This window comes from Micrasema longulum, unplaced genomic scaffold (assembly GCF_059751315.1).
Source record: "Micrasema longulum isolate JH-2025_06_02 unplaced genomic scaffold, ASM5975131v1 h1tg000687l, whole genome shotgun sequence".
NCBI classification, from domain to species: domain Eukaryota; kingdom Metazoa; phylum Arthropoda; class Insecta; order Trichoptera; family Brachycentridae; genus Micrasema; species Micrasema longulum.
The window spans coordinates 38038-110126 of record NW_028277883.1 but is presented as its reverse complement, the minus strand read 5'-3'; the positions used below and the strand labels follow the sequence as shown (position 1 = coordinate 110126).

The 72089-nt window shown below is 32.0% G+C and overlaps 2 protein-coding genes across 8 annotated transcripts; one reads left to right on the top strand and one right to left on the bottom strand.

Annotated features, from left to right (window-relative positions):
- Window positions 1–32749: 32749 nt before the first annotated feature.
- On the bottom strand, window positions 32750–34147 carry LOC148279657 (protein FAM177A1). The gene is made up of 2 exons (XM_088229615.1): window positions 33669–34147; window positions 32750–33110 (listed from the first exon to the last, which is right to left on the bottom strand). Exons 1-2 carry the CDS (start codon window positions 33840–33842, stop codon window positions 32823–32825), a joined length of 462 nt encoding a protein of 153 aa, XP_088085741.1. The 5' UTR covers window positions 33843–34147; the 3' UTR covers window positions 32750–32822.
- Window positions 34148–34238: 91 nt separating this feature from the next.
- Window positions 34239–64046, top strand: LOC148279656 (uncharacterized). 7 transcript variants are annotated; one of them, XM_088229608.1, is made up of 16 exons: window positions 34239–34990; window positions 36497–36695; window positions 41490–41680; window positions 42183–42397; window positions 44304–44447; window positions 44529–44635; window positions 45535–45653; window positions 47518–47709; window positions 50615–50771; window positions 50922–51069; window positions 53125–53247; window positions 53974–54018; window positions 54684–54865; window positions 57629–57780; window positions 59955–60070; window positions 62206–64046. In XM_088229608.1, exons 1-16 carry the CDS (start codon window positions 34619–34621, stop codon window positions 62825–62827), a joined length of 3084 nt encoding a protein of 1027 aa, XP_088085734.1. In that variant the 5' UTR covers window positions 34239–34618; the 3' UTR covers window positions 62828–64046. The 7 variants fall into 7 exon arrangements, with proteins under 7 accessions (XP_088085734.1, XP_088085733.1, XP_088085736.1 ...); XM_088229607.1 differs by having other exon boundaries at window positions 50612–50771; XM_088229610.1 differs by lacking the exon at window positions 53125–53247.
- The last annotated feature ends 8043 nt before the right edge of the window (window positions 64047–72089 follow it).

Sequence of the window (72089 nt, the reverse complement as noted above, 5' to 3'; positions counted from 1 at the left end):
GGGGATTTAAATATTTATTAAATAAAAATTGCTTTCACGCCATGAGCGGTTGCTCAGCAGTGACCTTTGCAATTTTCAATCGAGTGAAATTAGTCAATTATTGCATTGAAACGGGTATTTTTACTCTACAATAACTTCGATTATTAAATAAACATTCGGTTGGTTTTAAAGGGGTATTAATAATGTAAACGTTTTTCGATTCATAAATCATACAACAGTTTTATTTATTAAAAGTTAAATACGTGGAAATCTAATGATTCAATTACTGTACAAAATGTTGGAATTAAAAACAATTAAACAAACATTTTTACTCGAGGCCAAAATGTAAGCTTATGTTTTTTAAAAAATCGTTATAAACAGCACGCTTTATTGTTACCATAATGAACTTCAGATTATTAAAACACCTTTTAAATCACGAAAAATAAACACGCCATAATTAAGGCAACCATTACATTTATCACCATATTTAAGAAAACTGTCGGGGTTTATTTATTTTTAACTTTTGTGTAGCTTTGATGTCTCACGAGTCTTCATAAGATATGATTATTATCAATAAAGGGATATTTTTTTAATTACAAAAACTAGTTTATTAAACTGTATATGTACCTATTTTTATAAAAATATTTTTAATACCTGTATGTTGTTATTTGCTAAATGTAATACGACGTTACAGCACCGTTTGCAGGTGGATTTTTTAGCATAGTTTTAAAAGTTAATCATTGCATTGAAATCAATTTATTTCTTTCTTTTCTCATCCATTTTACTGATTTTTACTCTCTTAGTTTGATGCAGTAGTCGCAGGTTTATTTAAAATGGTTTCGATTACAATACGCAGCAATATAATATTGACTTTTAATATCATGATGAGAAGAGTCCTTCAAAACTGGCAAACGAAAACTAAAACGTGAACTAAGTATGTAGATGCAAATAAAAAATGCAATAACCAATAGCAATGCTAACAAGAGAAAAAAATATATGGAATAAAAAAACATTTTCCAAATGTTTAATTAATTTATTTGTTTTATTCGTTGTTATTTATTTGTTTACAATCTGAAGTATCTTACGAAATATTTACTTTACTGATTAATTATATAAAAGATTGCTTTATTTCATGATACCTAGAGGTAACATGTCTATGAAGTGGCCGACGCCGACGGTAACATATTTTTCCTTGTAGTTTCCGACGGCGCAATAATACCTAGAGATGCTGATAGATGATTTGTAAATATACCTTTTTTTATTTCATTAATAAACGAGAATAATGTAATTAATTTACAGAAATAAAACTAAATTATCTAAAAAACGTGTTTTTTATTTTCTCGTGAAATAATGTCTTCGCTGACAACTTAAAGGCAAATGGTTATCTAACCAACTATGTATTTAATAAGATAGTACCTAATTTGCATGAAAAAGCATTTTTAAGTCTTTGTCATTTTTCAGTAAAAAATATCTAAGGTTAATGTAAAACTGTAGGTTTATGTACGAATTGGAACTTTCTAGTATATTACCAAACAAATTATCAATTTTAGTTACTTCCATAAAGCACAATAAATTAATTTTTAAAAATTACAATCCATCAATAATAATTTACTTCAAGTACAACCGAAAAAAATATCTAGCTCAAGAAAGAGACGTATGCTCGGAATTTGGCTTTTGATTGAACGTGATTTTCTACATTGGGTTTTTCATTTTGATATATTTTTTTATTTTAATTGTCTATCTACAACATAGTTTTAAGTGTGTACACATAATTTTTTAATATAACAAGATTTTAAACGTGTTTTATAATAATAGATATAATAATATGCACACGTATTATATTTACGAACTTATATAAAGCACCTACTGACGAATTGCAGCCAGCAGTTCAGTAGGACTAAATAATTTTGATTTTTTGTATGTGAATAAATAAATGAAAATTGTTGGAAGTAAAAAATATAATTTATACATTATCTATTTATTTATCAACACCAAAGTAAAAATATGGAGAGAAAAGAATGTTATAATACGACAGAAGGATTGTAGGAAAGTTATAATACGAATGTCTCAATCAAATATTTAAAAAATTACTTTAAATGCTCTTCTTAATGCTTGGCAATCGCGATGGGATTCTTCCTCTTCAGGGAGGGTTACCTTTCTTTTTTTTCCTTCAATCCGTCAGCGCTAAGAATCTTCTTGGGTTATCCCCGATCACTGGACTACGCAGTTTTTATCAGGTCATTGTAAATTTAATCAAAAATTATTTGTTTTTAATAGTGGTCTTGTCCCTTTCCCCTTCTCTATGATTACCGAATAGAGCTTCTCGCTACTATCCGTGGCTCTGTTATAGGTCCTGTCGGATATACAGATCTGGTGGCTTCTAAAAAGAATTTCAAGGCTTTTAAAAAGTTTTGTAATCATTTCGGCGAATTGATCATGTCCAATCAATTTAATCCCAGTCAGTGAAGAATTCACTTCCCTCTCTTCTCAATTTAATGAAGTACATATTATGTACTTCTGGATTACTTTCTTTCAGCACAAATATGCTAAGGCTACCAGATTTCAGAGAGCTCCTTCGGGCAGCTTTTCTCGTTTGACAACGAGCAAATTTTCCGTGTATGTGGGCACCGCCAAGGAGACTTATGTCCTCAGATGCGGTGTGCGGTATGTGGTGGGTAAGTAGGAATGTAGTATTTTTGCTATTATAATCTTCGTCAAAATACAAAACCCCGAGACATCTATAATTCACCAATTCAACTCAAAATATAATCTTAATTTTATAAAGCAGAAAATAATTCTTCCGCACGCTTTGTCGTGAGTGAAATGTACCTACGAATTTATGTATTTTTATGAGCCACTTCATTCATTATCATCGTCATCATTCCCTTTCCGCAATTAATGGTGCATAGAGCACTGCATTGGTACACTAATCGCAGCGTATCTTGATCATTTTTTTCCACATAAATGTAAAATAATCAGTCTTACGCTTTAGGTACAAGTCTAGGGACTATGAAATATTCTAGTGTGTAAACACCGTTTTTAATAAATATTTCATATCAACCATGCCAGGAATCGAACCTGAGATCTCTTCCATGGTACACAAACGAGCTGACCATTACACCACGAGGCCGACAAGACCACTTCATTCGCTACCCAAATAAAACATTTAACTGGTATCAGCCAAAAATTGCAACCCTTTTTATATTTTTCGCCAACAAAAGATACCTAGATTCAATAAACTCATAGAAACTAGATCAATGTTTAAATTTCTAATGCACAAAACTGCATCTCCGACAGATACTCGTCACGGCTGACGAGGCTCGCGAATGCATTATTTTGCATTTTGTTTACGGCACCCATCAAATGAGTCCCGAATTTGCATACGAACCAAAAAGTTTCATTGTTACATTTGGCAAAGGGCTCTACTCAGGTAAAATCTTACTTCGATACAATGAAAGTGGAAACCTTTTTTTATGAAGTCCCAGATTAAATTTGCCATCTGCTCATTGAATTAAAATGCTCTATTTTTTAATCGCCGGTACCAGGTGTTTCACTGCGTGAATATATTAATTTAGATAGAAGAAATTCCTGTACGAGAATAATATTAACTAGTCGCTTAAACTGTACCACTAGACACTAGTGTTTACGAAACTATTTAACCGAGACAACAATCTTGTTTTTAGGTTGAATATTTTTCCATCCAGCCTATTTATTCCATTATATTCATGATTAAAATCAAACTAAAGCTGTTCTTCGTGTTAATTCGATTTAGTTCATTTGTGATTTTATTCTTAGTAACGTAAACGTTAACAAATTACAACAGAGATGGAGAACATTTAAGAGAAGGGAATATGGAAGTCTAGACATTTACAGAGCTTATGACCTGTCATTGGCTGGTTTAGGCGGCCACCATTTCGCCAATGTTTGAACAACCACATTTCTTACATTCTTCCATGTGTTGATTTAACTGAAGTCAAAGAGCTGAAACCTTTATTGTTGTAAGAGGTTAATCTGATCGAATTATTTTACATACTAGGCGACGCCTGAAAACAATTTTCTAATTTTTAAACTTAAACATACTCTTTCTATAATGTGTCATTAATTTTGAAGATGTTTTTTTTTAATTTACTTAAATTTATTATCTTTATATTTTATTTAAAGATTCTTCTCATCGTCTTTGTGAATTCCATAAAATATGTATGTGTATATTTATGTTTTTCTTTTTTGAAAATGTTCGGTTTGACCGGAGATTACTTAATAATACATGTTGCTTACCTCGTAACATTTATTTCATAACAGATCCAATAAATTTACAAGTCGTAAGTAATTGTAAACTATTACCTTCTATTTAATTCAATTCGTTTATTATAATAATACATAAATAACAAACTAAAATTTACTACGTACATGTTATAAAAAGACAAAAATACATAAAGAGACTCTTGTCAAAATAGTGGGAGAATCCTGCTCCGGAAAACCCCTTCGGATACGTGGAACAGATCAACATCTAGAGCGACGTTGTTTAGCATGGCGGTAGCCCTTCCAACAAGCTTAACTATCGTCAGGTTGGTCCTGTATATCGGAATATGAAACAATCTATGCTTACGCTGTCTTAGCTAATTATTAGGAACATACAAACCAATGCTCATCATTATCTCAGAATTATCGACCATACCGCGCAACAATCGATAAAAATGTTTAGTCAAATACACATTCCTTTTAGCCTTTAAACTGCTGTAGCCAAGCATACCCTGAAGAAACTCTGTCAAGAAAGAAATGAGGAAAATAAAATAATATTTCATCTTAGAAATAATCTGGATCGTTATTCAATAATTAGATATTATTTTCAATAAAAAATAAACTAACGACCTACGCCTACCCGATTACCTTCCCAAAACATCCGACAGAAAGCGCACATTAAATAAATAAAGTAAAGCTACTGAACCCGCCAATTGCGTGCATTTTTTTGCACAAACCCTTTTGGCGTCCATCTTTTTCCATTTTGAAAACAATAACAATAAATCCGGCAGATGTGAACGGCCAGTCATGCCGTGCATAATATTACAAGATACAATAAAGTATCCTGTGTTGCAGGATCGCGAATTTGTTTTGCTTTTTTCCATCGTTAATGGGAAGGCACGTTCAGGACTCGCCATGAGTTTAATACTAAATGCTCCCCTAATACTACCCTCGACGGACCTAGAGAAAGAATCGCAAAACAGAAATATTATTATTTTAATATTCTATTCGTAATCAATAAGTATTTTTCCCGGAAAATAGCACTTTCTGGCGCAAATTATAAATACATAAAATAATACTCGTATGTATTTATAATTTTCGGAATCGAAAATCAAAAGTTTTATTGAACTTTTTTTATGGTTTGTTGGTAAAAAATATATATTTTGTTGATACTTATGTTAGATTGTAACGATGAAGTTGACGAAGATGATTTGTATTATTTTTTTATTTATTTTTTTATAAATATAAAAAAGAAAATGACTGTTTTTATTTTTTAATAATCATTCCATGTTCGCTCCCTACTCTCTAGTTGGAGCATGTGGTGTCTACTAAGACCCTCCATGCATCTATATCGGCTGCCAGCTCCTGTGCGTCCACCCAAGTCAAGTTCGCGTCCCTTAGCTCTGACATAAACTGTCGACGAACAGTCAGCATTGGACGTCCAGGACGTCGAGAACCTGATGCTTTCTAAAGTAGGCAAGCGTAGTTAAGGCTCTCATCTGCAGTATATAGCCCAGCCAACCGTACCGCCTCCGCTTGATGACAGTTGTCACCGGAGTTTGCTGCGTCCGTTCTCTTATTACTTCATTCCTCATAATGTCAATCCCCCGCACACCCAAAATTCTTCTGAGACACCTATTCTCAAAACTCAATATTTTGCTGTTTTGGGCCCTAGTGAGGTGCCACGGTTCGCATCCGTAGAGAAGAATAGGTGCTATGCCGGCTTTATAAAGGCGACATTTGGATTTTATTTTTGAATTACCATTAATGGTAGTATTAAGTACTATTATTTTAATTTTCCCTACACTAGCACGAGTCAAATCAATTAAAAAAACAGAACACCTCCTATGCCTGAACATTTAGCTTCGTCTTCAAAAAATAGAAAGTACTAATTAAAAATACTGTTAAACACAGATCAATAAAATACAAGTTAACATATTACAACTGAGATGAAGAACATTTAAGAGAAGGTAATATAGACGTCTAGGCTTCTACAGGGCTTATGACCTGTCAATGGCTGGTTTAAGAGGCCACTTTACATACTGTGTAACATTCACCATTCTGCCCATATTTAAACATTTAAAGTTATAGAAGAAGTATAGAAATTGAAAAAATATCATTTTTAGGCGTTGCCTAGTATGTAGGTGAAAGAATTCAATTAGTTGAATCTCACCCGCATAAATAAAGGTTTCAGCTCTTTAACTTCACAAACATCAACAGATGAAAATTATAAAAAAGGGAATATATAGATGTTTAAATATGGGCAGAACGGTGAATGTTACACAGTGTGTAAAGTGGCCATTTAAACCAGTCATTGACAGGTCATAAGCCCTGTAGATTCCTAGACTTCTATATTACCTTATCTCAAATGTTTTTCATCTCTGTTGTAATATGTTAATATAAACAGCTCCCCAGGGAGTTGAATCCAGCCCTTGTCTACAAAAATTTGGATAAACTCAAAATATTGTTGAAAAATACAAGTGGTTTTAGAATCAAATCTAATGTGCGTGTTACAAACGATTATTTACACCAGTCTTCAATCGATCGAAACTACCGAAATCTATATGTGCATTAAATTGAACAGTAAGTCCAACATCCCTTCTCAAAAAAATACTGCTTAATCTCTTAAAATGTATAATTCTATGTACAACAATTAAATACTCTTATATTTAAATATTAACAGCTTTTCGTTTTTTAATTACCTACACAGGCCTATATCAAGACAAGGATTTCCTTAAGCTTGGGTTTCTTAGGACAGCGGTGCCCGTATTTTAACGGCCGTAGTGAACGGTGATGCAGTGGACAGCCGTCGTAAAAGTGATTAGAGAGTGGTTTCCTAGGAAAACGGTGTTAAATGGTGTTGATAACACCGTTTTCCTAGAAAACCACACTCTAGTCACCTTTACGACGGCTCTCCACTGCATCACTGTTCACTACGGCCGTTAAAATACGGGCACCGCTGTCCTAGGAAACCCTAGCTTTATTCTCCCTATCATAAAACATTAATCAGCACGTGAGTATTCCCCGTATTACTTTAAACCATCATCTTCCGCTAATTGGTCCTGTAGGGTTAGGTTAGCAACTCTCTTTTTTATTCCATTTTTTTACTGGAGTTTTTGTAGAGACAAGTATCATGTCATACCATATTTATGTCATACCATATTTATGTCATACCATATTTATGTCATACCATATATATGGCATACCATATTTATGGCATGGTCATGTCATACCATATTTATATGCCATAAACTTATTAATAATTAAAAAAAGGAATAGCCCACGCTCAGCAGTGAAGTCTTTGTGGGCATTTTTTCCCAATTTATGAAATATCTTAATTTCAAGACGTATTTTTTAAAAATTGTATTTTTAATTAAAATTCTATGTAAATATATGCATGGAAAAATAAACAAATTAAAAAAATTAAAAATTATTTTATTCGAGCTAGTTTCACCAAGTACTAGAAATACCTATTTTCAATACCAAAATAAATCAAATACTACGACATATGTGTTTCATTTTTAATCAAAGATTTTTAGTTTTTTTTTAGCTACACCAATATCGTAAAAAAACACTTGAAAAATGAACAGAAACACGCGCTCGCTCTATTCAAATATCAGACCCTTCATAATGTGTCTTTGTCCATACTTTGGGGTCACCCCGGTCAGGGGCGGGTCATCCCGAGGTCAGTTAGGGTCACCCAGGGTCCCAAACCCCCCCTAAATCCCAGGGGAGTGACCCCAGACCGCACGCACGACACAACAAAACATTTATTTTAAGAAGCAGAAGAGAATTATGTGAAATTCACTTTGTTTCACCTGTTAATATCACGATATATTAAAAATAATTTACTCACTAATTATACAGCGCCATTTCTGTGAAAAATCACCTCAAGGCACATTTAATTTGTACTTATTATTAAAATTTACCCTATGACATTATTAACTCGCTTATTGGTTAGGTACACCATATTGTTCATATTATAAAAAACATAAAAAATGCGATTCGAGTTAAGATATAATGACTGGGACTGTCGATGATTCGCAAGTGTGAAGACAATGAGGAAATTCAGTGTTTTTTTTATTATTATTTGTCAATAAGCTATTTTTTTTTAATTTTTATATTTTATAACAGCGCTATGATTTTTAAAAGTTTTATATTTCTGAAATAAATCAGTTCCGCCCGTTGGTCCATTGACGGTAAGCAAACCGGAATTTCCCTTAAACTATCTTATCACTGGTTGATTCATATGAACCAGTGACGTCGTTCAAAGTACTTCGTTTTTGTTGAAATATTTTTTACTATTTTTTTCGTACATTTTCAGGAAACTTTGCTGTACAATTTAATGCTCCAATTTTTACCGCGCGCAACAAAACATTTATTTTATCAAATTTCCCGTAGAGCTGAAGTTTCTCGTTGGTCTCAGGCAGATGGGATAGATTTTTAAATCAGAATCTCTTTATGTGTGGCTATGATGTAACACGAGTCTATATAGTGTTGAGAGCTTGATATATCTCTCTTATTTTTTTTAATTGTGAAATTATTTTTTTTTATCTTCAAATGGACATTTTCACATCGAATTGGGGTAAAATTTGTTGGATTTTAATACAAAAAATAAATACGAATGAAAGTTATGCCAATACCACAATAAATCTTTTTTACTGTATAAGAAAGAGCACGAGAATTATTACTATAAAGACATAGACGCTTTTCTGTGGCTGGTGTTTGTGTGAAAGAGACAAAACAAAAGAAGACATTATTTCGATCAGTCAGTTATTGGCAATAACCGGGAATGCAAGCTAGTTATATGACCAGTGTATTTATGATGTTTAATTTATTTTGCTATAAGAGGCCTACATTATATTATAAATTTTATACATTGTGGAAAAAGAATTATTCAACAGTATAACCTCTATGTTTTTTTTCAAATGTCTGAACTTCAGAATATTCACGGTAACACGATGTTACATCGCCGTGAGTAGACGAATTTCGTAGCACAGTCTTTTAAGAGTTAAAACTGCAAAATATCGTGAAATAGTTAATGCGCATGAGCCGGTATAGAGTGGCCGGTGGAGGAGTAGCGACGACTCTTGCCAGATCGTACTTGATTTTCTCTGTCTAATAACAAGCTAATGAACTAACACACCAATAATTCTAAAAAACGCAAAATGAACAAAAATTATTTTAAAATACATTATTTGATCATTATTGCTCATAATTAGTTTTTGCAATGTTCCCATCTGAAAAAAGGCCACAAGATCTCTTAAATGGATCCAGATAGGTAGAGGGGACTTTCAATGCCCAAATCAAATAATCCTGAGAAGGTGGATTTTCTTAGACATGTATTTTCCCTAACACAAAAATCACGCTTATATTTTGGAGCCATTTCAGTTGGGGATTCAAATAAAGTCTTGCAGAGTTAATATATATATAAGGGCATTTTAAATTGAATAAAAAACAGCAGGTCAACAACATCATTCGCTTATTCGTACCTAACAATGTGTAACTGAACATCGCACAAAATGCAAGTCCGGCCAACAGAGGGCGCTGTCAAAACGTTAGAAAAGATGAACACAAGAAAAATTGTCCTTTTTTCCACGCCGACAGCCTCCATCTTTGAGGCTCTCGATTTGTTAACAAAGTGAAAAATAATAATAAATAATCTTCATCGCGTATCATTTAATAATCATGGCCTACATAATTCTCAAAAACTGTAGGTAAATAATATTAAAATGGGATAATCTAACAACGGATTATATCCTAAAAAGTGCATACGATACAATTCCTTTGTTCTAAATTTCTTCTTTTCCACATCTGCTCCTAAGTGGAGCATGCGGACATCACCAGTTGTCTCTAGGAGACCTTATCGCAAGCCAGCATTTTCGCCTCTTCCCACGTCAATCGAGCGCCCTTTAGTTCCGCTGAATAAAGTCGAAAGATAGACATTGATGGCTTCCAGGGTGGTGAGAGCTAGCAGGTTTAAAGAAGAGGTAACTTGGGCTTAGGTTCTCCTGAGGCATGCGCAGCACGTATCCAAGCCATGTCCACCGCCGCATCCTTAAGACGCTCGTTATAGGAGGCTGCTGCGTCCGTTCTCGGACTTCAATGTTGGTTATAAAATCGGACTACATTATACCTAATCTTCTCCTCAAGCACTTACTCTCAAAACTCAGAAGTTTGGTGTTTTGAGCTTTGCTTAGGTGCCAAGATTCGCGCATATATAGGAGTACTGGCATTTTACAAGAGTTGAATAATCGGCAATTCGTTTTGACCGAGTATAGACTAGAGTTCCAGACAACACGCACCATGTTAAAAGTTGCTCTAGCAATTCTTAGGTAGGTTGTGATCTCTTTGTATATGCTTACATCCTCAGTTATGTGAACTTCCAAGTATTTAAAACTTTCCATTTTCTCAATCATCTGTCCATTATTAAAGAGAGGCTGATCCAGGTCAGGCCAGGATTTGTTGCACATAAACTGAGTCTTTTTTGTATTAATATTAAGACCCAGAAGAGTTGAGTTTTCGTGCAGTGTGTCAACAATATCCTGAAAATCACCAACAGACTTTTCAAAAAGAACTGCATACTCCAAGTCGCACAACTTTAAGGGGAAGTTCACTTCTATGCCTCGATCAGGTGGTATCGATTTGCATAAGACAAAATCCGTAAGTATGATTAATAAGAACGGCGCAAGGACGCAGCCTTGCCTCACTCCAGTGGAGACCCCGAACCAATCAGTCAATGAGCTGCCGATTCTCACATGACAATTGCTATACATGTGGAGCGCTTTTATAACAGCAATAATCTTGGGAGGAATACCATACGCATCGAGAATTTTCCAAAGAGATTACCAAATTTATATGAAGGCAATAAAAAATGTTGTTTCCATGCCTTTTGCATCAGATAAAAGAAAATAAAAATAAGAGATCGCATGTTTAGGATAAGATGTACAATTTTCCGCTAACATGCCTGTTATATTCGCATATTACTGTCAACTAACACTGTGGTAAATTCAAACATACCAAATATATTTATTTTACTTGACACGTGCGCATAATATTCAGTTCACGCTTTCCATTGCATTACACACACATGTAACATTACACGTAGACTGAGTAGAGTGTGAACATTCCCTATTCTGAATACTATTATTTGTCTCGTTCCATACTAGTGCAATCATTTCCTATTGCACCTATGATATTTTCTTGTTTCCTGGTGCTTGAAGTGAAATGACACAAACATTTCTCAGCGTATGCTTTTTAATGAATCCGTTTGACAGCAAAATGGCTGGTTTGGATCAAGAATTTGTTACGTAAAATCGAACATTAATATGAATTATTGTTCACAAGATTTCCCACTCTTTAGAAATTTTCAATGATCATTAATACATCAGTCATATAATAAATCACATTACTCATATTATTAGCAGTTAATTAATTGTTACTTACTTCTGGACTTTTTTGGTTTTAGTCTTTCTAGATTTAAACAATCATTAAGATATACCAGATCTTGCTTGAGGTATCAATTATGATTTTTTTTAAATCCTGGCTTTAATGTGGAACTTCAGCCCTACGGGAAATTAGACACAATAAATGTTTTCCTGGGCGCGGAAAAATTGGAGCATTATTGTACTGCAAAGTTTCCTGAAAATGTACGAAAAAATCATTTAAAATTATTTAAATAAAAACGGACTATTTTGAACGACGTCACTGATTCATATGAATCAACCAATGATAAGAGGATTTTGTAAAATCTCCGATTTGCTTGCCGTGAATGGACCAATGGGCAGAACTGATCGAGAATTAGCGGAAGAGAACCTCTGACGTCACACGCTGATCGTAGCGCTAATAATACGATATGTAAAAATTGGTAAAAAATATTTTTTGCATAGTTTAATAGTCTTTTAACAAATAAAAAAAACACTTGACTTCCTGGTCAGAAATGACTTTATCCGGGAAACGTGCAAAATCGAAGATATAGTGCACTGGACCAGATCCCGTAGAAGATTCTGGAGAGACCTCATAAACAGAATGAGCAGCAATAGAATGGTGTCCATAGCAATCAAGAATCACCTTCCGGACGGCGCCCACCTGGAAGCCCCTCAGCGATGAAAGGATAGTTGGACCTCATCACGGGAGACTGAGTAGTCTAAGTAGAACAGATCGTCAGATCTACGAGAAGACAAAGAAGAAGAAGAAGAATTACCTCATTTTTTTAGTTGTATTTTATTTTCATTGTACCTGTATGTATAATAAGGAAATGTATTTGCCATCGTTAAATGGATTAAATAAGTCCGTGAATAAGCAGATAAATAAATTGAAAGTTTTTAAGAATATTCATTCCTGTTTCGGCCTTAACATGTGTTTCCTCCCAATTATCACCTTCAAATACAAGAACTGTATCGTCTGCAAAGGTGATTATACGAGCGTTAATATTTAAATTACACAATTCGTTTATATATATAATAAACAGCAAAGGTCCTAGCGTACTACCTTGTGGTACCCCAAAATTTATTTCTAAAGCAGTACTGCTGCATTCTCCAATTTTAACCCTCTGTAATCTGTTCGATAATTATCAATAAAAGTAGAATAAAACTAAAAGTATACCTATGATTACTCTTATAATTATTGATTAAGAAATGAAATAATATAATGTTCTATACAATCAAATAATACCACGCACCAATCTGATGATTTTTGTTGGTAATACACACTTATTTATAATAACAAATCTTGAGTTTTAATCACAGATTGTCATGACTTATCGTAATTGAATCCCTATCCACACCAGGTGGTGCGTAGAGCACTGCATTCGTTTACCAAATACAGCGTGTATCATACAACATATGAAGGTAAAGTGATCAGTACTACACTTCAGGTGCCGGTCCAGGAAAAGAGACCTTTTGATTTTCCGGTTATTTTTTTGGAACGGATTTCTTTTTTTTTTAATGTTTAAAGGTTGTTTTAGTTGAGGGAGTTAATTGGAACTCAGTAAATTTAGTAGCAATGACATTAAAAATAAATTTTAATTATGGTTTGACAAAAATATTAAAGTTAAATACGGAAAAGGCAAAATTCATCCCATTTTTTATTAACAAAACAAATTTGGATTCAGTACTAAAAATAATTATTCACCCAAGCAATTGCAACAAAACTAACTGCGATCTTACATGTTCAGTACTTGATACAACAGATAAAATTAAATATCTTGGTGTATACATAGTCCAAAACTTAAAATGGAAAGACCATATTAGTGAACTAGTTAAACTAATTAGAAAATGTATGAACATATTTATTAGATTAAGGAATATTTTTAAAATCTATGGTTTAAAAATAGCTTTTTACTCAATTGTACAATCTTTGTTACAATATGGTATTGTAGGGTGGGGTGGTTCATACGCCAATATATTAAACCCTCTTAAAATAGTACAAAGATTAATCATTAAAGTAATTCTAAAAATACCCTCAACATTAACTTCACAAACATCAACAGATGAAAGAATTGAAGGAATATAGATGTTCAAATATAGGCAGAATGGTGAATGTTACACAGTGTGTAAAGTGGCCACTTAAACCAGCCATTGACAGGTCATAAGCCCTGTAGATGCCTAGACTTCTATATTACCTTCTCTTAAATGTTCTTCATCTCTGTTGTAATATGTTAATATAAACAGCTCCCCAGGGAGTTGAATCCAGTCCTTGTCTACAAAAATTTGGACAAACTCAAAATATTGTTAATATGGAAAGTCTATATAAAATATTTCAGGTTCATACAGTAAACACTCTTTATAAAATAAATTTTATTATACAAATTTATAAAAAATAAAAGAGTTTGAGATGAATAAGTCACTCAGATACCAAAATAATATTAAAATTCCCAAATTCCACACAAGTCATGGTCAAAATAATTTTATCTTCAAAGGTGTAAAAAATTATAATAATCCTCCCAATGAACTAAAAACTATTAAGAATAATATATCAATAAATAAATTTAAAGTAAATCTTATGAAATTTTTTGAACACGTGTATAAACTACTTTAAATTTTAATTAGTATGAATGTATTATTGTTTTATGTTTTTTTTATCCTGTTTTTTTTTCTTCTCATGTACTCGTATTTAAAATTATATAAACTCTTATAAATAAACAACTACAACAGTGTAAGTCACTCTCCAAGTACAAGAGTTAGTCTTTTTTTGGAGAGTTACAGTGATATCATTTACTAGATGTGTAAAAGTAGATATGTATAGAAATTTTTAAAAACTTGTAGCTTTTATGAAATTTATTAATAAAAAATAAAAATTCAAAAATATATTTACCTGAGAGTTGCCATCGAGCCGAAAATATTCGTCATACACAATTGTATTCTTCATCCGCCTGGACACAGAAATTTGTTTACATTTGTCGATACCACTTCAGTCATTTTCCCTTCAAACAAGTTACACACGGCAAAAATATGTAGGTAACTAATTTATTTATGTGTCGACAATGCTGTGTATAAATTGTAATAAAATTAATCTTCCGAACAGGTAGACAACTTTAAATTTTGTGTTTATTCTTTATGCACAATAAAACAGAGGTATTTCGTTCTTATTCACCTATGAATCGTAAATGTTTTACAAACCGCATTTTATATTTTACCGTCGAGTTTTGGGTCTCCGTTTATTCTACGTGGAGACGATAAACAGCGTTTTCACTACATTACAATTCAAAGTAGTAGATTATACATCAGATGTACAGGGTGTTAGGCAGACGGTTGTCCAAATGGAACCGGCGGCCAGGGAAGATTATTGTCAACTTGTGTTTATCAAAAATATTCATAAATAAGAATTTTCCCGGTGGAATTATATATTTTATCGGGATTAAAACTAACTAGGTCTTCGAACTGTCGCTATGAAAAAAATATACTGATCCGTTTGTCTATGGTGAAGAAACGTAGTTATTACGTTCACAAATCCAAATTCTACAACAAAACTAAAACAAAAATCTAACAAAACTCACCTTTTCATATTTCCTATACTAAATATAAAAGATTACTTATAGGCGTGGATAATACGCCTGTATAATTATATGAGAATTTCATTAAAATCGTAAATATTGTGTAAATTCATGTTTACGTTTTGCACCTTCTTCAATATTTTTAAAGGTTTTTTTATATTTTTATTTTTAAAAAAATCTAAATTACCTTCTTTTAAATGTTCTTCATCTCTGTTGTAATATGTTAATATAAACAGCTCCCCAGGGAGTTGAATCCAGTTCTTGTCTACAAAAATTTGGACAAACTCAAAATATTGTTGATTAATTACCTGGTCCATGAAGAAGTATAGAAATTGGAAAAATAATATTTTCAGGCGTTGCCTAGTATGTAGGTGAAATAATTCAATTGGATGAATCTCACCCGCATAAATAAAGGTTTCAAGGTTTCAGCTCTTTTAACTTCACAAACATCAACAGATTAAAGAATTGAAGGAATATAGATGTTCAAATATAGGCAGAATGGTGAATGTTACACAGTGTGTAAAGTGGCCACTTAAACCAGCCATTGACAGGTCATAAGCCCTGTAGATTCCTAGACTTCTATATTACCTTATCTTAAATGTTTTTCATCTCTGTTGTAATATGTTAATATAAACAGCTCCCCAGGGAGTTGAATTCAGTCCTTGTCTACAAAAATTTGGATAAACTCAAAATATTGTTGAAAAATAAAGTGGTTTAAGAATCAAATCTAATGTGCGTGTTACAAACGATTATTTACACCAGTCATCAATCGATCAAAACTACCGAAATCTATATGTGCATTAAATTGAAAAGTAAGTCAAAAAAACAAACAAAATAACACTAACTTTCTCATTTATAATATTAGTATAGATTATAATTTGTAAATGCATGTAACTTGTCTTAGGCCGATGTTATAATTTTTTGGCAAAAGGCCCTAAAAAGGAGAAAACAAAACAAATGTTTTAAATCATTTAGGTAGGAATTTTATTTATGTCAATGGCGCGCGCCTACTTAGGTAGGTATATATATATCGTGGTAAAAAACTTTTACTCGAAAATATGCGGATTTGACGTAATGATGCAGTTTTGTAAAGTTTTTAACACTCTACAAACTGGCAAAATACATTAAGTCATATTAAATTTCATATATCTGTGGTTTCAAAAATAAATTTAGGGTTAAGTCGTATACCGGGCATTTTATTCAGGCTACGAGCTATTAATAACTTAATATTTACTTATAGTCCTTAAAATATAGCTTGATTAGAATGACAGCTGTCAAACTAATTTCATATGTGATAGGAAATTACTCATTACTGATCAAATTGATTATATCAGTTATTTCATGCAATCGTCAAACTCTGTTTCCGAAAATTGATATAAAAATGCAAAAACAAGCCTATTATAGTGTGTTTAACACAATTATTCACCAAAAAATGAGACATTTATATTTTTTTCATGAACAACATCAAATGAATGATTTTTTTATTCGATCAATTTGTCCCATCTCTAACGTTTTTGCAAAATGATGTAACCTTGTAAATACCTCGTTAATAATTAAGTTTATTTTAGTTTTCTTTTAGTTTTAAAGCTGATTTTATTTATTAATGTTGATTTATGTTTCAAGCATAATTTTTTTTGTTAATTAAAAAAATTAACACGCCAGATACAAATGATTTTTCGTGTGTCAATATAAATAACTGCTTTGACGGCACTACAAAGTTAGGTCGTCACTTTTTCTGACAACTGTCATTCTAATCATGTTACATATTAAGGACTATAATAATATAAAAGAAACGTAAAAACTAAAAACATCTTCTTAAATGAGCACTTAACATCTGACTATATTTAAATAAAATGTAAAAGAGTAAACTAGGAACAAAACTTAAATGCTTGAATTCTCAAAACAGGGATTCGAGAGTTAAAGTTTTTTGCCAGTATACCCACGATATGCAGGTATAGAATGTCGGGTGATCAACGAATCATAAAATCGAACAGTTTTAATGTTCCCTTTGTTTATATGTGTATATTTTCCACTTCAACGTGCTAGTTAATTCGATACCACCCTGCCTTAAAAATGTGTTTTTTTATTGTGGTTTAAAAGGGGAGTTATAAAAATGCTCACTTACTAAATTACTTTGAATGATCAACAAAATATACTAAATTTTATAGCAAAAATGTTCACATTATCAACCATGAAATTCTGAATTAATTTTTCTTTTTCTAACGACAAATTTACGAATAAATTATTATTTGGGTATATCGCTGCCCTAACTTGTAAATCTCGTAAGTCCACAAATGGTAAATATAAATATTTTAACGTTTTCTGTTAGGACTTTAAATAATATCGTTACCTTAGAGGATAAATCACAGGAGTCCACTTTTTGCCATTTTGAAGTTAAATATGCACAAATTATCGTAATGAGCTATCTTATACAAAATGCTTTTTAAGTCGAAAAAAATATCTTTGTCCACTTTGCTTTAATGCAAAAAAAATCAGTAGTCCTATATACGATATTTTACTGTGAACTTTCATTTTTAAAGTGATTTTTATTTTATATTGAAAATTATTTATACATTGAAATTATCTCATTTGGTTCAAAAGTTATGATGTTTTGGAAACAGCACAATCACAAAATCTTGTTTCCTGACCATTTTGTTCAATGTGACTCTCGTGGTTTATCCTTTAAGGTAAATATATGTGTGTAAATCTCCTGTATTCGTGCAGTGTTGCATTATTTTTTTTTTAAATTGAAAAAAAACAACGCGACAATTCGCTACCGAACTAAAAAGTATTTTTACTCTCCCTTGAAACTAAATTTGGGGTTTATGAGTTTTATAAGCTAGGCCGACGATATTATACTTTCATCATCATCATCATCATTCCATGCCCGCTCCCTAGTTGGAGCATATGGTATCCACAACGAGCTTTCATGCATCTCTATCGGCTCTTTTATACATACATATTATTATACCGTAGATATACTGGCAAAAAGCTTTAACTCTCAAATCCCTGTTTTAAGAAATCAAGCATTCAAATTTTGTTCCAATTTTACTCTTTTATATCTTATTTAAAGTGCTCATTTAAGAAGTTTTTTTTCATTTTTCCGTTTCTTAATTTTATATTAAGTAAATATTAAGTTATTAAAAGCTTGAAGCCTGAATAAAATACTCGGTATACGACTTAACCTTAAATTTATTTTTAAAACTATAGATATATGAAATTTAATATGGCTTAGTGTATTTTGCCAGTTTGTAGAGCGTTAAAAACTTTACAAAACTGCATTATTAAGTCAAATCCACATATTTTCGAGTTAACGTTTTTTGCCAGTATACCCACGATACATTACCTAATCATTATTTATATTGGATAAAAATGTTAATTTTACAACTGCATACTACCAATATTCTTTTTTAAATACCTACTTGTTCGCCCTGAAGACACGTGCAATTTTATCTATTTTAAAATTGCTTCGTACGCGCGAGAGTGGGTGAACCAAAACTTTATTTTTTACTGGCTCGTAAAAATCTTGTTGAACAGCCTCAAAATATTGTGTAATCATCCTATATAATATGTACAATATGTGTGTAAAAGCATTGTCCATAGATTTAGCGTTCATTATAGTTCATTTGCCGGACATCGAGGTAATGTCATTCTGGCATCACGCTGCCCGTAATAGTGTACACATACACACACACGTTACGCACACCCAACACACACACGGCCGGGCTGGCCACGCCCCCACCCCTGTCCCGCCGGCCAATCGTAGTCCTTTAGACTCCCTCACACTACACCATGCATATTGATCTGCGGCGGACACCCCTATGAGCGTTTGGATGTATGTGCTTTGGTACTACAGTACCGGGTTGTTGTTAAATCATTAACCTATAAAAAGTTCCTCGCTGACAAGAGTAACTGACATACACAATCACTAAACGAGAAGATCACAACACTACCGCATACGAAAAGCCAAAACAAGAATAGGCCAATCCTGACTTGCAAACAATACATTACAATATGTTTCATAATATCATTAAAAATTGTGCTTTCAGATTTTCTCTATCCACAGAACGGATTCCGCGTGAAGCCGTGGTTAAAAGAACAGTTCGTTTTTAATAGTCACGACTGTTTTGTATTTTTATGAAGATAAACTTTAATTCGAGACTTGGACATATTCAAAATTAAGTACTTACCTATATAAAACCAACTGGTCAGAAGTATTTCTAGGCATTTTCTAGAATGTTAAATAATTCACTAAAATTTCACTTACACCTATGAAGGTTTCAGCTTTTTTATTTGGGAAAAATCAACAGATGGAAGAATTGTACAAATATATTTATTTATTTATTTAAACGACGCGTAGGCTTTTACGTGTTTAACGTACATATTAAGACAGACATGTATTTTACACAGAAGTAACAAAAAAAAATAGTTGGATAAAATATGAAAAAAAACATATGCACCTATTAGTATAAAATATATGGGTATACTACATGGGTATATGGGTATAGTACATACATATATTGCAGTAGAAAGAACCAAAGTGCATTTTTTAAATATAAAGACAGACATGTATGTTTTTTACACAAAAGTATGAAAAAATATAAATTAATAAAAAAGATTACAATTTTTTTTTTTTATTGAAAATAATCATCTTTACATATTAGTAAAAATATATATGGGTATATATAATAATACATACATATATTGCTAGTGAAGAGAACAGAACTGCATTTTTTCGTATTAGTTGTATTAAAAGAATCGTAAAATTAGAAGAAGTTAGAAAAATAATAATTTAGAATACAAATATAAGTCAACAAACGGTACACAATTGAAATCAACATAGTATTATTTAGGTATTTCTATTTGAAAATAGTAAATGATACACTGCCATTTAAAATTGATAAGTGTTATATTAAATATATCTATATCATTTGCGGGGTTCAAACTGTCAGTAGGATCACAATGAGTCACATCTTGCTGGAGGGTGTGGTTTTAAAAATGCTACAAACGCCCCGTTGCATTTCACCGGCAACACTACTGACTAGTCCTACTCGTGCACTGTAGTTTGTTTAGTTTGTTGTAGATACATTTCCATAGAATAGTTTACTAAATCATATAAACTAACTATGGACAGGTTAAATGAAAATGCCCAAAAATGCGAAAATGGTCCGAAAATGCCCGAATTTCCACATTCACTTATCAATAAGTTTGTAACAACATCTCTATTGAAAATATTTATCTGCTAATGTTTATATTAAATAATACATTCGTTAGTATTTTGTATTTTCCTTCCGACTTAAAAAATACAGACGCAGAACTTTCGCCACAGAGGGTTTAGCGTTCAGCACGCCTCGATAAATTTCGCGTTACGTGTTTATAAAAATATGCGTACATAAACAATGCAAAAACTTTATGAACACCCTGCTAACCCAGCGACGCGGCCGGGCGCCTAGCCGCCACACAATATATCTACGGACCTAGCCACCGTACGCAACAACCGGCCGAATTGCATATCCGAACGGGCGCCGCGCACGAGCCTTTGTCTATGACATCCGCCATTTTGGATTCGGGCTCGAGCGTCGCTTCGGTCGTTTTGGCGGGAAAATTGACAGGTAAATGGGAGAGGGTTATATTTGTGTGCATATATATATGTGCTCTTGTAAACTGAGGGTAGTTGTAGAATTTCTCTGTCCTCCTTTCACTGTTTTGGGGTTTTGGCGGTAAAGGGGTGTATTCTGATTAAATATATTCACAATTAATATGTTATTTTGTAATCGGGATTTTCAGTTTTTCAGGGGCGTTCGGGCGTCGAAAAGAGTTTTAGAGACATTGCTAAACACATTTGAGTGTCCATCTTTACTGAATATTGGCTACATTATAACTGTGAAATTAAGTAAATACAAAATACGGAATTATAACAAATAATAAAAATCTCTGAAGACACCGGATTGCTCAAAAAAAGTTAGGGATGTATGTTTAAAAAGGCTAATGTTTAATTGTTGTGTTTTCATCATAATGGGTTTTTTGTATAAAGTAAGATTAAAACAACATGTTTTGCCCATTTTTTTATTTAATTTAAATGAAATTAAAACACTATTTTTTTAACAATGTTTTGAGTATGTCTTAAATTTTTGCAGACAAAAGAAGAAATATAAAAATTTGAAAATTGTTTTCAGACGTTGCCTAGCAGGTGAATTGGTTCAGCCGGATGAAACTCGCGCACATGATAAAGATTTCAACTCGTTTACTTCACAAAAGTCAACAGATAGTAGAGTTGAGGAAATGTGTATGTTTAAACATAGGCAGAGTGATGAATGTTAGACAGTGTGTAAAGTGGCCAATTAAACCAGTAAGAGAGTGGCTACTCGATCAAGAGTTTATATATGAATAATACGAGTAGCTTAGGTTTAAATATTTTAATTTTTCATATATTTTCTTGTATTTAAAAAATAAATTTATATATTATTATTTGTATAAACATGTTTATTCTGATCTTTCCGGCTGTTAATTTTTATCTGTTATTCATTGTTTTTATAGATGTAAATAATATTATTAAGTTAGTATAAATATAATATTCACCAACAAGCTACAAAAAGTGGCTTGGTGGGATTTTAGTTTTAGTAAAAATATAACAAGTGATTTTTTTTTTTTATTGTAAAAATGTATAATTATACTTTTAAAATAAATTTAAAAAATGACCGGTCATAAGCCCTGTAAATACCTAGGCTTCCATATGCTCTTCTCAAAAATGTTTTTCCTTTCTGTTGCAACAAATTTAGATTATTTTTCTAACTAAAGTTTTTGTTGTGCAAAGGGCCCTGCTGTGCTATTCTGAGCCGCTCTCGCTGCCGTAGAAAACACTTTTATCTTGTGTATTTAGTAAAAGTGTTTTCTATGGCCGCGAGAGCGTTTGGAATATCACCCCTGGGGTGCTATTCTGAATCTTCTCCTCCCACTAGAAAGTGCTTTTTATTTTTGCATGCGACTACACTTTGCTTCATATATGGCCACACTGATGATTAAACGTTAAATAAATACGAACACGTGAAATCAAACATGATGATTTTCATTTAAGTCATTATTGCGACCTTAAGCATTAGGTACCCAAAACACGTAGGTAATTAGGATGAATTGACCAAACAGTGTTTTCACATTTTTAAAACAGTTTTATACATCATTTGATATTCAATCATCAGTGTGGTCATATATGAAGCAAAGTGCAGTCGCATGCAAAAAAATAAAAAAATACCCAAATTAACTCGTTTTTTGGGGTAGTCTAAAGGGTAGAGAAGATTCAGAATAGCACCCCAGAAACGAGTAGAGTCTATAATAAATTTTTTAAAACACATAAACACGGTTTGATAATGTTTATCGTTTATTTTTTCGCACACTTTATAGATGTTTCCTCATATAATGATTATTATTAATTCGTATTGTTATTACACTTAATATAATATTTCAAAAGATGAAAATACAAAAACTTAGACTAAACATATATCTTTTAAATGGTATTTTCGTAGGTAGGTACCTATACAATATGTTTAATTTCAAGGTAAATATATGTAATATAATACGTATTATTTTCGTGAAATTAAATACCCAAAATCGCGAACTACATCACTTGTCTTATCTAAAGCATGCCTCACAATCATGAGTGGGGATCAAAGGAGTTCCTGGGAGAGTGGTGCGGAGGAAAGCGGGGGGAATACAAGGTAGGTATAGGAAAACCCAGAGGACGAAAGGGGGGACTTTAGATACAAAGGAGAGGGTGAGTGTACCCAAAAACCTCCCACGTCAAACCCTAGCCGTGGAAATTATATTAAATTGCCCGTATCTGGCGCTAACACCCTACGTATGCGAATTCGGGACCGGGTAGGTAGATAGATATTTCGGTAGGTACCTACCCACCTACTCGAGGTGTCTCTTCAGGGGGGCATTCTGGGGGGTCTGAAGAAGGGCGGAGTGGACGTGTATCAACACCTGAAAATGGAAAAGTGATCTTTAAAGATTGAAAATAAATAGCTCAAAGTAACAGGTAAGTGGGTCCCTGGGTAAAGTACCTACCTACCGTATCCAAAAACCTACTTGATCCGTATATATATTAAGTGTTATATAAGTAAGTACCTCGATGCGTGGTTGCTTCTCTTTTAGATAATACGTATTTTAGAAAAGTAGGTACCTCTCTTTTTTTGGGAGTTTCATAACTCATTTTGGACTGTAGGTAAAATAATAACACAAAGAAGGAAGACACAAAACAAACATCAAATTCATTTCTATATTTTAGAACATTTAGAATAAATATTTGAGGGTGGACAAAAAACAAGATTTTTTCATTTTATTTCGTCGAGCAAATTGCTCGACGTAGGTTGTAGATAGGGTTTCTTTCCCGGGATCGGGAACGCGGGAATACCCAGAAAAATTATCCCGAAACTTCACTCGAGAATTCCCGACCTTTGGGAAAAAACTGACATAATCGGTCACTATTTCGACGGTTATTTCCGTTACAGATGGAATCCGATTCCGATAGTTCCGAAAACGAGCTTCACTTAATGGAATTTACTTCACTTCACTCAATGGAACTGAAATGTCGAGAAAAAAACATTTAAAGATGAACTAAATAAAGTTATAAGTGAAGCTTATAAAGTAGTTCCAAAAACGCAACGACGTTGATTAATAATTTTTTTTAAATCATTCATTTAACAAACTCCGAATTTCGAGTTGTTTTATTATCTGTTAAACCAACTTACTTCCACAGAGACTGAAGGTGTTTTTTCAGTGACAGGCAATAGGGAAATATCACATACTACGAATACCGATAAAAATATATGAAATGGATTTAGAAAATTAGTTGTATTTTCAAAATCAATATGGATATTGTGGAAAATGTTTTCTCATATAACTTTTAAAAGGAAATAAGAAAAAAATATATCCTCAGAAAAGCGCGACATGTTTGGCCTTGATAGTTGTGACATCAAGATTCGTGACGATCTTCTATAAAAATTTATACGGTTACAAACAAAACTCAAAATTCACATGAATTGTGACGTATTAGGGGCGTGGCCAATGCAACGACCCTTTTTGCGGGAATTCAAAATTATAAAATTTAAAATATTTTTTATTCTAGTAATAAGTAGAATTAACGATGTTGTCACATATTGGTTTGAGGTCACAACCGGATTTCGCCAAGGTTGCGTCCTTGCACCGTTTCTTTTTATAACTTTTATGGACTTCATCCTTAGAAAGTCAATTCCGCAAGATCGATAAATATCCATCTCCCCCTCCCAAAAGCTCTGCGACCTAGAGTATGCCGATGATGCGGTTATAATTGACGATTCAGTCAGGGGTTTTCAGGTCACGCTTGCCTACTTTACAAGGCATCAGGTTCTCGACGTCCTGGACGTCCACTGCTGACTGTTCGTTGGCAGTTTATGTCAGAACTTCGGGAAGAGAGCCTGACTTAGGAGGATGCAAAGGAGTTGGTAGGCGATAGAGATGCATGGAGGCTCTTTGTGGATACCATATGCTCCAACTGGGGAGCGGACATGGAATAATGATGATAATGATGAAGTAGTCAAATTTTTTTTTTTACTCTATGACAATATTTCATTGACTCTTATTAATTTAAAAAACGTCACACAAATACAATTCCGAAACTTCTTTTCTTATATATTATGTGTCATTAAATTTACAGTGGATTTTTTTAATTGGCTTTAGTATTGTTAATATTTTTATACTTATTTTGTTTATGTAATAGCTGTAAAAATCCCAAATAAAATAAAATAAAATAAATGAAATTGTAAAAAAAAAAACGTAAATCGACTTTTCGATAAGGCATTTAATGCTTTAACATGTCTAGATGCCTATTTTGCTCAATAAAGAGTAAACGATTTCGTAGACTTTTATTTGAGTTGTTGCATGTTACAAGTTATCAAAAAAACACTTGTTTATTTTATTTATTTTTCCATCCGTATGACACCTTTTAAAGGTTATAATCTATATTTCGTAGATTCCTGATTCCCGGGAAAACATGGGAATTATGTTTTATTTTTATTCCCTGCCCCCGGGATCGTAAAATCCCTGGGAATTGAGCAACCCTAGTCGTAGGTAGGTACATTGTATAAAGATCGGGAAATTAATATTTTCAAGTAACTTTTTATCAAACTTTTTTGATCGAAACGAAAGCTAATTTTGTAACCTGTAAACTAAAAATCGTTTCGCAAAAATATTGTTGTATGTGAGCGGTTTCATTATTATTCTGTTTTTATTCATAAAAGGTTTATTGTTTCATACATCTGTAAAAAAAATGTTTTTTTTCATGCTCCTAAATGAGGTTTTTGCCAAAAACTCTTAAAATATTTTTGTGTGAATGCTTACAAACTCAACAAAAATAAAACTTAAAAACAATTTTTTGTCCTGTTTCAGTTGACATTGTATAGTTTTTTTTAGTGAGTACTTATTTACCTCTTTTCATAAAGAAACTTAACCATAGACAAAAGCGAGAGCAATACGTTCTTACTCGCCTCGATATAATGCAAGACGGTAGGTTCCGGCGACAAAAGCATTAGCCTCGGCATTAGCTCAGGGGTGCATCTTCGTTGAATATTGTATGCTAACGTCGCTTTGATATGGCAGCACAAATGCGTACAGTATCTACTTAAACGTTATTATCAACCTATTAGCGCTAATGACTAAAAGCCTAGATATTAGTCAGCCAGGAGCCACGATCCAATCTAGCCTGGTATTTAGCCTGACTAAAATTTAAACTCGTAATAGATACCGCTAAACATGGCTATACTAACAAATACGGGATAAAAACTACAAATGTAATTTTTAATTAAAAGTATGACAGGTTAACTTATTGATATTTTTTTATCATAATTCCTTAATTCAAATATTAATAATTCACTTTCCCATTATATCTTTGCTTTACCTAATTTGTATAAACAATAAACCACAGAACTTCCTTAGCTATGTTTTTTATTTTTATTTATTTCTAATTTGAATGACTCGTATAAGATACTTATTGTATACCTCTTTCATTACTACAAAGGTACAACTTGAATTTATTTTGGAACGGGTATGCCTACTTATCCATAATTTTTCAGGGCTATACGCGTAACTTCAAAGAAACATGATACCTTATTCCTTTATCACGTAAAATTTCTTAAAAACCGAAATTAATACACAAGCTTATTTAAAATCTAAATCAAAGTGAAATATCAATAATCGGAAATTTTAAGCGTGAAACATGCGTCTCATAATAACACAAAATTGACAAGAAGCGGATACATCCCTTGTACCTAAACTACTTGCATACATGTGCATCCACTATCTCCCAGATAGCAAGTAACTGTGAACCAAATGTTTTTACAGCTATGTAGGTACTAGAAAAAGGACAATGGACCCTGTTACCTGAAACACCGACCCTTCGATTATCGGTCACCGCTTTCGTCATCTTTATTTTATTTTATTTGGGATTTTTACAACTATTACATAAAACAATAAGGAGAAATATATTAACAATACTAGAGCCAATTAAAAAAAAACCATTGTAAATCTAATAATACATAATATATAAGAGAAAGAATTTACATAATTGTATGTGTATGAAGTTTGTACTCATGTGTGTGAATTTGTGTGTGTGTGTGAGAGAATGAATGAGAGAGAGAGGGTGCATGTGCGTGTGTGAATGAACGAGGGAGAGGGCTCGTGTGTGTGGGTTCGTGAGTATAAAAATATAAATAATTGAAAACTTGTAATTATATTGAAGTCAACAGAAAAGAGATTGGTTAGAAGTTTGATTATAAAAAATAAGTCAAGAAATATTTTATTTTTTTTAGAACGGTAAATTTCTAAACCTTATTCTGAAAAAAAAATAATTTAAAATTCAATTGATACACAGTGAATGAATAATGCGCAACGAGTCCCATACAATACAGTAGGTAACCACAAAATGCAGTGAATACAATGCAATGTCAACAATAAGACATGGTAGGTATGACAGTACGCGTACGTTAATTCAAAACGAGCATACAAATACATATTATATGCACCTACATAATATATCAATAAGAATAACATATAAGTTTGATAGAAATTATTCGAATGATAAAAATCAGGGTTCACAAACAGTTGGCCCGCAGTACGGGGATACATAATTATATTTAAAGTTCTTTCAACTAATAAAACTTATATTTATTCAGGGATAGAGAGGAACGGAGACGGATCTTGTGAGCCATAATATTTTTTTGGTATCTTAGTTTAGTTTTTTATCGTTTAATTTTTGTGCTGTTGAATGTTCACTAAACTTGCCAAACTTATTATTTCTTTGCTCGATGTATTATTTTTGTACTTTTTTGTGGTAAACTTTTCAAAATAATTATTATGTGGCTGAAATTCCATTCGTTGATGCGCTTTATAGCTGCAAGACTTTTTGTGATGCTAGCTTTCATATTATTTCTAAATTAAACTTCAACTGTAAATGGGGTCTACATTTTTAACCGCCCGTGCGCTTTGTAGCTGCAGAACATGTAATTTAGATTATATTTGCAAACGGTTATTTATAAATCAGTTACACTTCTTTTCCATTTTTTTGTGCAGTGTAAATGGGGGCTGGATTTCTAAACGTTCTTGCGCTATGTAGCTGCAAGACATGTTGTAATCTAACTTTCATATAGTCAAAATTTGACCAATGGAAATGGGGAACTAGAACCCCAACCACCGTTGCACTCTGTAGCTGCAAAGCGCGTTGGGATGCTTATTGTACAGCGCCCTTGAGGTGATTTTCACAAAAAATGCGCTACATAAATTATCCCTAGTAAATAAAATATTTTTTGCTTTTAAAAACACCGTATTGATTTTTTTAGAAAATCGCATTTTTTTAATTAAATAAAAAAATATATTAAAAACGAATTTGTATAACGAAACGATACGCACTGGACTCAAGACAAGGGAAGCGGATGGTTAGGAGAGGAGTTAATAGGGGTCTGTGGAAGGGACGCTAGTCCGAGTATAAAGGATTTTCTCAATTTTCAAATTATGATTTTTTAAATCTTGAAAAAAAATGGGTTTGCTAGATTTTTTTTTACCGTGAGGAATGTACCTCTGAAGTTTCGCGGTATGACCCTGAAATACCGTGTATAAAATAGAGGTGGTAAAAAAAATGTTACGGCAGTTTTAAAATAGTTACCCTCCCGAAACGCCTAAAACAGTTTCACAAAAATAAATTAAATCGTTTAAAAAAAAACAAAAACCAAAAAATTTGGTAAATGCCTTGTCATCATTATCAAAAAGATGCAAGTTCTTTGAAGATCATAAAAAAAATCTCAACACTGTTAACTGGTTAAAGATCATTTTTGAGAAGGCGATATGGAATTCTAGGCATTTAAAGGACTTAATACATTTCATCAGCTAGTTCTAGAGTTCACTTTACGCTCCGCTCCAATGTATTTGATTATTCGGTTATGTATTTGAATATAATTATTTGACTATAAAATGTTATATTTATTCGATTATTTTAAACAATCGATTAATAAAAAATATTAAAATAATTATTCCAAGTGGTTTCTTATGAGACATATAAATTATTTTTAACGTTTATAAAGGCGTGAACCAGAAATAAAAATATCATTCATAAATTTCAAGCCCTTTGTCATAAATTCTTTTAGTTTTCACGGCAACAATACTTTAGGTACATCATTTCGGTTTCATTTCAACATTACGTTTTTACTGACATCTATCAGTAAGTTTTGAAACCATTATGAAATGCGAACATTACTCATTTTTGACGCAGGATGGCGGTAACGCAGGTGGCCGGGCGTTCATATTTTGTTTTATACTATGGATATCCCATAGAATTAATAATTCTATGTTATCTCCCTATTTTTATTTTTTAATATTTAGATTGAGTATTATTCTTATCATACGATGTAAATAAACCAAATGAAAAGAAAGTTTTAACATGACTTTTACATAATATTTTTTAAAAGTTTATTTTTTCTACCTACCTGGCGTATTTTTTTTATCTGCACTGATAAGGTAGTAATTTGTATAGATAATACATCATAAAATACTAATAAATAACACCACAATCATGTTATATTTAAGGGGATTCTATAAATTGTACAAACGCCAGTTCAATTTGGAAAATTCCACCTTTATTAATATTTTCATAAAAGCGTAAAAAAAAAATTGCTTGTAAAATACGTTTTTAAGGCCCAACGTGCAATAGCTGAAAAAATATTACTTCTCGTCTCATACATACTTTTTTATCTAACTAAGCAAAAGACAAGAATTGTATTTACAATCAAATAGGGATGGTTCTTCAAAGTACAAGACAATAAACATACCAAATATTTACAATTTAACATGAAAAATTATTAATAAAAACATTTATTTTGTTCATAATAAATCGAGATCAAATAATACGGTATATAATTTACATCATAAAATATATTGACCTGATTTAATTCAGTGTAAAAATACACAAGGCACAATCAATTAATCAGTTTTTGAAGAATACTTTTCAAAAAGTGATTACAGATTTTATTAAAAAGTACTGCCTAGGTTAATTCTACACTATTTTTTCAAAAATAATAGTTATTTATACAAAACTATGATTTAATAATGTCAATAGAACATTTAGATGCATAAAATTATAACATTAAAATGTAACACTGTCCATAGAAAAGTTAGTAACATATTTTATTTTATTGCACAATTTGTATCTTTTAATTTGCCATATTACAATAAAAAATTATGATAATAAATTTATAAACAATTTGACTACGTAATAATGGTTTAACTAAGGTAACTCAGTATTTTAAAAATAAATCCTTTTGTTATTGATAAATACAAGACAAAATACATATTAAATATAGTAAAACAAGTCTTAGAAAAACGACGACTGTAGATCAGAAAAAAATTACAGAAGTGTTCAATTCTGATTAATTGATCATGGTAATCTTCCAGCATTCAACCCCAGTATTATTTTTGTGTGTTTTCGTTCTTAAATAGCTTTAAAAAATATTAGGGACGAATACACAAAAAATAAATTTCTTAAAACTGAAATTAAAAGGTTAAAACACGTTAAAGGTATGTAGAATTAGCTGATATTTATAAGTACATAAAAAAAAGTGAAATGTATACTTTTAAAACTACTGTAAATATGTTAGAATAGTGTAGTATAAAAGTATTGTGATTGAAACTAGTGTAAATACAATAGTGTAAAATATAGAACAAGATATTAGTGTTGAGATGATAATGTGTTAAATTTTGTATAATTGTTTTTCAAATTTCTTATTTTTAAAATCATTTTTGAAAACTAAAAGACCATTGTGATTGATTTAAGTTATATAAACAAAATAGTACATATAAAAATCCAGAATCGATGGCCTATAGGCCAGTGCAAGTGGTTACATCAAAAGAAAAATGTATTAATATTAGGTGGCAAATAAAGAAAATGGAAGGAAGTTATAAAAATACACCACAACACCCAGAGCAATTGAGAAAAAAAAAGTATTTTCTTTTTGCAACTGGCGGAAATCCGACTTGTGATCCCAGTTTCACAGTTGGCCGTTGAATTATCTGCGGCACAGCGCCTATCATTATGTGCAACATTTGTTTCGGATTAGTTTATTGAAAAGGAAATATTTAGATACTTTTTCAACAGCGATGAAAGAGAATATTAAAATCTAAGAATTTACAGACATAATGATCTGTTTTTGGCAGGGTTAAAGGCTCACTTTACACACTTTGTAATATTCACCATTCTGCCTATACTGCCGTCAAAAGAAAGGAGGTTGCTTTTACATAAAACAAAAAACGAAGAAGGTAAATATTTTGTAACTCGAATATTGCAAATTTGCTGTGTGAAAAAAACTACAAAAATTAAGTATATTACTATGCGACAGTATGTATTATGGTTTGCTATAACAGAATATATATATTAATTTTAATAAATTTTACATTATACATTTAAAAATTAATATTTTCATCTTCTTTTTAGCAAAAAAAATACAAGAAAATATGTTATACTTCAATAAAAAGACGTTTCTAGCTAGAAACGCCCTTTTATTTAGTAATTGAGTAAACGTCTTTCTTTATAGTGTTGATATGCCAATTGATTCTATTTAACTAAATAAAATAGACGTTACTGGCCATATACTGTTTTTCAAACTAGTAATGCTGACCTAATAATAATTGATTTCGAAATTACCAGCAGATCTTAAATTTAATTAAAAACGAGTGATTAAATTAATTTCAGATGTTTTTAAAAACCGAATAGAAGAAAAAATAAGTATTTTAATCAGTATAATAATTATATAAGTCAGAACAGCATTTCATATTTAGTAATCTTCAAGACTTTTTGCAGTTTAGTCTCATTTATTAGTGAAAATAATAGGGTTGTGGTTATTTTAGGAAGATAGATGTATTTTTAGTAGATGCATATTTTTTCTGATTTCGAATATGTATTTAACTCATTTTTGAAAAAAATGTTAGATGCGTCCTTCTTATGACGGCAGTATATGTAGTTGACTTCCATATTTCAACAATAAACATCGCTAGTTATCACCATACTTCCATTCTCTATAATAAATCAACACGCATAGGAATGTAATATCAAAACCAAGGATATACACATTAAAATATCTTTACACATCTCTAGTTAGAAGCCAACTAGATTATAATTCTCCAATATGGTCACCTTATCAAATCACTTTCTCAGATTCTATTGAGAGAATTCAAAATAAATTTCTTAGATATATTAATTTTAAGATGGGTTTTTCTACTAATCAATTAAATTATGACAAAATTTTAGACTCTCTTAAATTAACTAAATTTCAAGAACGAAGAACATCGACCGATCTTACGACTTTATATAAAATAATAAAACCAATGTTTGATACCCCTGATCTACTGAAATTGATTTAATTCTGTGTACCACCTAGATTAAGCAGAACATCTACAATATTTTATTGTCAAAATTCTCGAACGGTAGCTCAATATAACTCACCTATTGTTAGATTACAGAATACCGGGAATGAATATGCATCACATTTTGATATATTTAGTTTATCTCTGCCTAACTTAAAAAATAAAGTAACCAACATATTTTTATCAAAAAGAGCAAATCATCTTCAGAAGATTGGGTTGGAATAGTTATAATTTGATTGATTAATGTATTTTGTTATTGTATAATTTCTTTAAAATATATATGTATTTCAAGTAATTAATAATGTGTACAGTACGAGTATATTAATATTTCATACTCGATTTTTTAAATCATTTTTGTTTTTAAGCACTCCTTATGCCACATATATGTAAATGGCAGAAATGCCGTATATAAATAAATATAGAGGATTGAAAAAATACAATACGTGAATATTATACAGTGTGATCATTCAACCTAGCCGATGACAGATTGTAAGCTCTGTAAATATTGTTATCAATCCCATCAGGGAAAAAATCCATAATTATTTTATACAGATTTGGACAAACTTAAAATATTGTTTACATTTGTGAATTTGGATTTCAATATTTGTTTTTTTCTATCTTAATAAGTCAATTTTTTAATGCAAAAAGCTGCAAGCTGCATACAGGGGTGTTGGCTTTAAACTGGAGATGGAGCCACATCTTGAGAAATCAAAGATGGTTGAGAAATAACCAGAGGAGTGGCACCGTTGGCACCAGTGCTCGTCATCCACCCGGCAGAATCAGCAGCCTCTTTCTGTTTTTGTGCTTCTAGCCTTTCGTGTTCGCTGATCTCCAATTGGTATTTGGGAGTCGTAATGCCGAGGAAGTTGGCCAAACCTTCTCCCATATAATCGCAGTATTCCAACGCCTTGTTACTACTCGACCAAGCATAGTGCATCAACCAGGGTCCCCAATCCAAGGTTTTCTGAAAAATTAATTAAAAAAACAGTATTTTACTACTACTGCTTCTACTATCATCACACCCTTTCCCCATAGCGGTAGGCAGAGAGGATGGATCACCATACGTCTATCCTGACATACATTCCTAGCTTCCTCCACATTCATGCATCTTTCATGCATGCTCTTAACATGTGTCTGCTTTTGACATGAACAGACTTGAGATTTTTGTTTATCTGATCATGCCACGTCTTTCTTGATCGTCCTATGTTACCATGCATTATCTTCTTATATGTCTATTTCAACATTCTTTCGTCATACATTAGTTATACACGACCAAACCACCTATATGTTAATCTTTTATTAATTCAAGATTAATCTTTCTTAATCATATCAGTTATACCTGTCTCAGATTTGCACTCTCGCCTGACTATCATTCCTAACCCTATCATACATTGATTTCCACACATTAGTCTAAGAGATCGCATTTCAACTACATTCGCTCTGCTGATTGATTGATCTAAGATAAGATAAAACATTAAGGCTATTTATTTTTCATCTATATTAATAAATAATAATGGTATACCGGATCTACAACATCAATTTGTTCTACTGCTTTGACATCTTCGTCGTCACTGAATTCCTCAATTACTCCGTCACTAAAGTGAAGGACTTTTCTAGTGGTACGTATTTGAAGTGTGTGATCTTGACTTTCTTTGGGTTCTTCAGCCGAAGTAAAATCTTGTAATGGATTCTCCATGGTTATCAGTTATTTATTTAATAACAGCTGCACCGGACTAAACTTTAGCAATAATCAGTAACTAGGATTGAACGCAGATGAAAGATACAAAATATAATATAATGTCTATATGACTATAACGCCTAAACTAAAAATTTACGAATATTTACGCCCGACGTCAAAGACGAATAAATATCTGTTTTTTCGACTTATGACATGACGTTTGTTTGACGTTTTGAAGGATTTCCAAAACAATTAACGATCGTAATATTTTTTCTTTGCTTTTTCATAACTCTACTCCATAAACAAATATTTTCTTTGCAGGCAAGTTTTATTTTATGCGCACGCGCGCTTTATAATTTTTGATTAGTTTTGTTGGCGAACTTGCGGCAACCTTGTGTACATAAAATATAATCAACTTCAGGTTGAAGATTGATACGAAAATCAAAATAATAAAATCTTTCATAATTCTGATGGTTTCTTGTTTTGTTTTTTATGGTGATCTTATGACCGGTAAAAAATGTGCAATCATTAATGATAAATCTTGCGTTGCCTAAAATTCACAGTGTGTTAAAATATTTTTTTAATTAATCAAAATTTTGTTTGATTCGCATTTTCTGCTCATAAAATAAAATGGCCGATTCCGATTGTCAGATATTGTCAGTTATTAGTATGTTTTAGTGCATAATGCGCATAGTCTGTGTAAACAATAAAAATAAATAAGAAATACGTTTTGTGTGTTAGTTAGTACGTATTTGTGAGATAATATAGTTTTTAATATTATTTAAAGCGTGAAAATGTCATTCCCTAACCCTCAAATGGGTATTGAAAATCCCAAAAGACACTATGATAAATTTGGGTTTCTCGCGGCGTCTGACCAAAATAACCGGGAGCCAGAATACGGGAAATCTCGTTATCGAAGAAACTCCCCGGATTTCGACAGAAAAAGTCCAAGATTCTCTCCGGGCCGGCGAGAAAGGGACTACAGGCCGGAAAGGAATGATAGAGATAGAGAAGAACGGAGGAGAAAGCGATCTGATTATGACAGTCCAGATTTCAACGAATCAAGGAATAATCGGAAAGACCGAATGAACTTTGATGCCTGGGAACCGGCTTATAATCAGCATCGGAACTTCATAGCACCGCCTGCGCCATCGTATACCAATGGGGTTTGTTCTTTTGTTGCAATGTTGTTGCAGTCAGTGCAGATCCCAACTAAAATCTCTAGTGTTTTGATGATCATACCCTCAATTTTAAATCAGAAAATATAATATGTCACTTTAGCTTAGTTAGAATGCAAATTTAAGTATTCAATTGTAAAGCGCCCTTGAGGTGATTTTTCACAAAAATGTCGCTATATAAATCAGCCAAATATGAATTAATTCGTGCCAAAAAGACAACTGCACAATCGACTGATTTTTCATTAATAAAATCGACGTTTTGCTGTGCCGTTTTCCGCACCTCAAAACTGAACTGATTTCTATGTTTCTTTAGAAAGAGTATCAGAATAAATGTTTCTATGACGGTACCTTTTCCGTTTCTCACAATTATTGAAAATATTTGTATACCATACGTCTGAAGAGGGCGGATCAAACTGGGCGCTTTTTGGGTTTTTGTATGGACTAAGCTCCCATTAGAAACAATTCATCAAAAAAGCAAAACAATAGAGACACGCCAATGGTAAATATCTAGTGTGTTAAAAAATCATTGCTCTAGTGCCATAATCCAGGGAGAAAATACGGGACTACGTTTGAATGAAGAAAAATAAGACTGCGTTTCCTCTTAAGAGCTCCTGAAAGAGTGGTATATTCAAATAAAAGAACAAAGGATTCCTCCATAATAAGAGTACTTACTTATGCATAAAGTTTTTCCCTAGTTGCACCTTTGCTAAATCAAAAAAGTACAATTTTAAAATGGATTGAAAGACATGTCAATGACAACCATTTTCTTTTAATTATTTGTGTATGGTGCTAGCAATAACTACATTTTCAAATCAAATTTTTAAATGAATGTTGGAATATTTTATGTACTCAAATATTTTTTTATATTGAAATTAAGAAGTTATTTCACAAGCTAATTTGAATGTTTTTCTTTATTACAAGTAGTTACTTATCCTGGTAAGAAAAAAATTACAATTCTTACAGTTTTAAAAAATGTTTTGTGTTTGACTCGACGGCATCATTTTTGTCATGTCTTTTTCCACTCTTCTCCACATAGCCAAATTGATGTTATGTTTTTTTCAACTTTTTTCATACATTTCAATTTATTTCTTCTATTAAGACTGATGTTAATTTGTAGTAACTAAGTAAATAACATAATGTATTACTTATTTACCTTATTCCGAATTATTGATTTAACAAATAATTACATTATTTGTTTTCAGACATTGTTTGTAGTACTTAATAAACTTCACCTGATCTGTACATTTTATTTACTTAAAAATCTTAATAATAAATCATTGTAAACAAGAGATATTTTGCAGTATTGGGCCCCAAGTTTTTTAACATGTTGAACCCTGTCATAAAGGCGTTTTGTCAATCGAAATTTATATAAGAATACGTAGAGGAGGCGAATGACATGTAGATCCTTAAATCAATTGTATTTGTATTTTATTAATATAGTATCGTTAAAAAATCTATTGAAATACTAACTACACCACTATGATTCCTCTCTAGCCACCTGAAGGAGCGTATCCAGTGCCAACTCCATATGGTCAGTTTACTTCTGGTCTGTACAACTTCACGGACAGCACAGGACTGGATCTCGGTCCTGATATGGGCATTCCTGTAGCCCCCCCTGCTCCCTCCCTGCCCCACTCCAACTGGACCTCTGCTCAGCCCGCTCAGCCACAAGATGACAACGTGAAACGAGAGGGTAAGAGACACTTTCTATCCTTTAATAAAATCATTATCGCTCCTTTGAAAATCTTAAAAAATATTGTTTCTGTACTTACAAAGCAAATTAACTTCTTCAGCCTTGTTCTCTCCACTGTTGGACAAAGGCCTCTTCCAAACATTCCCAATTCTTTTTATCTCCCGCTTTTTTCATCCATATGCTACCGGGTATCGAGGCAATGTCGTCTGCCCATCGTTTCTGTGGCTTTCCAACACCTCTTTTTTGCCCATGGTCTCCACTTTATTATTTTGGGTGTCCACCTGTCATCATTATAAATTTTAAGATAAAAAATCAAATTGAAATTCATAGAAAACACCCTTGAGGTATTATATTACAAAAATGGCGCTTTATAAGTTATCTATAATAATCATTTTATCTAGCAAAGTGTCCTCCCCACTGTGATTTTAATTTTGCTGTATGATCTGTGATATCTACAACTCCAGTTCGGCACCTAATTTCTTATTGTCTCTTAGGCATACCCCGAGCATCTGTCTTTCCATGGATTGGTGCGTGCATTTTAGTTTCTGGCTACTTGTCTGTGTCACGGACATGGTTCATAGACTTGTCTGGGACTCATTTATGTTCAAAAAAGTAAATTAACAATAGTCGCAAATGACTAACTTTACACGAGACCACTTTTATTATTCTGCTTTTGGTTTATATATATGAACAGTCAACGATAGGTCATGAGCCCTGTAAATGGCTAAATTTCCGCATTCCCCAATAGTTTCTTTTTTTTTTAAAATAAATATTTGCGTTCTTATGATTTACCCAAATATTTCATTTTGAGGGCCATTTTCAACGAGTTGTAAATAACTCACTATTGGAAAATGGAATCGAGTTTGGGTAGAGTGGGATTCGAACCACGAACCTTTGATCCGTGATTCCGAGACACTAGCCACAGGACCACAACCCGATTTACCGATTCCTTCATCTCAGTTGTGGTATCTATCAAGAAAGTTATTTCCCTTTTCTCTGTTGAAATATTGGTCTCTCTAGAAATCCAGTCATTGTCTACAAACATTTGGACAAATTCCAAGTATTGTTGATTAAGCAAACCGGTCCAAAATTGTAAGGATTTTTTCAGGCATTGCCTAGCAGGTGAAAACATTTAGCCAAATAAATCTCGCCCACATCAATAAAATTTCCAGCTCTAATTTCACTTGGAAGAATTGAATAAATATCGATTTTTGAATAGACATATGGTGAATGTTACTCAGCCTGTGAAGTGACCACTCAAACCAGCCAAGACAAGTCATAAGCCCTATGAATCCCTAGACTTCCATTTTCTCTTCTCAAAAATGTTCTTCATCTCTGTTGTAATAGTTATCAATTTTTATTTTGTGTTTTTTTTTATGATGCACAAAAAGCATCTTTTTGGTGAATAAAAACAGTACAATTTTTTTTAGTAAAAAATAATAGTAAAAAATTTCGTAAAACGGGAACAGGACTCCTATTCATTTGCTTTTTGGGTACACATTTATTGTCTAAAATTGATCAAATCAAATTAAATGTTTTCAGGATTCTAATCATAATTGAAATTGATATTCAATAGTAATTCTTATCTTAGAGACCACAGAAACAGATTGTAAAAGCAGAAATTTAGTAGTATTATAAATTTTACAAATTCGTCCTCTGATGGTGCAGACATTTAATTTACTTCAGGGGATTCTGCGTCCAATTTTTAGTAAAATCACAACAGCTTGCCCACCATATACCGCACACCACATCTGAGGACATAAGTCTCCTTGGCGGAGCCCACATACACAGAAAAGTTGCTCGTTGCCGAATGAGAAAAGCTGCCCGAAGGAACTCTCTTTAATCTGGTAGCCTTAGCATCTTTGTGTTAAAAGAAAGTAAGTCAGAAGTACATAATATGCACTTCATTGGATTGAGAAAAAGGAATCATTTTTTTCATGACTGAGATTTAATTGATTAGACATGATCAGTTCGCCGAAATAATTACAAAACTTTTTAAAAGCCTTGAAATTCTTTTTGGAAGCCACCAGATCCGTATATCGGACAGGACCTATACTAGGGCTTCGGATAGTAGCGAGGAGCTCCATTCGGAAATCATAGAGAGGGGGAAAGGGACAAGACCACGGATGTGTTCAGAAGACTGATGAGGATATCTGCAGCAGCACGAAGGGGAATCAACAATATTAAAAACAAACATTTTTCATTAAATTTACCATGACCTGTTAAAAACTGCATAGTCCAGTGATTGGGATTAACCCAAGAAGATTTTAAGCGCTGACAGATTGAAGGAAAAAAAAAAGAAGGAACGATTCCCATTGTTTGCCAAGCATCAAGAAGAGCATTTAAAGACATTTTTTTTTATATCCGATTGAGACATTCCTTCAGTTGGAAGTAGACGTATGCCACCAATAATAAATTTGCATATTGTCGCTGGTCCTCCAGAGCCAAAGGGGACAAACCCATTAGAACCGGGAGTGCATCCATCGAGCATGTCTTAGATGCTCTAGTAAGAGCCAGGAGAGGTTGCCTTTGTTCACTTAAAATAATTCACCCAAAATATTGCAACTCACATTAGTGTGCCCAACAGCCAGCTGCATAGCAAACGATGCTTAAGAAGATGGATTTATAATAGACTGTTAAAGTTTCAAAAGACAACCTCCAGCTGGCTCTGGCCAAGCGTATAACCTTGTGGAAAGCCATCTTTCCTAAATTCACAGCTTTTCTAGCATGGGAAGTATAAGACAAATTTCTTTTAAGAATTACACCGAGGTTTCAAACCGAATCTGAAGCTGGAATAGAAGTGCCCAGGAATTTGATAGACGGAAGACATACAAGGTTGCCTCTTAATAGTGAAAATTGTTTTTTTTTTTAAGAGCAAAACTTAATTGGTTCCGAATACCCCAATCGGCTACTTTATTTAATGCATTAGCTGCGTCACCCTTTAGGGACCGGCAGCTATTGCCCTCAATCAAAATACTTTCATCTCCAGCAAAAGCCTGAATCATACATGATGAAGGAAGAGGAAATTCAAGAAAATCATCAAACAATATATTCAACAGAAGTGGTCCCAAAACAGTGTACTACCACCAGGATACACAACATTTCGATTTGAAAAATAGCTTATTATAATTTAAAATAAGTTTGCAGGTCTATGTCGAAGTCGTAGCTTGGGTAGAATCATCGGCCACCAAGCATGATAGAAGGCACCTAATATATCTAGTATTATAATAAGGACATATTTTTTGTTGGTGTTTTTAGCAAAATTTCTCATCGAAATGATGGCATCTTCGGTAGAAATCACAACAATTAATCTTGATTTTTCTCAATCATCTTTACTTTGTTATGTAATTAGGCCTCTTGTGGAGCATTTTTTAAAACTCAATAATTATCACCAAATGTGTTTAAAAGAGTCAATTATTTTCATTTGGTTAATTTGAAAAACTTGACTATTTTTTTCCTAACTATTTTTAATTACTTATATCAATTTTACTCAATGATGTTATTTACTCTGCATAGATTAATGGTATGAGATCGATTGGATTAGCTGAGACGTTGCTTATGGCTAAATTGTTTACGAAATATATTATTATTAATATTTAAAGCATTGATTTTGTAGTCAAATGTTTCAAAAGATGTATTTATTTTATGAATTATTTCATCATGTATATTTTTTTAGTAAGTCTAGCTTGAAAAAAAGTATTTAAAAAAAAAAAAATAGCTTTTCTACATACTAAAGTGGTCATTTTTTCGAATGTGTATCATAAAACAAATTTCTCAATACCCGGCATACATTGCCATCACCATAAAAAATTGTAATTACTATCGGAAGTCATTAATTAATCATGAATCATTAGCCATCAATACCGTGGTTTGCGGAAACAACAATATAATTATGTACGCTATTTTATTGTTAAAATAAATAAATATTTTAAAAAATCATAATAATACCCGAGTAGGGTGTGGTGTTAAATTTTTACTTTGTGTTGGTATATTTTATTTTCAACATTAAAATTCTATTAGCCACATTAATAGCAAAAGTCTTATTTTATAGTCTACTATAAATATTTTTGAATCATAGTCATGTGATAATTAATAAATATGCAGGTATTACAAATTGCTGTTATGTGGATTTAAAATAATGACCAACCTTTGGTATAACTTTTTGTAAATTCACTTACTTGACTTGCCTATTAATGGATGCATTCATCAAATTTAACCTAATTTAATTTGACGAAGAAATACATTTTAAACAACGGCTTCATATAGAGTAATCGTTGCTACAACATAGATTGTGATCAGGAGGAAGGTAAATATATTTTGTTAGTCCTTATTATGTCTTGTAAACACTATTTTAAACATCCAGGGCTGGTATTCTGAACTGAATTGCGCACGAAGAGATCGCTTTGTTAGCGTGTATTTAGTACGTAAATACGCATTGAAAATGTGTTTTCTTTGTGCGCTTTAGCATTCAGAATACCACCCCAGGTGTGTAATGAATGCATTTCTACTGCATAACATGTTTAAATCTGTGTAAATACAAGGTCTATATTTTTTGTTTATATGAACCCTCAATAATGTTAAAATATTTCCTTTCAGATCCAAAATGCACAATTTCCACTACCATTTTTTATTATATTTGTTTATCGATTGTGCGGTGAGTATAATAGCAACATGGATGGAAAATTGTTTTTATTTATCTAAAATATCAATATACAGCAACCGATGCGAGGAAATGGAGCTGTATAATATTCCACTCAGTCTTATTAACGAACATTTCATTTGTCTTTATAATAGCCATTGCATCGGAAATGCGTAATCAGCGCGCAACTTTGGCAAAACAGAAAGAAGAATATTTGAAGAAGGCGTCTGTCCTAAAAAGAGAATTAGAATCCTTAAAGCAGCAGAGAATTGAACTTCGCGGAGATTCGAGACGTTCTCCAAGCCCAGATAGTCAGCGGTTTTTGAAGGAGAATGCAAAATTACAGGTGATTCAAAGTTATATAAAGATTTGGATATATTATGCAACTAGTAGCCATGGTTTTAAAAAAGAAACCAATCATTATGTCAACGATACTTTACTTGAGCGATATGTAAATATTTTGCTTTACATGCATTATTTCAATGTAGTAAATGTTTTCTTTTCTATAAATGTATTTTATTAAGTCTGATAGAAAAAATTTACAAAAACGCTCACAAAAGATGTTACGTAGTCTTTAGAAAAACACATCTTTAATTTAGTCGATTACATTATTTCAAAATACAAATAAAATGAGAACGACATGATTTTTAATTTATTTTATATTAATGTAAATGCGATAAAAGTTGGTAGTTATAAAAATTAAAGGATTCAATAATTTCGTACTACCGAGATTATAATTTACATTTGACTATTTTTTCCTTTGCCTACTGATTAAATAATCAAACCGAACTAGAATTTAATATGTACATTATGTTTTAGTATCACAATTTCTATTTGTTGGATTTCAGATTGAGATTCAGAATAAACTTAAGACTATGAACAATGTCATTGATATGTTGAATGGGATTATTGGAGAAAATCATTCTTCAGAAGAAACAGCTGACAAATCTAAGTCCCGGAAACCAGGTCAGCCGAGAACTCCGACTAAATCTCCTCCATCCTCCAGATCGTCCTCCTCAGAGAGTGATAAAAAATCCACCAGCCGTAACAAACGTAAATCAAGGTACATTTTATTCACCAAACTATATTTTTTTTCTATATCATTCATTTTACTTTATACTTATACTATGGTAAGGAAACCAGAACACAAAAAAAGTTACACCTTATCATTATTCAACATTGTCAAAAAAAAAATATCACCACATCACATCATAAAACAGAGATGAAATTCATAAGACCTTGTATATGTCTAGACTCTAATACTCCCTCTCTCTGAGGACGGTGATCACGCCCGACTCCAGTCATGGCTCGTCTGCGGACAGTACATACGGAACGGTCTTGTGCTGTTATGTAGGCATTTGCCGGTGATAGTCCTGATAATTCAATGACCAAGTTGCTCCATTTTGTCATTTGACATCCACGCAACCTTGTCCCTTCGATACATCCCAGGAGGATATTTTTCTCCAAACTATCAGAGTTCCCCCTGGAAATCATTCCAATACTGCATACTGATGCTTTAATCTTTTTTAAGATATATATATATATATATATCTGTCCATAAAATCCTTCGAGGCCTTTCTACAAAGATAACACACTCAAAATAACAAAAAAAACAGTAGCCATCTGTTAACGGGTATAATTTATGTAATATTTGTTAAAATACTACTTTTAAACTTGTTGAATGAATAAATAATATCTGAAATTTTGCCATCTTGACTTTGTTTTCTGTTTTACTTACCATATTAAAATTAATTCAGGCATGTGTATAAAATTCCATAGCATTTTACGTAGTTTTTTTTTTCATTTTTATAAAATCCCATCTGTCATCGTGGTGAATTCATTTCTGCTTTTCTTGGACATGTGATAGTAAAACATACATTATTTTCAATGCAAATTCTCTCAAAAATAGAGAAATTTTGGAAATATGTTCCAAATTATCAATATATTTTGTAAATTTTAATTATTCTATGTGAGGGGGTTAAAAGCAAAAACGCCACTGTCAATGATCACTGTTTTTGGGAAGACCAGGAAAGCCAGTAGGGACAAGACTCTTTCTTTAAAGTTCAATGTCCACATTAAGCTTGAAATAATTAGTATTTTCGTTACTTGTTATACACAAGTTGCACATTGAACTTAAAAGGAATAGTCTTGTTTTGTTTGTCTTCCTAAAAACTGTGATCGTGGACAGTGGTGTTTCAACCCCCTCTTGTGAAATACGACATAATGTGATTCAAATATCTTAATTCAATTTGTTATTACGATTTAAACATCGTAATTTATTTCTAGGTTCCTCTTTACTTTGGTGTGTATTTAACATTTGAAATGCTTTGTAATATTTAGTTTTAATAATATGAAATGTATGAATTATTTAAGAACATCTGGTATCCAGAAAATTGTAATTACATTTAAGGCATTCATTTCTAGTGTAAGATGAAGAATCAAGGAGAATCTACCTGCCAACATAACTCAAGAAACTAGCATTGTATAGTATAAGTATACTAACAACAGTATGTAAAATATCATTGAATGTATACTTTGTAATAAAGCACTTAAAATAAATTGTGTATCTACGTCTCTCGTATCTAGAAATGAAGCAAGCATTTAGTTTTTAAAATTATGTGAATATGTATTGTACAATGCTTGTTTTGTCCTAGAGCTAAATGTTTTTAGAATAATATTCCCAAATTCGTGCTACATTTTTTAATACCATAAATAAGAAGAAAGAAGAAACCTCGTCCAATAATTGTTTGTTTGATCTATTTATAGTGTTTTTTTTAATTATTTTTATAGACATTTTTGATAAAATATTTACAGAATCATACTGATTTAAAAATTTCCTGACTATACAGCGTTTTTCTAAAGAGTTTCCGGATAGTGAGTGTAATCAAAGAAACATTTTTTTTATTTCGCATTGTTTTATAACCATGTTTATCGAACCATCTTTAATCTATTTTTTTCATTTCTGTTAGGTCCAAATCCCGTACAAGGATTGGAGATAAAAAGTTCAACTACGTTTTCTATGATCCGGAGATGCACTGGTGTCGTGTTTGCAACGAATTCCCAACCACAGCTAAGGAGTATCTGAACCACCTCCATTCTCCAAATCATCATCGGTAAATATTGCCTATTTCGTACCCCCTTCTACTGATCTCCTCATATTTGGATATTATTAATTATATCGTGTTGTTTTCCAGAAATGCTCTTGCCAATTTGGAAGTTCCCTGGCATGATGTGACTTCTAATCAAAATGAGGGAATGCCCAGCTACCCTGGAGCATCTTCTAAACGCACACCAATAAAAGGTACAATAATACACCTACCCCTTCCACTACAAATACTGACGTAAATTATATAGAATCAGTGGGATGTTTAAAATAATGTTTATCAAATAACCATACTTTCATTTTCATGCACAGTATGTACAGTCGAACTCGGATGTAACGGGGAAACATTAGTTGACATTTTAGTTCATGGTTTTCTCCATACAATTATGCACTGTTATAATGAGCTACTTCTCGGACATACCGAACAAAAATATTGTCAAAAATTATACAGAATATCTTCAATTGCTAAAGACATAATTCTCGAAATAAGAATCTATGTAATAAAATCTAATAGGTCGGCTACCCTAAAGGATAAATACCGCCGGGCGTTGGGATTGGATTATGTTTATGATAGCTATGTAAGTGTCTAAGTACCTAATTGGATTTTTCGCCGACAATATTGAAAAATGAACACACATGGTTTTTAAAAATCCAAGCATTGTGCACTTAGTAAGTGCCGGTTCGGCACATTGTTACAACTTACAGCTGCTTTTGTAGTTTATGAATGACATGCTTGTTTCGGGGGTTTTCACGGGATGTTTTTAGATTTTTTAATAATCTAGGCTTATTTCAATACACAATTAACATTACAAGTGGGTGATATTAAATGAGTTCTAGACCAGATCAGTTGAAACTTGAACCCCTGTAAAAAAATTATGTATGAATTATATGTACACATATGTATTTACTTGTTTACTTAGGTGACAATGTGCAATAGCGATTGTATAAAAAAAACCTTGCTCTTGTATAACGAGCAAATTCAAGTAGTCCCATCTTCCTCGTAATAACCGAGTTCGACTGTATTTATGTCAAATTTCTTACTCAGTTAGATCTTAAATGTCATTTATCTTAACGCATGTTTTTTTTTCTTTTTGTAGGTCTGCAATTTTTCGTTCCATCTTCTGCTTGGTACTGCAAACTTTGTGACCAATGGATTGGAGATCTGCACTGCGCTTCTGCTCATCTCAAATCTTTGATACATTCCCAAAACTATGGTGTAAGTTTATTTCTCTTAACTTTTATTTAAATCTGTTGTACAGTCAAATTAATTCAATCTGCCAATAAATCTAGGCACGAATTTTCCCACCCTGCCCCCTCTAAACAGTTTATACGCTCGCAATTGTAAAGTATTTATTCATTTATGAATGAAATACTTGAAAATAAAATAAAATTGTGCTCAGAATAAAACAACACGCAGAAGTACTCGAGACTTTACAAGCTGCCTTCTGTGCGATCTTCCCACACACAATTTGCGCAAAATTATAAGAGAAGATCTACTCTGATAAACATACTAAATATTCACGACTACCCATTCACAAATTATATTCATATTTATTTTTTTATCAGTAGACAAATTAATCACAATACTCAATGAATTCAACGATGTTTGAAACAGATTTTGTTCTAGAACTCTTTATTTTGTATCGAAATTCTGACCCAACAGTTTAACAAATTAAATTAATTATCAACTATGCTTTGAGTATGTCGAAACGTTTGTAGACTGGTTGGATTTCCTCTCTAGAGAGTTATTTAAATTTGTTGCAACAGGAGGAAAACATTTTTGAGAAGGAAATATGGAAATCTATGCATTTACAGGGCCTATGACCTGTCATTTGCTGGTTTAAGTGCTCACTTTACCCACTGTAACACTCACCATTCTGCCTATGTTTAAAAATCCGCTATTGCTCAACTGTTCCATCTGTTAATAACTTCTTTGGTAAAGATCTTCCGGCTTTTCGTAGATCTCGTCACCACTAAAACAGCAGGATGAAGAGGGATTGGCATGGTTTAGCTCGAAGTCTTATATGTTAATCAAGTTTATGAATACATTGTATACCATTATTTTATTGCCTTTGTTTGTCTTTGCTACATAGTTTTTTTTTTGTTCAGTTTCTTATTTATATATATATATGTTTCTTCATGTAACTGTTGTAACTGCTTAGGCCAATATATATTATAAATAAATTATGTTTGAAACATTGTTAAATTCATTAACTATGCTTTGATTTTTAATATATGTATAACATTAATACAATAAGTGGTGTTTTTGTATTATTTTATTTGATCTACAAGGAAACACTTAAAAAATTAATTGTTTTGTCTCTTACTCAGACGATCTAAAAAATAACCATCTTTATTTTCAATATTTACAAAGGACAAAAAAATTAGGAAGTCAAGTGGTTTTTAAAAAAATCTTTGTTATATACTTGACTATCAAACTAAACAAAAAAAAATATATCATCAATATGATTTTTTCAAGTTGTGTAATTTTAAAAATCCCCACTGAAACTTCGAAATTACACTGTGACGTCACAAGTTCTGGTCAATCAAAACACATCTGAGCGGTAAAACATAACGGACAAAAAGCAAAGAAAACATGAGTTTAGCTGATGTTAATTGTACGAATCGCCAACTTGCAGGCATTCTACGACATCATTTGATACAATCGTATTAGTTTGTAGGATCGACGAACAATTTGTTTTTGTTTCTGACATTAAAAAGTTGAACTCCATACAATTATAATTTGTTTCCCAAACACGCTAAACATCGAAAATAATAGTTGCCCCGGGAACCGGAAATCTATTGCTGGTTGCCCATGGTTGACACAACAACATAACAATCCTATAATTTATTGGCTATTCCAAACACGTGGTCACATAAACCTGTGACGTTGCGAAGCAGTTAATTTTTATAAATTTTTTCAACCAATTAAATTCTCTAATTGTTTCAAACATTTTTTTATCCAATTTCCACTGAAGCATTGAACCTCCTTCTTTTTGAAAATATCGGCTCAGACGAAAGCACTCAAAAATCATTGAAGGAAAGACCTCTGTCTTCATAATTACATATTTATTTTCTAGAATTTCACTGAGCTGAATCCGCACTGGGAGATGGATTGGATGTCCGATCGCCAGAAGAATTACGAGAAGGTCCACAAGTCTGGGGAGACGACTGCGGCTGATGTAGACCAGAAGCCGCCATACTCTCCGCACACCATCTCCTTCCAGGCAGATGGGTTCCACACCAAGAAGAGGAAAGGCTCTAGCCCGCAGGTAACATATAAACACACCTAGATAAATTCTTAGAGAAGGGAATATGGAAGTTTTGGCACTAACCGAGCTCGAATGGTTTGATTGATCAGTTTACTCACTTTAACCCCCATGATGTCACACTAGTAGATAGAATAGTCTTTTTATTCATTTCCATTGGTAACTTTTCATTCTGATATATTATTTAAAAATATATGGAAGGTTTTTAATGAGGCGAGGTGGCTATAATTTGGTTAAGTGACTTTTGTTTGTTTATAATCTAGACAATGCAAGCTATAAGAGTTAGCAAATGGAAAGAAATATTAATAATAATTATAATGTTTTGGTTAAAAGTTAATGTTTATTTTAATATGTATTTATAAACATGATATTTTAATGTTTTAATATACAGTAAAACCACTGTTTTACATTTTTCAAGGAACCAACAAAAAAAAGTATAAAACTGAAGAAAACTCTTAAAGTGAGGAAATTAGAAATGTATGGAAAAAATTGAGTTACATAAAAATATAATTATTGTACTTGACTATACTAAATGTACCGCAGAAAAATTGTAAAAACTGACATAATTGGGCATTATTCATATTTACCAATGATTTAATTAAAAATATTTTGTATTTTTTCAAGCAATACTACAATGTGTTCTTTTTTATTGAATTAAAAAAAATACATGTATTATTAATTTTATCTAGGTACTTAACCTTTAAAACACGAGAATAACAATTTGAATTTGCATAAAATGCTTACAACGATTTGATCCCTAAATATTGGGAAATTTTATTTGTATGGTATCACTTTTTTTAGTATGGCACCACAAATTTTCAACTATCATTTACATCGCGGCAAAACTGTTTCACACTTTTATGATAACTGTTTAAACTGTCTTCTTTTCACATTATCTTTATAACTTCAAATAATATTTCTATTGCCAAATTTTCAAACTTTCTGCATCGTAATTTATTGATGTAAAGACTTTATTCTTCCTTAACATGCGTCAACTGTATGTCACTATTTAGTAAAATGTCAAAATTAGACACTTAAACAAAATGGTCAATTACACTGCACCTACATTGAATTTAGTTCGAAACAATAATTTACACATTGTTTTATTTACCTCGATTTTATTCTCCATTCACACGGCAACGCGCAGCTCGTCTTTTGACAGATCGAATGAGTTATGAAAAAATTTCGGCGTAAAACCGGAGTTATGAAAAACATAAAAAATGTTGATTGGGGGGCATATTTGAATGAGAATATATGGAAAAAAATATTACCTTAATATTTCAGTGTAAAAAGCGGGAAAACGTAAAATCGAGGAATGTTAATACGAGGTTTCACTGTATATTAATATAAAGTTAAGTAGTTTAAAATAAGTTACTTTGTTTACATTTGCCTCTTAAAGAACATCATTTTATGCTTCGTATGGCATATTTAACTCAAAACTTTCATTTTTAGTGTTAGTGACTTTTGCCTGAACAGCGATGATATATGTATTGAATTTTCATTTTTAAATACCTGTATTTCAAAATATGTCATCTTTTGCTTAATGTAACGCAACGTTGCAGCACCATTTCCAGGGGAATTTTTCAGCGCTGTATTTTAATGTTAGCATTTACCATTCTGCCAAAGTTTGAATGTATCTATTATTTATTCAATCCTGTAAATGGATGTCCATATTCTCTTCTCAATGAATTCCTTAATCCCCATTGAAATATCTTTATTTATTTATTTTATTTATTTATTTATTTAAACGCCTTGTAGGCTTTTACATGTTTTACATATATTTATATATAAAGAACAGACATATTTTACACAAAAGTAGCAAAAAATTAAAAATGAAGTAATAAGAAAAAGAAAATAAAAATATATAAATTTAATCTTACATATAGTACATGCATACATATATTTCAGTAGAGAGAACAGTAGTTCATTTTTTCCCATCGGTTATATTAAAAGAATCTTAAAATTAAAACAATGTAGAAAAATAATAATTAAAAATACTGATATAAGTTAATAAAAGGTATACAATATAAGTTAATAAAAGGTATTTATAGATAAAATCCCTCAAAGCCTAAATCTACTATTTATCTACAAAGATTTTAACATATTTGGAATATTTTTTGTTAATATCAGTAGGTAGTAATAATATATTTACTGTTCAGAACATAGGCTTCAAACCATAATTATGGAAAAAAATATTTAAACTGCAAGCATCTATTGGCACAATCCTTTTGCCAGAATGTGTATTAGATCCATGTTATCTTTTGAAAACTCAACTAATAAAAAAACTTTAGCCGAAATAGGGAAATATCACATGACGAATACCGATAAAAAATATATGAAATGGATTTACTGTATGTTCGAAAATCAATATGGATGTTGTGGAAAAATGTTTTCATACATACATAAATGTAAAACATAAATTTAATAAAAATATGTTGCTAGAAAAACGCAACATGTTCGGCCTTGGTAGTTGTGACGTCAATAATCGTGACATATTAGGAGCGTGGCCAATGGAATGACCGTTTTTGCGGGAAATGAAAATTACAAATTTAAAAATATTTTTTATGCTACTAATAATTAACAAAAAAAAAATTTTTTTTACTGGACAATATTTTATATACCTTTATTACTTTCAAAATGTAAAAAAAGTGATATTTCCCTATTGTGGCTTGAAGCCTTTGTCCTTAACACAGTTGATTTATTAGGTTAGTTTTATTTATAGATCAGGTTATTATATGTATCACTGAATACAATTAATTATAATTGTTTTATAAATCAACTTATATTTTCATACAATCAATGAATGATATATTCCAGGTTTCATTTCTTAACAAATTTTAGTATGCTGTTTTTACACCTATATTATTTTTTTTTTAATCAGTCAGTTAACGGAATCATTTTACAGCAGCAGAAAACTGGGCAGCAGAAGAGTGATAAGAAAGAGAAGAAGAAGAGAGATAGGAAGAAGAATAAAAAAAGGAGGCACTCTTCCAGTGAGTCCAGTTCAAGCTCTTCCTCATCTAGCAGTAGTGAGGACTCAAAGAAGAGAAAAAAAAACAATAAAGGTATCATTTTATCATAATCATACGTCGTTAAGAACAATGATTTCATATTTTATTTCAGTATAATTTTTATTTCAAAATAGTTAGGTGCTTTACTAAAATTTTTTTTTCACTGACTTCAATTCAATTCAATTTACAACTATGTGTTTTCAGAAATCAATCAAAATAGGATCAACCCAGAACACCTACTTCAAAACATAGATCCAGAAGCTGATGACAGAACACTATCACAGTGGATGTCTTTAAAGCAAAATACCCTTACTGACGAAGACAAGAAGATTCTAGAAAAACTGAAGTACCGGTTAGTATTTTACAATTCAAAAAAAAAAATTAACTCCCACCATCACCGTAGAATCTCAGGAAATGAAATGACTGATGAAGTTGCGAAGGTGGCCTTACTCAATGGAAATCCCCCCTTGAATTTCAATATTCAAAATTGCGATCAACTCAGTCAGATCAAAAAAGACGCTTTTGTTGGTTAGAATCAGGTTTGGCAAACTTCAAATGCAAACAAAGGAATTTGATACAAAAATATACAAAATTTCATCCGGCGCTCTCCCTGGTATCATGACTACAAATTGTCTAAAAGAATCGTCTCCAATATTATCAGACTGAAGATTGGCCACTGTATTGTAAATAAACATTTGTTTAAAGTCCTCGGCGTGAGTGCGGGCTTGACGAGGAATGCACAGACCACGCTTTGTTTGGTTGCCCCACTCGGGATGCATATCCTTTGTACACCAATCTAAACCTTCCGCTTCCCTTCAATTCAGCTCCTGTTTTGTCAGTCTTATCCCCAGAAGTAGTTGAGAAACTATCCAAATTTATTGTTTTGAATAGTATAAATTCTTAAACTGAAATATATTTGCATTTATTTTTTAAACATTTAAAGCACTCCATATGGCACAAATCATCCTTGTTAAGATGGGTTGCCTTAACTAATTTTTAAAAATTAAAAAAACTCCCACCATGCCACTTGTTATGGCATCTAAAATGATTTAAATTGAATTTTGTCACTGTAAAATTTATTTGTTCTTATTTACTGTTCTTTTAGTTTACTTAAATGCTATGTGAATGTTAACCATTTGTAACGCTAACCAAATTATTGCAACTAGTTGTACAGATTATAAAAATGTGATTTTATAGAAAAGGACATTATTTTAATTTAAGTATTTTTTCATTAAAAGAGACTAGGTGAATTAGGTTTCAAGCTTTAAAACAATTAAAGCAGAAACAATGCTTTCATTTTTACTATTAAAATGACCATATTTTCTCCCTAAATTTATTTTAATAATAACTTTTTCAAAGCTCCTCTATATGTTAGTTAGGTTTGAATTACAGTAAAACCCCTGTTTTACGTTTTTCAAGGGAGCAACAAAAAAGTGTAATACTGAGAAAAACGCTTAAGTTAGGAAATGAAAAATGTATGGAAAGAATGAAATTTCATCAAAATATAATTGTTGTACAAGACTATACTAAATATACTGTAGAAAAGTTGTAAGAACTGTCATGATTGGGCATTATTCATATTTACCAATGATTTAATTAAAAATATTTTGTATTTTTTCAAGCAATACTACAATGTGTTCTTTTTTATTGAATTAAAAAAAATACATGTATTATTAATTTTATCTAGGTACTTAACCTTTAAAACACGAGAATAACAATTTGAATTTGCATAAAATGCTTACAACGATTTGATCCCTAAATATTGGGAAATTTTATTTATATGGTATCACTTTTTTTAGTATGGCACCACAAATTTTCAACTGTCATTTATATCGCGGCAAAACTGTTTCACACTTTTTTCTCTCCTTTTCACATTATGTTTTATTACATCAAATAATATTTCGATTCCCAATTTTTTAAACTTTCTGCATCGTAATTTATTGATGCAAAGACTTTATTTTTCCTAAACATGCGTCAACTGTATGTCACTATTTAGTAAATAAAGTCTAAATTAGACACTTAAACAAAGTGGTCAATTACACTGCACCTACTTTGAATTTAATTTGAGACAATAATTTAAACATTATTTTATTTACTTCGATTTTATTCTCCATTCACGCGGCGGTGCGCAGCTCGTCTTTTGACGGATCGAATGACTTATGAAAAAAATTTGACAGAAAGCCGGGGTTATGAAAAATGTAAATAACGTTAATTGCGGGGAATATTTAAATAATACTGTATGGAAAAAAATGGGACCCAAATATTTCCGTGTAAAAAGCGGGAAAACATAAAATTGAGGAACATAAAAGTGAGGTTTTACTGTACTTCAGTTGATAGATAACTTATCCTTCTCTGTAGCTATGCAAGAAAGACCAGCATATCATTTTTTATAATATCCTAATTTCAGAGTTAAGATCCGAGCTGGGGAAAAGGTAGAACATAAAGTAGATGGAAGAGTGATGTCCAGGGAAAGGGAAGCTAGAGAGGTTCTGACTATGCAGAGCGATAAATCTCATTTCCATATTTCAAGGTACGTTATTACCTTTCTGAATAAAATAGTTCTTTTTAGTGTCTGAAGAGTTGCATTTGATTCATTTTTTCTATTTAATAGAAAATATTACAATATCTGATAGTTCGGAATTACTTTGACTCAATATAATATTAATTTTAGATTACCAACCTAGCAATCTTGTCGACGAAAGTTAAATATGTACATAGTTAAACTGTAAAGTTAAATCTGTGTGTTTTTCCCATATTATGAATGCTGAAGTACATCAATTAATATTGATTTCTTTTCCTTGACGTTCATACATCTTTAGATAATTATTTATTAAACAAAATGTACAATAATTCATACGTTTTTTTTATAATTTAAGTTTAAGCGTTTTTTTTGTAAAAGTTAATTTAATATTATAACCGTTGCTTGTTTTAAAAATGTATTAACTTATTTTTATACTGTTTTACCCCTTCACAGTATTTGGTAATACGTTTTTACTATTTCTAAAGAAGAAAAAAATCTGAACCATTGAATATTATTACATATCAACACATTTAAGTACTAAAAAAATCATTTCAAAGTTCCCCTTGTCAAGAGTCTTGCCCTATAAAAGGTTAAAGAAATCGATTAGTAAAATTTTATATTGAATTAAAACATGAATTTAATGAATAATCTATCTCTTATTTTTAAAAACAATTTTTTAATAATTTTATAAAAATTATACAAATAATTTTTTTCATATATATTTTTTTTTTACAGAAAAGAAAAGGATCGAGATGAAAAGAAGTCATCAAAGGATAAAAGGTAGTAATTAAAATTTTGGTGCCGACGCTAAAAACATAGATAAATAGTAGCATGAATTTCATGCATTTTTTATTGCACACTTTTATGACAATTAAAATAATACAATTTATTTTAATATTTTTAACCTTAACTTTATTGTCAAACAATTTAATATGTCAAAAACAAGAGGCGGCCTCCGTGGTGTAATGGTCAAGACGCTTGACTCACGCACTGAAGGTTCCGGGTTCGATTCCCGGTGAGAACACAAAAATTTAAATGTGATTTTTCTCAAGCCTGGTTGTTCTGTAATATAATTCACCACTGTAATTGGGCCTCCTGGCCTGTTGTGGTGCAAAAAAACGAAATGAAATAAAAAAAAAAATATATGAATACCATCGATATTGGTCCAATATGTAAGGCTGAGATTGACTAACTTAAGATAGAATTCTATAATTTTTGTACATGCGGAATGAATAAACAATTCAAGTCAAACTTTGAACCAGTAGGTGGAGAAAGGCATGAATCAAATTCCCAAAAGTGGATATATTAGGTCACACACCTAAAATGCGAAGATTGAAGGTAACGACATTCTATCTTGTCCGGTTACTCTTACGAGAATCTGTGTTGTTATTTTAAATCAACAAACTAAATTGCCGGACTACTATTTTACCATCTTTCGTTTCCAGTAATCGTGATTACGACCGAGAAAGAGAAGAAGACAACAAAAATCAGGGAGATTTCAAGCCGTATGCAGGAAGGCGGGAGAAGGATGAACAGATTGAAGACAGATTTGATAAGCAGATTATTGATAAGTCCAGGAAAGGATCCAACTTCCACTCTGTCGACTCCAAAAAGATGCCTTTCATAGGTAAATTTACAATATACAGTATACAGTGAAACCTCAAAATTACGTCCCCGCAATTTTCATGTAATTTTTGAAGTCCCATTGAATTTTGAATTCTGTAGTACATTAAAATCCCAGTTTTAAGTTTTTTTCCCCCGCAATTTAAGTCAGAGAAATTTGCAATCCATACTGAAAACTGACAGCTCAAGAGTCTGAAGTTAGTCTCTAGTCTCTCATTATTATTTATTATTTTAGTATTTCCAACTTGTTGGAAAGTTGAATAAAAAAACATGGAATTTTTCACACCGTTTTTGTGTTTTTTGGTTGTAATTTTACAAGCAGCTTATTGCCGGGCTTCTGGCACGAGTTGGTACCTATAAATTTTCGAAAAATGGATGTCTTCATAAATTGCATCAAATACTCTCTGTTTAGAAAGTAACTTAAATTATTTCATATTTTATGAATGCGAAAAACAATATTCATCTTGCAGTTTTATTTTAATTGTTGATTTGGGAGGAGCTTTTAACTTCAAAATTGCAATATCTCACAACTAGTCAAATTTAGTTACAAACCCAACATTATCGTGTTTTATGAACATTTAGTGCCGCCATTTTTGTGTTTTAGTTATAGTTTTAAAGATGGTTTCTTGTGTTTTACGGGCATTTATTATTTATGAATATGATTTTCAAAAAATTTCTAATAAAAAAATGGTTCAAACATTGCTCCATAAATTTTTTAATAAAAAATTATTTGCTGAATGATTTTCACTACCCTCCATTTACATTCACATTTTTTTGTCGGTCCATTTTAAAACTTATTTAGGAGTTTTACTGTAATGTATTTCTGTATTCCAATACTAGACTTGCTTGCATAAATTTTAATAAACAGAACACACTTAATAGTATTATAAATCTATGAAATGTCTCGCAGCCTTCGTTGGCCTCATGATGTAATGGTCTGCGCATTTGCCTACCACGCAAAAGGTCTCAGGTTTGATTCCCGACACGGTTGATATGAAATATTTATTTAAAAGGTTGTTTTTACTCTAGAATATTTTATAGACTGCTACCTGAAGCGCAAGACTGATCATCTTATCTTCATGTAACAAAAATTATCAAAATACACTGCGATTGGTGTACCAATGCAGTGCCCTATGCACCATTAGGTGCGGAAAGAGAATGATGATGTCTCGCAGCAGTCTCCTGCAATGCTCTCCTCCCTTAGACAAAATTCAGACTTGTACACTACTAAAAATTACTTTCATTTTGGAGAACTTAATATCCAGGAATGGGGATACAGTAAAACCTCGATTTTACATTTTCCCGCTTTTTACACCGAAATATTTAGGTCCCATTTTTTCCCATACATTCTCATTCAATTTTCCCCAATCAACGTTTTTTACATTTTTCTTAACCCCGGTTTTACGTCGAATTTTTTTTTTTTTTCATTCGATCCGTCAAAAGACGAGCCGCGTGAATGGAGAATAAAATCGAGGTAAATAAAAAAATGTGTAAATTATCATCTCAAACTAAATTCAAAGTAGGTGCAGTGTAATTGACCATTTTGTTTAAGTGTCTAATTTTGACATTTTACTAAATAGTGACATGCAGTTGACGCATGTTTAGGAAGAATAAAGTAAAGTAAAGAATAAAGTTTAGGAAGAATAAAGATAGTTTAAATAGTTATCATAAAAGTGCGAAACAGTCCACGATGTAAATAACAGTTGAAATTTTGTGGTGCCATACTAAAAAAAGTGATACCATACAAATAAAATTTCATTTTATGCATTTTATGCAAATTTTTATTTTCATGTTGTTAAGGTTAAGTACCCAGATAATATTATTCATGCAAATATTTTTTATTAATTCAATAAAAAATAACACATTATAATAATAATAATAATCAAAGTTTATTAACAAAAATAACAATTACTTTATATACTACATAAACACTTAGGTAATAGATTTCTCTGGATCATGTCTAGTTTGCCTAACTAGGTACAACCTGTTTTAAGGCCTTGCCGTATTGTTTAAATAAATACAATATATTTTAATTATATCATTGGTGTTGCTCCCTTGAAAAACGTAAAACAGGGGTTTTATTGTAAATCATTTTTAAATGTATAATACATTTTTAATATATGGTGACATGTATATCATTTTAAAATGATAAATTGTTTAAAACTAAATAATGTATTATACTTAAAATGCATTTTCACCAAGAAACATCAGTAAAGAATTTAAATATATTAGTATGTTCCTTAGAGTAATAACCTTTTAGAGTCGCCGATATGGAGAAATTTAGATTATTAACCACGATGTTAACTACAGATTACAGCAATACAATGGACCGTAGTTACTTAGGGGTGAGAATTGCGAGCGCAAACCGAAACCGTCATTTACACCTTGTTAAACTAAAAACCAAACTAAAACCAAACCAACAATTTGAAACGATTTTGCTTAATAAAGCTTAAGGGCTTCTCTAGAGAATTATTACTCTGAGGTGTGTACTTTTTTTTTTTAATGTGTTAGGTACGCAAGCAGCATTAAACTGATGTGTCTACATCTAGTGCGCTGTGTTGTGATTAAATGTAGTAAAACCCCCTTTTTTACGGTTTTCAAAGGAGCAACATAAAAAAAGTATTCTTACTGCACTGGTTTGATTATCCCTTCCGACAGTGATTTTGTGGCCCGAGTATATTTAGTGGTCAACCTTGTCTACAGGTAGTATTCTGCCACCATGTTCGTGTGTATGAAAAATAAATGTTATAAATAATTGTTTTTTTAGGTAAGATGCCCCTATTCAAATCCCTTACCAACAAACCTACAAAGGGTGAAACTGAACAGACTAAACCTGCTTCGGAAGATTGTGTGGAGGCAGCCAAACGTAAACGTGATGAAATAAACGCCCAGATACAAAAATCCGTCGAAGAAATGAAGGTGAGATTGTTATATTTATTTATTAGTTTACAGAAATACAAGTATAAGTGCATGATTTTTTATATTATTTTAGCGATTTCAACACTGATACATAAATTATAAGTAAAATACATTTTATGTACACATAGTTATGGTTAGTACCTACATTTTTTATTTGTTATGTTCAAATAAATAAAATCAAATAAAGTTCTTTGTACTGTTCATAATTTTTTTGCTAAATCAAATTGCGCTGTAAATTAAATATAATTTGTTAGTGATTTTAAATTCCACAAACAAACCATCACGCCGTTTCCCCGTAAGGGTGGTAGGCAGAGAGGATAGAACGCCACATCACTCTATCTTTGCATACAGACCTCGCTTCCACTACATTCATACATCTTCTCATGCACGCACGCCGATTATTCCTACTTTTGACATGTCCATCTTTGAGTATTTGATGGACTTGATCGTGCCATGTCTTTCTCGGTCTTCCTCGTTCTCTGCATCCATCAACATTTGCATCGTAGATCCTTTTAGCCGTTCTTTCATTGTCCATTCGCTCTACATGTCTGAACCAATGCAGCACCCCTTTCTTGATTCTCTCGATAATGCATATCTCAGCCTTACACAGTTCACGGATCTCGACATTTGTGCACCTATCATACATAGTTTTACCACACATTCGCCTGAGGAATCGAATTTTGACAGCATTTAACCTACTTTCATTTTAAATTCTAAATTTGTATTTATGTCGATGCTGATTTATTTTTCAGAAAATTTTGAAACTAACTAACACGCAACATATTATGAAGATCCCTATACTGTTGTATTTTTACAAAAAATAAATAAATTCATATTAATATATTGATACTTTGAAACTAACACATACCTGTGGTTCAAAATCTTGTCTTTGGTTTATTTCTACTGAGAACACAACTAAATACAGTAAGTATCCCAATTTAACACAGGGCTCGTGGAGTTAGTGATGCGTTATTATTTTTTTGTAGTATGTATCTTTGTAAAAATAAAGAAATGTTTAAATAAATAATATTTTGCGTAGGTGTGATTGTGAAATTTTTTTATGTAACAAAAATACACAATTGAGATGATATTGAAGAAAATTAGGAAAGCCAAAATTCCACCTTAATCTAGCAAAACATTCATCAACGACAGACCTGTGGATGCATGGAATGGTCTAATTCAAGAGACAGCTACGGCACTCATATAATTGAATTTTTAAAATTAATTGAACATAATTTTTTTTTTTTTTTTGGCAATTCATCCTATGAAGGATGATATCTGCCATCCACGTAAATGATTTGATGTAGACCGGGATCTTCAATGTACTATTAATAAATTAATATCTAGATAAATAAGATAGGAGCAATTGAACGTACTTATGCAGAAAACAGCCGGCCATAGAAAAGTGAAACTGAGATAATAGCAGTTTTGTGAAAAGGGTGAATAATCTAATCTACACAACAGTTGGAATGTTTTTTACTTTGAGGAATGATAAATAATGCGTAGGTTTTTTTTTTGTTTTTTATAATCCAAAAATTTTTTTTTCTGGCTGACCGCACAACAAAGATGTGCATTTTGCAGAAAACAGCCAGCCCTAGTAAAACTCTGATGTTTGGGTACTTAAATGTAATGAATCATTTAGTTAATTTGTTATAATTACTTCAAAAATAATTTAATTATATATCAAAGGAATTTTAGTGATTTTTTTATACCACACAGCTTAAATTATGCATTTTGCGGAAAACAGCTAGATCTAATATTGAAGACGTCTCATTTTGAAAAACATTTTGTTTATTACAGATATTTTTTAATTAATGAATTTATATAATTAAAATACTTATAAAATACACATAAATTTATTTAAGAAAACTAAATTTCTAGACGCATTAATCATTCCCCATCCAATATATCATAAGATTTTTCTAGTGCTCTGGGTATTTTCTGCGTATTGAGAAATGACGTTTTTGTGATCAACACTATTTTCAGATGGTGATTATTACAGTTTTTTTTTTTATATGAAAACGGCATGGCTGTTTTTAGCAGGACATAGATTTGATCTAACTGCACCCGATAGCACTAATATTTATTTTTCTCAAAATTGTGTACTGCGTTCAATTCATATTAGCGAATAGCTGCCTGCCCATCTAATAATAATATTTTTTTATTGACACCAGGCAAAATTGAAGACCTCTATGGCTATGAAGGATCCTAATTTTCCTGCTCCTGGACTGGCTCACCCCACATCACTAGGTATTGAAACACCTATGTCGTTTCCACAAACCATACACAAGTAAGTCTATGTTTATTAAAACATGAACATAATGTCTGATTATACATAGGCACAAATAGTTGCATGAGTATTTATTTCGGGAAGACCAAGTGATCGCACCACATACTGGAAGATTGACAGGTCGCCGGTTCAAACACCCGTCGAACAAATATCTCACATTGATTCTGCTGGGAATCAAACTCAGGCTCGGCAGGCAAACGCACAGAATTTTTATGTCATCTTTTGAATCAAAGATCATTTTAAATCCACTTAATCAACACTCGATTCCCTAGCACAAGTTTTTTAGGAATGATATTTAAGTCAAAATATTTGGGTGAATGATAAGAACTCTTGTATTTCTTTGTATATAAAGAAATAAAAATATAATATCCCTAATATTTTTTGAAGACAGGAAAAAAGTATGTACAGTAAAACCTCGTTTTTACGTTTTCCTGCTTTTTACGCCGAACTATTTAGGTCCCTTTTTTTTCCATACATTCTCATTAAAATATCCCCCCAATTAACGTTTTTCATAACCCCGGTTTTACGTAAAAAAAAAATTGAAACTCATTAAATCTATCAAAAGACGCCGAGCCGCGCGCCGCTGCGTTTGCCCAAAATGGTGATTAAAATCAAGGTAAACCAAAAAATGTGTAATTTGTTGTCTCAAACTAAATTCAAAGTAGGTTCAGTGTAATTGACCATTTAATTTTGTTGTCTATTTTATTATCTAATTTTCTCTATTTGTATGTTATTGCCTAATTTTGACATTTTACTAAATTGTAACATGCGGTTGACACATGTTTAGGAAGAAGAAACTTCAATAAATAACGATGCAGAAAATTAAAAAATTTGGTAATAGAAATATTATTTGAGGTTAAAAACATAATTTGGAAAGAAGATAATTTAAAGAGTTATCATAAAAGCGTGAAACAGTTTTGCCATGATGTAAATGACAGTTGAAATTCTGTGGTGCCATACTAAAAAAAGTGATACCATATAAATAAAATTTACCAATATTTAGGGAAAAAATCATTGTATGCATTAAATGCAAATTCAAAATTTATAATTTCTTGTTATTAAGGTTAAGTTCCTAGATAAAATTATTTAAACATGTTTTTTTTTATTCAATAAAAAAACACATTCTGATATTGATTGAAAAAATACACTTTTTTTAAATGAAATTATAGGTAAATATGAATAATCCCCAATTATGACCGTTTTTACAATTTTTATGCAGTTTTTCTTTTCCTCACTTTACGTTTTCCTCAGTTTAACACTTTTTTTGTTGCTCCCTTGAAAAGGATAAAGCAGGGGTTTTACTGTAATAAAAAAAATACGTATCAAAACATGTTTAATATGTATAACCGTTTCACTCAGTTGATAGAAATGTGCATTTCATTATTCCATAATATGAATAATGAATCTATTCTGCATATTAGATGCAGTTGAGAGAAGTGGTGAGTGTTATGTATGATATCCCTCTAATCTTTTAACTTATTTAGTACCAAAGATATTAGCTTTCATTAATTTCACTTGGTTTAACTTCAAGGTCTCTAAAATTTTACATTACGGTAAAGCAATTTCTTGCACTTTTCATTTTACATTTTTAGTAATATTTATGTGGTTTTTATTTATTCTGATTCATCATTATTGGACTAATGTTATGAAAATTTTCCTTTATAATTATCAGATAACAATGATTCTATCCTTCACAATAGGGAAATATCACACTTTTTTAAAACAGAAATACTGCCCAGTAAAAAAATATTTTTTGTTACTTATTTGTAGCATAAAAAATGTTTTTATATTTGTAATTTTTAATTCCCGCAAAAACGGTCTTTGCATTGGCCACGCCCCTAATACGTCACAATTCATGTTTATTTGTTCCTGACCATTCACATTTGTTTTGAAAATTGCCACAAATCTTGACGTCACAACTATCAAGGCCAAACACGTCACGTTATATTGTATCAAACAGTGACGTATTTTTCTTAAATTTATTTTTTAAATTTATGTATGTAAACATTTTTCCACAATATCCATATTGGTTTTGAAAGTACAGTTTATTATTGTAAATCCATTTAATATATTTTTATCGGTATTTGTAGTATGTGATATTTTCCTATTATTAAGAATGATTATTTTGTTTTCAGAATACAAAAGACCCCAACTGCCATCATATCGGAGCCTCCCGCGCCCATTGTCGTATCGAAACCGGAAAAGAAATCACCACCTAAAGGATCGAAGAACGAATCACTCCATAAAGATTTTCAAGACGCTCTGGACATCATATTCCCTTCAGATAATCCTGTCAAAAAAGATGAAATACTCAACAAAACGGAACTCGATATCATGACACAGATTCCACCACCTTCGATGAATGCACCGTACGCGCACATGATTCCACCGCAGAATTATCCGATGGGGCCGAACATGGGTCAGATGGGCCCTATGGGTCCCATGGGGCCTATGGGTCCGATGGGTCCTATGGGACCGATGGGAGCGAACAACATGGGGCCGATGGGACCGAACAACATGGGGCCGATGGGACCGAACAACATGGGACCGATGGGCCCTTCTCCCATGAACATGATGGGAATGCCTCCTTCGGGCCCCATGGGTATGATGGGATGGGACTACTCCAACGGGATGTACCAAGGAAACCCGTACGAAGTTCCTCCAGTCCAGCAAGAGGCCCCCGTCAATCGCCACGAGCAAGATGACTTGGCGATGTTGGGAATCGACGCTGAAGATGTTGGCGCAAGTGGATTTTAAATTCAATATCGCATTTATCTAATTATGTAATTGATTGACTAATAATTGTGATTGATTTCAAGTATCGTTTCTTGAAATTTGCAGGCTAAATCAAATACGTTCCACTACTTTCTGCTACAATAAGGGTCCGATGTCTGCAAGTTAAGCTGCGCAACAAGGTTTAACTTAGACCAGACACTGTCTTGTTATATTTAGTGTACTAATGCAGTGCCCTATGCACCATCAAGTTCGAATGAGGGTATAATGATGATGATACCCTATCTGTGTAATCTATGAGTGTAAAAGAATTACAGATAAAAAATATTAATAAAAATGTGTGAACTTTGAAATGATACAATAAATATTTTATTTAAAAAAATAATATGATAAGTGCTGAGCAAATTTCAACAATCAATTCTTATTGATTACTTTTTATGAAGCAAAAGTATCCAAGGTTTATTCGTAACCATTCTCTTATCCACTTGATGGTCCATTGTTACACAGTGGTCACTGCATATCTCAATCGTTTTTCGCTGCATAAAACTAAGACGAGTCTTACTTTGAAAAATATTTTATGGCCACTATATCGGGAATCCCTCTTGCATGGTAGGGTGGCCAAGGCGCTAACTACGAGGCGAAAACAAAGTTGTTTTATTAATTGTAATTATTTTAATTAATTCCTGTTCAGTAAGTTTTTGTTTCTATATTAAATTATCACCTACAAATTATTTGATATTTAATGTCTGGTGGTTCAAAGTAAAAACATTATATTTTACGCAATCCTTAAAACTTTTACAGACATTTGTGTAATAACATATGTATTCAACATATTACAACAGAGGTGAAGATCATTTTAGAGAAGGTAATATAGAAGTCTAGGCATCTACAGGGCTTATGACTTGTCATTAGCCGGTTTAATTGGCCACTTTAATGTATGTATTTAACTCATAATTTGTAAAAGGACGGTTCAATAAGTACCTTTTTTTTCAAAAATATATTACTCATTTTTCAATATAGTTCATCAATATCTAACTATAGTCCTTAAAATGTAACATGATCAGAATGACAGTTGTCAGAAAAAGTGATGACATAACTCTGTAGTATTGTCAAATGAGTTATTTATATTGACACGTGAAAAATCATTTGTATCTGGCGTGTTAATTTTTTTTTTTTATACAATACTCGAAACATAAATCAACATTAATATATTAAATCAGCTTTAAAACTAAAAAAAAAAAAACTAAACTAAACCTTATTATAAACGATGTTCTTACAAGGTTAAATCATTTTGCAAAAACGTTAGAGATGGGACAAATTGATCACTGTAAATTGATGGAATAAAAAAATAATTTATTTCATGTTGTTCATGAAAAAGGTATAAATGTCTAATTTTTTGGTGAATAATTGTGTTAACTATAATAGGCTTGTTTTTGCGTTTTTTATATCAATTTTCGGAAACAGAGTTTCATGATTGCATGAAATAACTGATAAAATCGATTTGATCAGTGATCAGTAATTTTCCATCACTAATGAAATCAGTTTGACAGCTGTTATTCTAATCAAGCTATATTTTAAGGACTATAAATAGTATATTTTTGAATATCGCTTTTATCTTTTAAATGCCGTTCAAATATTTGTTTTTAAAAATAAAAAACAAATCTTTAAACTGCATTTTCTCCATTTAAGCAAAAACTATAGTGCACTGCTTTCTGCATTGGCTGGTAAATACAAACTACAGTACATTCACAGAGACTGGACCGCTGTGCACGTGCAAACCACGAGCATACTTCATGATTTCGCACAATTGGCCCATTTCACGCCACGGCAAATATCTACACAGCATGATAAAATACAATATGGTGAATCAATATTCTTTGTTTTACAATTATTTACTTATTTAATGCTGGGCAAACACAATAACCGGTACACTTGAGACTGACTAATCTCAAGTTGATTTCCTTTTGCTGGATTTTTATAATGAATACTGATTTTAATGAAATTATCATTAAAATATTGTTTCTTCAATTTCACTATATTATTTGAATCGGGTTGCTGACTCACGGATCAGAGGTCCGATGTTCGAACCCCACTCTACCCCAACTTGGTTTCCATTTTCTAATAGTGAGTTATTTACAACTCGTGGAAAATGGTCACCAAAATTGAGATATTTTGGTAAATTATAAGAACGCTAATATTTCTTTTTTTTTTATTGTAAAAAATATATTTACTAAGGCGTTTTTATTGGTATAAGTCATTAACTTTGAAGTTTTATTTAAAAAAAAGAAAAATATAAATATTATCAAATTTAAATAGGTACTAAAGAATCTAATAAATGTCACTCCACTACAATTTTACCATATGTGTGAAATAGGCTATTCTCTGTCGGGTATCACGCGGCTGGTTTGTTTATTTCGAAATTTTTGTTATAATGAACAGACTTTACTGTGAATCAGTGTTAAATTAGTTTTTTGTGTCGTTTAACAGATCTGTCATGAAACTACTTATTGAACCACCTAATCTAAATTTTCTCTTAGGATATAAAACTGGTAATCTGGATTTTTTTCTAGTAAACATTTTTTCATAGTCTTGTAAATTTTATTTCCCACAAAATCACTGAAAATAAAAATAAAAAAACTAAAATCTGCCTATTTTATCTGCACCTTTTTCTAAGACAATGGCATGTATACATAAACTCTTGTCAGATGCCACAAAGTCATAGTATCAAAACAAATTCCATATTAATTTGACTTTTATCTCTTTTAAAGTAAGATAGCATATTTAGTAGCTTCACTTTTTATATCTAAAATGCTTATGTTGTCCTTATTATTCCCTTATTCGCTCCCAATGATGCATAGATCACTGCAGTGGTGCTCTAATCGATGCATATCTGCGATAATTTGTAATATAAATATACCTGAAGGCAAGATGATCGGACTCTTGTTTCTTGTCCAGAAACTATAAATTATTTTGAATAATTATTTCATGCTTACCTTGCCGAGAATCAAACCTGGGATATTTGATTCAAACATCGGTGGTATCATTGGCAGCCTAAATACCGTATTAACCCGAATATAACTCAATGTTTTTTTACTTAAAATATTTTTCTAAAAAAAGCATTTGCATTATATTCGGGGTTTAAGATGAATGACACGTCTATTGGAAGGGGTTTTAAGAAATGTTACATTTCCAACAACCTAGATGGTGTGGACAACATTTTATGAGGAGAAAATGGTACATTAAGAAGTAATCATTCAAGCGACACTGATGATAATTCAAGCAGGACTGAATAAAAAAATCTTATAAAATATCGTAATAGTATAAAATAAATATAAACAATCTGTAGAATCAACTGGTTAAAAACAAAGTTGTTTTGAATTCATTTTATTATAATGAATAACCACAAAGTTATTGCTTCAAATATAAATTTTATAAAATAATTTTTAAAAATGGTATATTTATAATACAATTTACCTAATTAATTTTTGTTATATTTTGGAACATTTCCTTTCGTTCCTGCTCCAAATATATACAAAGTTGTGGTGTATTCAAGGCCAGGTATTCGGGCTAATACGGTATATAAAAATTTAATGTAAAATTATTTTTATAATCGTATATTTAGGCTTAAATTTTTTACCCTTCTTGTGAATTACCTTTATTCAAAATTTTAAATTGCAAAATTTTACTCGAACAAAATTCTTATTTTGAAAATGCCATTAAAATAGATTCTAGGCTTATTATGTATAAATATGTATTTGTGTTTTTTAGAAACTTAATGATGATCATTGTATTTACTAATCTAAACATGGTTGTGGTTCTGTGATAGTGTCGCTGGCTCCAGATCAGAAATCCTAAGCTTAAACTCCGCTCGCCCCACTCTACAACAATTTTTTTCCCATTTACTAATATGGTTTTTTACGACTAACAGAAAATGCCCTCAAAATTTAAATATTTGGATAATTGTAAGATGCAAATACATATGACTTTTTTATGTTTTAGAAAAACCTGTAATTTATTTATGTCCTTATTCTTGTGAAAATAGCCCCAACCTTACTAATTGTTTTATTCTAAAACTTTACCATGCAATAAACTGTCTTTAAATTTATAAAAATGTGTTTTAATTACAAATAGTGCCTCGAAGAAAATGAGACCCTTATTCGTGGGCCTTCCTTGCTTTCATTATCTTACGGATTCTCAACATGATCAGATGTGATGCTTCGCAGAAATATGTCCTGTGATGAAAAAAAGGTTTGATTGTACTGTAACTGAAAATCAAAAGGATGCAGAGTTTCATTCGTAAATACAATCGAATTTATGGAATAAGTAGATTTTTAAGTACATGTTTCAAAATGCCAACAGCTGCTAGCTAATGTCGCATCTATTGTAACGAGTTACACAGAAATAAATATGAACTAAGAAAATATTATGTATATCTCTTAGGTGGATGATTGCATGTGGATCATTATATGCTATCTCTTTTCTTTCTAATGTTGTCGAAGGCAACATAATATTTGCTATAACTTAGGTGTAACTTGTATTCAAATCCAAATTCATTTATTTTACCAACGACATAATTATACTCTCCAATAGCAAGATTTGCCTCTTAAACACAGTTTCACTGATGTGAAAGATGTCGATCTCCAAAATGATAATGTTCAGCTGCCTGACTACTCTTCCAATCGCCATAACCTGAGGCAAGTTGGTTCTGGAAGGCGGGAGGTAAATCAATATGTGCTGACGTTGTCGGGATAACCATCAGCAACATAAAAATTAATGACGTCAAACATGAAAATTTTGCCCAGTTTTACCAAACTTTTATTAATATGGAGATACACCTACCAATTTCGTCAAATAGAGATACTAATTATTCTCAGCTTTTTTACAAGTACACGATGTTTGAATCGCTGCTGAATCACAACAAAATCGACCCACTTCTAAAGCGGATGGTGACTGGTGATGAAAAGTGGGTCACTTACGACAATGTCAAGTGACAGATATCCTGGTCGAAAGCCAACGAAGCGGCCCAGACCATGGCTAAGCCAGGACTGACGGCCAGGAAGGTGTTGCTGTGTGTTTGGTGGGATTGGCAGGGAATACTCTACTATGAGCTGCTCCCCTATGGCCAAACGTTCAATTCTGCCCTCTACTGTGAACAACTCGACGGTTTAAAGCTGGCGATATAACAGAAGCGGCCAGCACTGGTGAATAGGAGAGGAATCGTGTTTCATCAGGACAACGCTAGGCTGCACACATCTTTAAGGGTGCGCCAGAAGCTCCGGGAGCTCGGATGAGAAGTTCTTATGCATCCACCCTATAGTCCAGACCTGGCACCAAGTAATTACTACCTGTTCCTGTCTATGGCCAACGCGCTTGGGGGTACAAATTTGGCCTCAATAGAGGGCTGTGAAAATTGGTTGTCCGAGTTTTTTGCCAATAGGGACAAGGACTTCTACGAGAGGGGTATTATGAACTTGGATTCTCGTTGGCAACAAGTTATCAAACAGAACGGCGCATATTTGACTTAAATCGGATGATTGTAACACTTTTTATAAAGCATTGAAATAAAGCGAAAAATACGAAATTACTTTTTCCCCAACCTATTATTTGTACAAAACAAAACATTTAAAATGATAAATAAATCTTTAACTGCCATATGGATAGGTAAAAATAAACATTTAATTTAGTCACAAAAAATTGTTCAATCTTGTTGAATTTATGAAAACCTCGGCGCAAGATGACCTGTTCGAGCAAAGATTTCACTATGGCAATGGACGGAATGAGAGGCTTGTCGTTTTCAACGTGTATTTGATTTGACCCCCCACCCCCCCCACCCCCCCCCCATCAGATTTTTTGATCTCATTTGTTAAATCTTTCGCATAAAGTCTGATTTCTGGGCTAGTTTGAGCAACGGGGTATTTAAGTTTTTGTCTGGATAATGTTTTTCGAAGTAGTATGTAGAAATACTTTCTATGGCATTGTTATTATTTATGCAATGAAATATACAAAACGTACCTACTTGCCTCGTTTTAACACAAACTCCGCAACTACAAAAGTTTAGACACTGTTAAATTTATAGAGATACACAAACAGACCTTCTGAAAAAATGTGACAGTGTGAACCCATACTTTCTAAGTTGCAAATGGTTGGTCCCATGCATGCCCAAGAAGAACGCAGTGGGATAAAGCCACTGATAATTACCAAACACCCTTACGCAGAGATACCTCAGAATTTTTTTTTCACCCTCTCTAACATAAGGGAATATCTCGCCTCGTGCGGACTCCATATCGCCGAGATTCTCAAGCCTGGTTCAAACCAACGAATTGTATTGAATTCCGAGTGTATGGGGATTATCGAAAACGTACGAGAGTATATGAGTAACGTGTCTAGTATTTATTTTACGTCAGTGACTTAGCCAATTAATAATTTTATTTTTTTAATTAAGCGATAGAACAATTTTTGAGAAGCAGATATGAAGTCTGAGCATTTGCCGGGCTGGTTGTAGTCATCACTTTCCACGATGTGTAGCAATCATCATTCTGCCTATGTGTGAAAATCAACAAAAACAATAAACCGTCACGCCGTTTTTTCCGTAAGGGTAGGCAGAGAGGATAGTATGCCACGTCACTCTATCTTTGCATACATATCTCGCTTCTGTTACATTCATAAATCGTATCATGCACGCACGCCGATTATTTCGACTTTTGACATGTCGTATTTAAGTATTTGTTAGATTTGGTCATACCATGTCTTTCTCGGTCTTCCTTCATTTCTGCATCCATCAACATTCGCATTGTAAATATAACTGGCCGCTCTTTCGCTGTCCATTCGCCTTACATGTCCAAACCAACGCAAAGCTCTTTTCTTGATTTTATCAATAACGCCTATCTCAGCCTTACATATTGTACGGATTTCAACATTTATGCACCTATCGTACATAGTTTTACCACACATTCGCCTGAGAGATCGCATTTCGACAGCATTCAGCCTACTTTCATCCCTGTTTTTCCAAATCCACACTTCACTCCGATACATCAGGGTCGGGACCAGGACTCCATTGTGAACTGCCAATTTTGCCTTTCGCAACAAATATTTATTTGCCAAGGTTGATTTAAGTGCACCGTTCACTCTGTTCCCGGCACTCACCCTCCTTTCAATATCTTTCTCAGTCATTCCATCCCTAATAAACATACTTCCCATATATAGAAATTCCACTACCTATTTTAGTATAACCCTATTTACAGTGATTTCACATTCATTTCTTTCCAAATCCATCACATTCAATTTATCGACATTCATCAGCAAATTGCTTCCCTTGCATACATCGTAGACTTCTGTTACCAAGAGTTGCAGTTCTTCTTTGGTGTTAGCAAGAACCACGGCATCATCAGCATACATACAGTATAGTATGAAAATCAGATTTCTTCAATTCTTCTATCTGTGTATTTTCATTTTTTTTAGCACTACAACGGTATGTGAAAACGTAGCTTTAAATATTTAGTACCTATGTCGTTTATTACACCATAATTTCATAATCGTGCAATATAATTACATCATTTTCAGTAATTAATTTAATATTTGATAAGATTTATATTACGGAAATCAGTGGCTTCCAGCTTAAAATATGCATGAACAGTATTTTTGCTGGTCTTTACAATGAGGATGTTCAGTGGTTTTTTTAATTTTCATATATCGTATTATCAGCGCTACGATTTTTTAAAGTTTTGTATTTCTGAAATAACTCCGCGTGTGACGTCAGAGGTTCATTTCCTATTATTCTCATTCAGTTCTTCCCATTGGTCCAGAAGCGAAAAACAGACCGGAAATCTTCCATGGCTCTCAGATCATAGGTTGATTCACATGAACCAGTGACGTCATTCAAAGTAGTGCGTTTTTATACAAATATTTTTTATTATTTTTTCTGTACATTTTCAAGAAACTTTACCTTACAATTTAATGCTCTAATTTTTACCCCGCGCAAGAAAACATTTTTTGTATCCAATTTCCCGTAGGGCTGAAGTTCCTCGTTGCTTTAGTGTGATGAATTGAAGATAACCGCCTATTACTGCAACTTGTTTGTCGTTCAGGTTCAGTGCCCTATGCACCATTGGGTGCGAATAAACATAAATATAAAAGGCGTATATATAATATTTTGATTGTAGTACTTTTTGCACAGTCTACGCAAAACACCTAAACGAGAATGTCCATCAGAAATTATTTAGCAACTACAGAAAGTTATAAATAAAAAGATGCCTTCAACTAAAGTTCTTCCCTAAGATACGATGCTGATGCTGCAAAAAAATTTAAATAATACAACTTTCGGTCAAAGAGGATTGGCCTACTACTCGGTTAGGACAATTAGTAAGTACTCACAATATAAAATTGCTATTACGAAATGGATAGTGGAGGTGGTTTGCACACGGATCGATGAGTGGGTCAAGCCAAATAGGTAAAATGTGTTTACTGTTTATGAAATTTGGCTATTGGTCTATGTTAATTGGTTATGTTTTTTTTATGATTATTTTAGTTTATATTGTTTATTATGTTAATGATAATTAGGTTAATTAGATTATTTACGTTTTTTATTATTATTATTATGTTAACTTTGTTAAACAACTAATTTAAGGTATGTTTCACATTTTGTAAAATGGGACACCCCAGTGAGGGAACATTATTCTGTATAAAAGAAAAGAATACAAACAATGTAAAAGTATAAATAAATAAAAATAAAAAATATGTGGCAAGACGAAATCGGTCATTGGCCAATCGGGATGGAAACTAAGCAGAGATCCGGGCTTCCAACTTGCTATGCAAAATTATTTATTACATGGTATTCTGAAGTACATATAAAAAACTGTAATACTTCAAAAATCCAAAAACGGCCATAATTTATGCAATTTTATTGATAAATTATTTTACAAACGTTTTTCGCATTTTCATTTGTTATTTATGTCGATGTATACTTGAGTAAATAAATTGAGTAAGCACGCATAAAAATGGTTAGTTTTTTTAAGCCCAGTGGTAATTTTTTCATTTGTTAATAGGCTCATCAAACTAAGTAAAAAATTATATTTTTATGTATCGTATTATCATCGCTATGATTTTTTTATAGTTTTGAAATTACTCCATCAGTGACGTCGAAAGTTCTCGTCTGTGAGTTGTGCTGCCATTTGGAAATAGAACCCCGTAGCTGTCAAAATACACTAAACGCTGAAAAAAAAAAGAAATCTATCACAACACATTACACCGCTGTAATTGATTCGCGAGAACTCATAAAATATTTTTTTAA

Coding starts and splice junctions, on each gene's coding strand:
- LOC148279657 (XM_088229615.1), bottom strand. CDS start 33,842: ATGGAGAATCCATTACAAGATTTTACTTCGGCTGAAGAACCCAAAGAA. Junction 33,111..33,668: donor AAATTGATGTTGTAGATCCG/GTATACCATTAT, acceptor TTAATTTTTCAG/AAAACCTTGGATTGGGGACC.
- LOC148279656 (XM_088229607.1), top strand. CDS start 34,619: ATGTCATTCCCTAACCCTCAAATGGGTATTGAAAATCCCAAAAGACAC. Junction 41,681..42,182: donor AGGAGAATGCAAAATTACAG/GTGATTCAAAGT, acceptor GTTGGATTTCAG/ATTGAGATTCAGAATAAACT. Junction 44,636..45,534: donor TAAACGCACACCAATAAAAG/GTACAATAATAC, acceptor TTCTTTTTGTAG/GTCTGCAATTTTTCGTTCCA.